At 42.0% G+C, this 68,940-nt stretch overlaps 11 protein-coding genes and 1 pseudogene across 15 annotated transcripts in view; 5 read left to right on the forward strand and 7 right to left on the reverse strand.

The window, feature by feature from the left end:
* Positions 1-3,586: 3,586 nt before the first annotated feature.
* On the forward strand, positions 3,587-4,629 carry LOC133887122 (uncharacterized). The gene has a single exon (XM_062327049.1). It carries the CDS (start codon positions 3,675-3,677, stop codon positions 4,323-4,325), a length of 651 nt encoding a protein of 216 aa, XP_062183033.1. The 5' UTR covers positions 3,587-3,674; the 3' UTR covers positions 4,326-4,629.
* An 8,797-nt stretch (positions 4,630-13,426) lies between these two features.
* LOC133930492 (uncharacterized) lies at positions 13,427-17,536 on the reverse strand. Its single transcript, XM_062377149.1, is given in 8 exon segments — positions 13,427-13,797; positions 13,877-13,946; positions 13,948-13,971; positions 13,973-13,999; positions 14,370-14,424; positions 16,509-16,564; positions 17,091-17,119; positions 17,435-17,536. Coding segments are annotated over 8 exon segments (510 nt in total). The 3' UTR covers positions 13,427-13,650.
* A 621-nt stretch (positions 17,537-18,157) lies between these two features.
* LOC133887128 (probable staphylococcal-like nuclease CAN1) lies at positions 18,158-21,095 on the reverse strand. Of its 2 annotated transcripts, none has more exons than XM_062327072.1 (7): positions 20,906-21,095; positions 19,778-19,882; positions 19,509-19,696; positions 19,386-19,439; positions 19,120-19,279; positions 18,657-18,725; positions 18,158-18,528 (listed from the first exon to the last, which is right to left on the reverse strand). In XM_062327072.1, the coding sequence occupies exons 1-7, from the start codon at positions 21,056-21,058 to the stop codon at positions 18,427-18,429; spliced, it is 831 nt and encodes a 276-aa protein (XP_062183056.1). In that variant the 5' UTR covers positions 21,059-21,095; the 3' UTR covers positions 18,158-18,426. The 2 variants fall into 2 exon arrangements, with proteins under 2 accessions (XP_062183056.1, XP_062183047.1); XM_062327063.1 differs by having other exon boundaries at positions 19,380-19,439.
* Positions 21,096-23,243: 2,148 nt separating this feature from the next.
* LOC133887140 (uncharacterized) lies at positions 23,244-24,203 on the reverse strand. The gene has a single exon (XM_062327083.1). It carries the CDS (start codon positions 23,965-23,967, stop codon positions 23,476-23,478), a length of 492 nt encoding a protein of 163 aa, XP_062183067.1. The 5' UTR covers positions 23,968-24,203; the 3' UTR covers positions 23,244-23,475.
* A 4,366-nt stretch (positions 24,204-28,569) lies between these two features.
* Positions 28,570-34,512, forward strand: LOC133886206 (uncharacterized). Of its 3 annotated transcripts, XM_062325972.1 has the most exons (11): positions 28,570-28,739; positions 30,134-30,315; positions 30,512-30,693; positions 30,808-31,491; positions 31,632-31,688; positions 31,968-32,313; positions 32,390-32,589; positions 33,244-33,320; positions 33,412-33,513; positions 33,692-33,878; positions 33,964-34,511. In XM_062325972.1, the coding sequence occupies exons 2-11, from the start codon at positions 30,135-30,137 to the stop codon at positions 34,051-34,053; spliced, it is 2,106 nt and encodes a 701-aa protein (XP_062181956.1). In that variant the 5' UTR covers positions 28,570-28,739; position 30,134; the 3' UTR covers positions 34,054-34,511. The 3 variants fall into 3 exon arrangements, 2 of the variants coding, with proteins under 2 accessions (XP_062181956.1, XP_062182025.1); XR_009903378.1 differs by lacking the exon at positions 33,964-34,511 and having other exon boundaries at positions 33,417-33,513; positions 33,692-33,832; XM_062326041.1 differs by lacking the exon at positions 28,570-28,739 and having other exon boundaries at positions 30,181-30,315; positions 30,585-30,693; positions 33,964-34,512.
* A 1,138-nt stretch (positions 34,513-35,650) lies between these two features.
* On the reverse strand, positions 35,651-40,242 carry LOC133886464 (dehydration-responsive element-binding protein 2A-like). The gene is made up of 3 exons (XM_062326184.1): positions 39,779-40,242; positions 37,237-39,059; positions 35,651-36,589 (listed from the first exon to the last, which is right to left on the reverse strand). The coding sequence occupies exons 1-2, from the start codon at positions 39,826-39,828 to the stop codon at positions 38,348-38,350; spliced, it is 762 nt and encodes a 253-aa protein (XP_062182168.1). The 5' UTR covers positions 39,829-40,242; the 3' UTR covers positions 35,651-36,589; positions 37,237-38,347.
* On the forward strand, positions 35,853-37,885 carry LOC133886373 (uncharacterized; annotated as a pseudogene).
* A 798-nt stretch (positions 40,243-41,040) lies between the features above and the next one.
* Positions 41,041-47,772, reverse strand: LOC133886564 (protein GET4-like). Of its 2 annotated transcripts, XR_009903380.1 has the most exons (13): positions 47,572-47,760; positions 47,002-47,081; positions 46,514-46,592; positions 45,840-45,921; positions 45,327-45,483; positions 44,630-44,720; positions 44,402-44,485; positions 44,248-44,294; positions 43,732-43,860; positions 42,639-42,723; positions 42,409-42,448; positions 42,012-42,092; positions 41,041-41,372 (listed from the first exon to the last, which is right to left on the reverse strand). XR_009903380.1 is itself a non-coding variant. In XM_062326313.1 (12 exons), exons 1-12 carry the CDS (start codon positions 47,623-47,625, stop codon positions 41,367-41,369), a joined length of 975 nt encoding a protein of 324 aa, XP_062182297.1. In that variant the 5' UTR covers positions 47,626-47,772; the 3' UTR covers positions 41,041-41,366. The 2 variants fall into 2 exon arrangements, 1 of the variants encoding a protein (XP_062182297.1); XM_062326313.1 differs by lacking the exon at positions 42,409-42,448 and having other exon boundaries at positions 47,572-47,772.
* Positions 47,773-50,878: 3,106 nt separating this feature from the next.
* Positions 50,879-54,557, forward strand: LOC133886652 (DEAD-box ATP-dependent RNA helicase 18). The gene is made up of 10 exons (XM_062326436.1): positions 50,879-51,236; positions 51,354-51,590; positions 51,701-51,961; positions 52,128-52,207; positions 52,312-52,417; positions 52,561-52,674; positions 52,759-52,857; positions 52,989-53,078; positions 53,235-53,485; positions 53,892-54,557. The coding sequence occupies exons 1-10, from the start codon at positions 50,955-50,957 to the stop codon at positions 54,304-54,306; spliced, it is 1,935 nt and encodes a 644-aa protein (XP_062182420.1). The 5' UTR covers positions 50,879-50,954; the 3' UTR covers positions 54,307-54,557.
* Positions 54,558-58,182: 3,625 nt separating this feature from the next.
* LOC133886717 (transcription initiation factor TFIID subunit 15b) lies at positions 58,183-63,274 on the reverse strand. Its single transcript, XM_062326551.1, has 7 exons — positions 63,125-63,274; positions 62,808-63,048; positions 61,323-62,160; positions 59,983-60,133; positions 59,805-59,883; positions 58,749-58,955; positions 58,183-58,638 (listed from the first exon to the last, which is right to left on the reverse strand). Exons 1-6 carry the CDS (start codon positions 63,168-63,170, stop codon positions 58,844-58,846), a joined length of 1,467 nt encoding a protein of 488 aa, XP_062182535.1. The 5' UTR covers positions 63,171-63,274; the 3' UTR covers positions 58,183-58,638; positions 58,749-58,843.
* A 948-nt stretch (positions 63,275-64,222) lies between these two features.
* Positions 64,223-66,409, forward strand: LOC133930499 (proline-rich protein 1-like). Its single transcript, XM_062377160.1, has 2 exons — positions 64,223-64,313; positions 65,694-66,409. Exons 1-2 carry the CDS (start codon positions 64,223-64,225, stop codon positions 66,407-66,409), a joined length of 807 nt encoding a protein of 268 aa, XP_062233144.1.
* Positions 66,410-67,790: 1,381 nt separating this feature from the next.
* Positions 67,791-68,940, reverse strand: part of LOC133886792 (single myb histone 6-like) — a 5,448-nt gene continuing 4,298 nt past the window's right edge. Inside the window, exons 6-7 of the mRNA XM_062326670.1 lie at positions 68,434-68,781; positions 67,791-68,037 (exon numbers count right to left, since the gene is read on the reverse strand). Coding sequence (XP_062182654.1) covers positions 68,023-68,037; positions 68,434-68,781 — 363 coding nt within the window. The 3' untranslated portion in view covers positions 67,791-68,022. The remainder of the gene's footprint in view (positions 68,038-68,433; positions 68,782-68,940) is intronic.

Here is a 68,940-nt window from a genome sequence, read left to right on the forward strand (position 1 = left end):
GAGGTGAGATTATTATACCCCGGCACTAGAACCAATCTGACAAAGACAAATTGACAGATTTGATCTTCCGTAATGCACAACCAATGCAGATTATCACAAAATCACAGTAAGACAACCAATATGTCAGATTTGCACAACCAATGCACGCCATCGAAGATCATAAAATCCCGGCAAGAAAACCAAACAAACAGAACTTTTGACGATGCATCACCATGCAGGTCGACGACAACAAAGAAACAATGAAGAATCTCGTCATGTACTTTTTAATATAGGCCTCATTATCGAGAAAGACTATATCCAATTCGGTTTCGTGTGAGTACCAGGCAAATAGATAGAAAGATCCAATTTTAACTCTTTTTTTAAATATAGAACTTCACATATACATATGTGTACCACCTTGGACTTTTTTTTTTAATATCTAACTTCTCATATACACGTGTACCTTAGTATCCGATTTGGTTACATGTGATTACGGACTTGGACCCTTTGTTTGCATAATTTTCGTATTAGATGTGTATATAGTCCGCATACTAATATTGATTTTGATATGGGTTTTTTGGATAAATATAGACCATTTGATGTTCATAATAATAGGTTGTTCAGATCCTTTTATTTTTTCTGATTAATGTGGTAATTTTGTTACCTTAAGAGCGAACGCAGAGGCTACTTTTGCCCTCAAATATCAATGCTGGTTTTTCAACCAGCACTTTTTACTCGACACTGATACTCGACTAGTATCAGTGCCGGTTGTTCACTCGGCACTGTTGCCATTTTCAACGAATAAAAAAAGAAAATTGGCACAACGGGAGCAGCATCCGAACCGACTCAGATGCCGCTCCCCTGCCGCTGCTCTACCATCACCGCTCCCGCTGCAACGGCTGCCACCGCTCCCACGCCACCACTGCCGCCAACTCCACGTTGCACGGTGTCAACGCTGTCACCCCCGCCAAGCCCAGATCTGCCGCTCCCCCGCCACCACGGCCTCCACCGCTCCCCCGCCACCACCACCGCCTCCTCCACGTTGCACGACGTCGACGTCGTCGCCCCCGCCAAGCCTAGATCCGCCGCTTCCCCGCCACCATGGCCATCATCGCTCCCCTGCCACCACCGTCGCCTCCTCCATGCTGCACGACATCAACGTCGTCGCCCCGGCCAAGCCCAGATCCACCGCCACCACTCCGCGCTCGAGCCCTCCACACCGGCCACCTCCTCCACGCTGTGCGCGCTGACGTCGCTCCCTCGACCGCTCGTGCTGCGTGAACCAGCCAGCGAAGTGGTGGGTGGAGGCAGGAGACCAAGAGACGGAGAGACATTGGACGAGAGAGAGGAGACTAAGAGAGGAGGCTAAGAGAGGAGACCGAGAGACAAAGAGAGAGAAGAGAGAGACAGATGAGAGAGAGAGAGAGAGAGGAGAGAGAAGACTATGGAGACACGAGAGGATAAGATCAAGAGACTCGAGCCAACGGACGTGAGGTGGTGAGAGTAAAATCGATTGAATACAAAATTCAGGTCCGATCAGTGCTGGTTCTTAATATGAACCGGCACTTATACTAGTTATCAGTACCGCTTGAATGGATATGTTGATGTTTGATTTTGCTACCAACTGGCAGTGATATTCTATTAGTACCGGTTTTGATTAAACCGGTACTGATGAGGCAACACTTATAACTAGTTGTATAGTAATGATATATATATATATATACACTGTATGTATATACTGTATGTATATTCTGTAAGTATGTTCAGTGTAGCTCATATCTACGCACACTCTATAAGTTGTGACTCACAGTGTTTTGGTTTGTAACTTACAGTGTTTCTGGTTGTAATTGGGGATGTGCGCAGTGCGAATAACAAGTTGTAACTCACAGTATTAGCTTATCGTGTTGCAATTATGCATTTATGGATGCGAAGTTGTAACTGATCTACCTAACAAGTTGTAACTCACAGTGTTTCGAGTTGTAACTGGGGGATGTGCGCATTGCGAATAATAAGTTGTAACTCACGGTGTTAGCTTCTCATGTTGTAATTATACATTTCTAGACGTGAAGTTGTAACTATTCTACCTAACAAGTCGTAACTCATTTCGGGTTGTAACTAAGGGATATGCGCAGTACGAATAGTAACTGTGTATAGTGCAGAATAGCCTCACCATATATATATATATATGAAATATTTTTTATACTCTGAGTGTACCTACTTCTCCTGTGTTCAGAAAGCTTTTTCCTTATATATATATATTGGTACATCTTGTGGTGCTACAAGCTAGCTTTATATATCCGTCCAACGGTTTTACTGAATGTCTGAATCAAGCTTTTGTGGGCCAGAAATATGGGGATTTATGGCGCGGATGGGAGCGGTGCATGCATGGATGGGTTTTTCTTATCTGCACGTAGACGCGCAGATCGACGATGCAGATGTGTAGTTAATGCGCAGCGGATGAGGATAGTGATCCGTGATGCATACATGGTACTAGCACAGTTGACAGTACTCCACTATGGTAGAGCAGGAGTAGCTACCCAAATGACGATCAAACTTGGATCAGCTTACACATGTCTATTCTTTTTACAAATGAACCTTATTAGGAATGAATATAGATTATAGAAGGAAGAGAGAGAAGAGCCATATGATTGTCAGTCTGTATATTCCGTAATTTCACAGTTTTTATCACTCCTGTCAGTATTTCTCAAAATTTATATAGGTTATGTAGTTTCTAATTCTCCATACCTCGCAGAGTAGAAATGTGCTGAGGTAAGACATACTTCGCGCTTAGAGTTATCTTTTGATTAAGAGATAGCTCCTAAGATTTCTTTTTACATCTGCAAAATAAAAACTAAAGATTTTATCTCTACCTTTAGACCAACTCCGACAGAGCCGAGTTCCAGCCTGCAAAATACTGTGCCAATACCATTTGCAGATCAGGGTAGCCGACGAAGAGCTCCAGCAGAGTCGTTAGTGCTACAGTATTGCAGACGGCTACACTGTAACATTAGAGTGTCTCAAATTTGCTAACTCTCTCTGCCCCTCAACACGGTTTATTGGGTATGCTTGTAGACCTGATGAGAGAAGTAGATTAATAAAATGTAGAAAATAGAGTAGCCGCTGGAGATAGAAAATAGCCCCTCAACACAGTTCACCGGGTATGCTTGTAAACCTGATGAGAGAAGTAGATTAATAAAATATAGAAAATAGAGTAGCCGCTGGAGATAAAAATAAAATATAATATGATAGTATTATAGAAAATAAAATTTTAGAATATCTAGTTCTTATTTACTTTTCTCGTTTTCACATCTGTAAAATAAGAGTTCTATAAAATAAAAGCTGACAGCTAACAGACTTACGCTGTAGGAACGTACCGTTGCTACCTGGTTCTAGTTCCCTTCCTCTTTATTTTGCGTGTGGCACGATTACCATGTGTCCATGTAGTAATTTCCTTCAGTAAATTCTGGTGGTCGATCTATCCTGGTACTAACAAAATCAAAAGTCAGCTCTAATCTCCTCAGATCTGACCGTGAACAGTAATTATTAGACAATGTGCTGTTAAATAACCTATAATCCGTTATAATATCCGTGTGGAGGTGCATAAAAAGCCACTTGCAGACTTGCTGCGCACCCTGACCTCAGTGTTTTCTCCCTGCTTGCCTTGCATCTCTCTCTTTGCAACCGAATCCACATCCATGGCAGCCATCATCAGCAAGGAGGAGCCTCTCCAGCTGAAACAAGGGAGCAAAGTCTCCTCCAAGCTCTTCTCCAGGGAGAGCTCCGCCGCCGCACCGTCCTTCCGGGTGTACTACGGCGTCGCCTCGGCGGGGTCCGTGCCCTTCCTGTGGGAGTCGCAGCCGGGCACGCCCAAGAACGCCATATCCACGGCCACCCTGCCTCCCCTCACGCCGCCGCCGTCCTACTACACCGCCAAGCAGGCCAGCACCAAAAAGTCCTCCACCATCACCGCCACCACCGGCAAGAAGCAGTCCAAGCACAGCATCTTCAGCTCCATCCTGTCCAAGATAATCCTGCACAGACGATCCAGGTCGTCGTCGAGCTCGTCGCCCTCCTCCTCCTCCTGCTCCTCCTCGTCGTGGTCTTCGGCGTCGTTCCACGGCGCGCAGTCGCCTGCCTGCTCGTCGATGAGGAGCCGGGTGCACGCGTTCTCGGTCGGGGACGACAGCGAGGAGGAGCAGGAGACGCCGACGTGCTTCAGCGTGCGGCACGAGAGCTTCAGGGCGTTCATGGGCTGCCGCGTCGCCATGACGGTGAGGAACGCGCTGGCATCCGTCGGCAGCCATGGGTCCACTGCTGCAGCTGCCACTGCAGCACCAAGGGTTTAATACTTTCATTAACCTCATCATGCTCACGGTGCATCATGCATGTTACTGCTGCTTGGAGAACTGGAGTTTACTCTGCAAGTTTTTAACAGTGTGCCTTGTCTTTTCATGGAGTAATGTTGAAGTCTCAAGAGGAGCTTACAAAGTATTATGATGGATTAAGTTCGTAACAGTGTGTAAATTAAAAATAATAATGTAATGAGCATAGCATGGGCTATGTAGTATTATTAGACCCCCTTGCAAATCATGTGTAGTGTGTATGGACCGCTTTTGCTTCCTGGAACTGATTGCCTGCTTGGTCAGTAACTTTCAGTTCGAACATGATCTTGATAAAACCAATTGTTCTTTTTTATCTCATGTTTGGAGGGGAAAAAACAATTGTTCTATGCTTTGCGAGTCATGTCCACGTATTTACCATTTTTCAGAAACTCAGAAAATTTTGAGTGTAGCCATGAAAAAGGACAGCCAGGCGAACGACAGTGTCGTAGCTTCTCGAGCGGATCAAGCGGATGCGGAGCTTTGATCATGGCTGGCGTGTCACTTAGATCATTTGATCTGGGAGTAGTCTGTTACGCTTCACGACAGTTCTGTGCCGCCTAGTGGTGGTGTGCGGCACCAGGTATTTGTTTTTAAACAATATTATTCTCATTATTAATACAATGATATGTAGTCCTACTGTGTATTCGTGAAAAAAAGACAACCAAATTTTTTGGAATTAAGAGACATAAAATTAAATGATGTTCTCTAGAAAAAAAACAACCAAAAAAACAAAAAGAAAGTGAGTTCTGCAATGCATAGCCCATGCATGGCTCTTTGTTAATGCTATGCCTGTTTTTCTATATGCCTTGTCTCCATGGCTACTGGCTAGTAGCTTGTGAGTTGACAAGACAGTGTTTGTTTACCAGGTCCTAGGAGAGAACTGCTTGGTGCTACCAAGAAAGCTGTTCTGATTCACACGCAGAAATACTAGAGAAAATCTACGATTCGTCATTGAATAACTACTGATTCTACAATTTAATATCGAATAAATTCTGTTTACTTCTATACCATCGAATAAATGTTTCAGTTCCTTATATGCCATCGGCTTCCGATACTGCCCTCCACTATACTGTTCATAAACAGTACCCGAGAATAAAAAAGGTCACAAAAAAATATGTCGATTTTTGTACACGCTCTATAATTCATAATCAACCCATTTTAACTGTATTCACCTAAAAATACTGTGTAAAATTCAAACTAAAATTTCTCAAAATGAGCTACTTTTGTAATGCATTACAAAGAACTAATTTTTTCACCGTGGGAGATAATTTTAGAAATTATTACATCACATTAGAGGAATATTAGTAAATTTTCTCAGATTTTTTGTAAATTTTTATGAGGCTTAAAAATTGAAAGAAGTTACAAAAGTAGTACATTTTGAAGAATTTTAGTTTGAATTCTATACAGTATTTTTAGGTGAATACAGTTAAAACGGGTTGATTATGAATTATAGAGCATGCACAAAAATCGACATATTTTTTGTGACTTTTTTTATTCACGGTTACTGTTTATACTGTTCATGAACAGTCGGAAGCCGATGGCATACAAGAAACTGAAATATTTATTCGATGGTATAGAAGTAAACAGAATTTATTCGATGGCGGATTGTAGAATCAGTAGTTATTCGACGGCAAATCGTAGATTTTCTCGAAATACTACTACTACTAGATGTTTGCATTGGGACATGATCTCGATAATCATTTTCATTTTGGACACGGAGCTAAACCTAGTAATCTACTTCTGCATCGTTTCATAATCTGGAGCATTTCGTGACAATTAAAACTTTTGTTCCTCTCCACATTCTCTCCCATTGCATTCACAGTTTCTCAAAAACAAAAATAAAGAAAAAACATGGTGCCATCTGAGTACATACAGATATATATATAGGCTTTGCATCTTTTTTTTAATATGCAAGAGTTTTATGCATCTTTGTATTAAGAGGAGTAAAAAACCAGATTACGTAACAATCTTAATAGGTCTTAGCCTGTAGAAGGGATCCGAGAAAGAAAATTACAAGGTAAAGAACAACTAGAACGGAAAAGAAAATTGTTGGTGATCAGATTACGGAGCTAAACACATGCAACCTCCAGGAGTACGGCAAGGTGCTTAACCCCAGCGTCACCCCAACGATCAACATCGTCCCAAATCAACACCACCAAGGAATCTGAAGAGATATGACGGTTATTGAAGATCACATCGTTACATGAGAGCCAAATTCTCCAACAGATCAAGAGGGTTAGGGAGTCAAGTTCTCTCCAAAAGTCTATGGTCACCCGCCCACGAGTATGTGACCACCAATCAAGTATCGAAATGTCTGCATAAGGAGTAAGGACTCCCAACACCCGCCACCAAATTTTCCTGGCCAAGCAACAATGTAACAGAAGGTGATATGTAGTCTCTGGTAGTTGGGAACAATGTGTGCAAGCATCATCAGTTTGGAGGACATGCTGTCGCCTACATGCCACTGTCTATAGTTTGCCGTAAAGTGCAAGGCAACTGAAGAATTTGACCTTCGCAGGTTCCCAAGACCTCCATAACATCGTGGCACCCCCAAAACAGATACAACCATTGAACATGAGGTGATACGTCGAGCTGGCAGAGTATTGGCCAGAAGAAGACCACTTCCAAACGACACTGTCTTCCTCGTTGGGTGATGGACTCAAGTTGGCTCCAAAGCTGCAGGTACTGACTTAAAGCAGGCATGGATAAGGGGTTGATAATATCCTGGATCCATCGCCGATTTCGTAAAGCACCCTCAACCGTTTTGCTCTGGAAGCATTCAAAGTAACACACCCGAAGAGATCGGGAGCCAAGAAATGGATAGAGCGGCCATGAAACCAAGCGTCAGTCCAGAAGAACGTGGATTTACCGTTCCCGACCACAAAACCGATGGAAGCATCGAACAACGCCACAACTTGCCTTTTATGGTGCAGTGGCAGTGATGCCCACGACTGCCACCAGATCCATCTCAAGCGCAGGGCTAGGCTGACCAGCCGGATATTTTGAATGCCAAGACCACTAAATTCCAGCAGACAACAAATAGTAGATCACGTGAGAGAGCTGGGCCTGCCAGACAAGGATTTCTCCCTAGCCCAAAGGAAGGTTTTTCTAATCTTGTCAACCTCCTTGATCACCCATGGTGGAACCATAATGGAGAGTAGCCTATGGATGGGAGTCGAGGATAGCACCGATCTCACTAGAGTGGCACGTCCTGGTTTAGAAATTAGCTTGGCTTGCCAGATGGGGAATCTAACAGCAACCTGGTCCACCACTGGTTGTAGATGATTCTTGTAGAGATGGTCAACCGTAAGAGGAACTCCCAGATACTGAAATGGGAAGGACGATAAACCACAAGGGAGGTTCTCACAGGCAGTGGATACGTCATCATCAGTACAACTGATGGGAATGACCACACATTTGTCCAAGTTTATTTTAAGCCCACTTATTGCCCCGAAGAACTGAATGATGGCCAAGTGAGCTTGGATATCCAGTGAGGTTAGCGACATGAAAAGAACAACGTCGTTCGCGTAGAGAGAACAACGATGCAAAATTGAGTTGTGTCCCGTAGAATCAATGATACTAGCCTCGCCTGCCTCCGAAAGTATGCAGGTAAGTGTGTCCATGACCCGCACAAAAAGAAAAGGTGAGAGCGAGTCACCCTGCCGCAAGCCTCGAGCATGGCACAGAGCAAACCCGGGGGCACCATTGAGTAGAATCTGGGTTGAAGAGCATGGTTCTGCATCTTGAATTACTTCTTGATGAAACGTTTCAAAAAAAAATTACTTCTTGATGACCTCATGACAATTCTTGCATGTACAGTGTAAGGAATCCATACCTGATGGCCTGATGCATAGATACATTGCAGAAATGAAGCTACTAGTTTCAGCTAGCAGTGGGGGGCCTGGAAAGGAGCAACAGTAACTAGATGCATTTTCCTTTCCTATTTTCCATAGATTGCCCCATGTAAGGGGCATCAAGGACATAACATGCAATGGAGGAGACACCACAAGGACCCTTGAACAAGACACTAATCAATGCACTTTGTCCCCCCAACCAGCTCATTTGACAAGAAAACCTATGGCCCCTATTTAATTCCATGTTGGGGCTAGTTTAACCCAAACAAACCTTCGATTAAGCTGGTAAGTCCACTTGCTGCGGTTAAGTTAGTACTGAACTCGATCATCTTCTGTAACAACGTCCGGGCACTGTTATTTGCTAATTATAACGTGATTCTATATGTCTTAGATCCATTTAGCACTATTGATTAGTTCAAATATCATATTGTATGCAAATTGGCTGCTAGCTGATGACAAGTAGTTAATGCAATGGTAACCCTAGTGGGGGTGATCTTAATTATGAGTGTAGCTTACCCTAAACATTCGGCTATCCTCGAAAAAAAACACATTTGGCTATGTGCATCTTGCAGAGACCAGGATATTGTTTTTGTTCTAGTATTGTCTAAAAAACCTAACCATAAACAAGAATTTACTTAATTAGACAAAGCAATTGCTTTTGATGTGAAGGATGCATGACTTAACCTACCAAGTATTTGATTGCTTGCATGCTGTGCAGGGCGTCGCAAGGACTGGATATCAAATGCACACTAACACGTAATTCATCATTAGCCGAGAAGGACTAACCATCCAACTAATCGAGGACTGCCTTTATTCTAGCGCCGTCATTTGTCGCAAAGTAATTAAAAAATGCGCCACTGTGTCTGCATTACAACCGATCCTTGCTTCAGGCAAAGTGTATATTCATGCACGCAGCTTCATATGCGAAGTCGATGAATCCACGCGCGGTTGTTGGTCGATCGATACGATGCAGTGCCTTCAGCTTCTACGCTGTTGGTCACTTTTGAGAACAGAAACAAATTAATGACCGATCGCGATAGTGAATTTAAATGTGGAATAGTTTCAGTCATGTAACAACCAGCCATGCTAGGATGTTCTGAAATCTCAAGGCAGTCCAAAAATAACCAGAGTATTACTGCTCTCAAAAAAAGGAAGAAGAAATAACCTGAGTATCGTTCCTCTCATAACAAAGAAGGGAAAAAAACAACCTGAATATATCTTGTCAGAAGTACTACTTGTTATTTTTTATCTGTGTTTCAAATCTTAGGTCTGTGATTATTCACTCAGAAAAAGTAAATATATAGCAAGGGGCAACATATGGCTGAGACTGAAAGATGGGGACGTAACAATTAGGTGGAATATTGAGTCTAAGGAGCAAGGACCAGCCGTCTAATCTGTGCTAAATTTAACTCGTTAATCGTACCATGAGACTGGGATGAAAGCCTGTCAATGGATTACGTATACTTCGTCCGTAATTCCATCGATCAATAGAGACCCAGTTCTGAACATGCAAAATCAAGCTAAATCTTTGTTCGCTCATCCCCTTGTAGAAAAGGAAATTACATGTTTCAGTTCACTACTGCAACTAATCCATGAAGGATTAGATTAGGATATATCTATCTAGAAGACAGGCAGCGGCGTGAGCAGTTGATGCATAAACACATCCCAACACCCATGCAGATCGACATCAAAGTTTGCTCCGAATTCTGCGGCCCGTGACCTTGATGCAGTGACAGCAGCTGTTGTTCTCATGGCTCCATTTTCTTCAGATCAATTGCGACTCTAGAGGCAATTTTTGCAAGGTCTGACAGGGGCAGCTCAGCTGCACCACAGCCCATCGAATCGTCGTCTCGCTCCTGCAACTTTCACGAAATCTACACGAGCGCTTTCAGTGCCATCTGGTGAAATGACAGGCGCCGTTCACGGGCGTCCCGGTGAATGCGATCAGCCTAGGAGCTCACGTTGCTGTTGCGAATTGACCCGGACGGCAATGTGCTGAGGAGGAGGTCCGCAGCACATCTGGTCCGGTCTCTGTCGATCTCTGATGTTACATTTGCAAAAGGGTAAACGCTTGCCAGTCAAGCTCTCTCTTCTCATGTGCACATATAATTGATGGATGAAACGAGGAAAGTGAGCTGGAACGCGAGTTTTTGCTAATTATTCAGCCGCGCCCGAATTATTTATTTTCATGGGAATTGCTGACAAGGGTTGGTCAAGAGTTTTTTTTCTCTCTGCAGATCAAGAGAGTTTAGAGGGTCTGTTTGGTAGGGTTTTTAGAGTAGCTCTTATATTGAAATCAAAATTGGTTTTATCAAGCAATAGTTTTTAGCTTTCAGAGTAATTTAGTAAGTGTAATTTTTTGAAATAAACTAAATATAGGAGCTGAGAAAAATAGTTTCTCTAATTTACATTACACATAATCATATTTTCATAAATTTTACCTAAAAAATTGCTTTCAACCATATAATTATTTTTCTCAAATAATTACTCATCATAGAAAATTTAGATGAGATAAACTCTAACAAACATGTCCAGAGCTGCACCTGTCCGGCGACAACATGCACTGTGTGCCTGTATCACATAAGAGTTGAAAACTTTTTAAAAAATTATTCCTAACAGCATCGTGCCACCACAGAGATACTGTTAATTTAGATGCAGGAAACAGTTCTGAACTGTTGTGATAGTCGCCGATCGATGTGCTTGCCACTGTCCAGTTTTTTATTCCTGCCGCATGTTCAGGACGACGTTGGCGTGGACGTCCGCTGCCATTCAGCTCACACTGCCCACTCGGGTGTGGGATCAGGTCACAACAAGGAAGGATCGATATGGAAATCACAGGAGAGAACAGTGCGATCCAGTGACGCAATTGGAAGTAGCAACCAAGTGGAAGAAACGAATGAATGATCCAGAAAGGAAACTGAAGGTGAAAATGAGTGATCAAGAAATATAATCTTCAGCCTGTGTCATTCCAATCCCATTTATCATGGATTACTGCCTTGGCGTATGAACAGATATATACATCTGCAAATCTCTAGAGTAACTTTTGCCTCACAAGTCACTATATCGACACGCATGAAGCAGAGTGCAAAATTAGACACGAGAATCACAGCGAGCTAGCACTAAGAACAGTGAGGAGAAAAGGGGAAATTGACCTAAGGTGTCCATGTGGAAACAAACCTGATCCTTTATCAATTTCTCTTGGCTAGGAGCAACAATGCAGGCAGTCTACCATTGCATTTTGTTCTCGTGTTATTCTCGCTGGTCCTTCATGTTGTCACACTCGATGTCACTGATGCACTCGCAACGACAGTGACCCGGAACTATGTGTCGGATTCTGTCTTGGTGTCGGTGACCCAACCGTTCGGCCAGCATATACGCTGATAGGCATGGTAGTATGCCGCTGAGCGAGGACTGTTCGGGGCATGTTTGTAGGAATTTCATAGGAGTTTTACGATAATTTAACAGGAAATGGTTTAATTTTTTAGAATTTAGGGCAAACCCAACGTTCCAAATGGAGCCTTAGTTCATACTTCCTCTAACCTAAATATAAGTCAATTAGAATATCGATACATCTCTAATATGTCATTTTGACTAATAATATCTATAAACATATATTATTTTAAATAGATATAGTTATACATTAACAAAATATTTTTCATGATGAATTTAGTAACATCAAACTTATGTTGTTAATTTATATAATTTTTTAGCTATTGATGATCTAAGCTAAAAATGTTTGACTCATGACAAACTTAAATGGACTTATATTTAGGATCGGAGGTAGTACTTCATAAGTTGCAGGTTGTTCAGTTGATAAGCCAGGAACGGGAGGCGTGTACTTGAGGTTTATCTTGCAATTTGTCTGGTTCAGCTGAGCAGATTGTTTTTTTTTTCTCAAATACGTAGGAGAGATATATATATCATTGTATTAAGTAAGAAACAGAGTTACGGATTACACGACGACCTGATCTGTTATGAAAATAGAGATTGATGGTGCTAGAAAGGGAAATTACACGCTCAGAGATAACTACGAACACTCAAGCTTGCCCACGATCAGATGATCGAGCCGACGCGGTGCAACCTCTTCATCGTTATCACTAACTATGTTGCTCCGGTCTCACACCAGCGGGTGATGTTGTCCTTGATGAGAGCCACTAAGGAGTCCGATGAAATGCGGTGCTTGTTATAAAGGATGACATTTTTAGATAATCAAATCCTTCAACAAGTGAGTAGGATCATGGAGTCCAAACCTCTCCGAAGCTCGGTATCAACGCGGCTTCTCAAATCAAGCCACCAACTACAGAACGTGGTCACAGAAGCTGGTGCATGGATCTCTAAGATTTGCCACCATATCCCCTTGGACAAAATGCAGTGAAGTAAAAGATGATCAATAATTTTCGAAAGCTGTGAACAGAACGCACATGAATCACCGGTTTGGAGTCCATACCGCCGGCACCTAGCTACTGTCCAAAGTCAGCCATAAAGGCCTAACCAACCGCGAGGAACTTAATCTTTGGAGGAGCCCATACCTTTCACAACACAGAAGCACCATCGAGTTCGATGGAACCCATAAACATGACTTGATAAACCGTTTTGGAAGAAAAATGTCTAGAGCTGGACCATTTTCAAGTCGGCCGGTCCTCGACGTTTCTCAAGGTGAGCAGGTTGTAATATTAGTGATGATGGCATGGTTGCCATGACGATGACTTGATGAGTTCTTTGGAACACACTGGCAAGTACAGATCCCCATCTTTCTAGATCTTCAGATCCACTGCATTTATTGGCCTGAGAAACCGATCCTCATGGACAGCCTAGTAAAAAATATATGTTAAGACTTTCTTAGAGTTGTGCTTAGGTAGTCGTTACCGATACCAGAAGGAAAATGAAACTCAGTGCATGCGTGGCTAAAAAAATTGCATGGTTATGTTGTTGCACTGCAGATGCAACCGTTTGGTTCGTCAGATTCTGCGCAAGGTTGATGAACGAAAAAGATAATCAGCAGAACAGATCTGATGCATGCAAGTGATCAAGTTTTTAATGTCAGCAAGAGTGCCAGCCAATGGTTTTACAATGTACAGAACATGAATCCTTGAGTACGAGCTGAAAACCAGTACAATACATTCCACTGAATGTTCAGAGGACAGAAGTACACAATGGCCAAAGTTACAAGTGGATCACTGAATTCCTACGGCTAAATTAAGAGCCCTGGCATCAATAACACTCTGTGACTTCAGTCATTTGCATCAGAACTTAACATTCCGTTGTCAGCAAAGTCTTCAGCAAATCATATCTTCAATGTACTTTCACGAGTGAATTACTGCGGCTAAAGTAAGATCCCTGGTATCAATAAAACTCTGTGACTTCAGTCATTTGTATCAAAACTTAACATTCCGTTGTCAGCAAAGTCTTCAGCAAATCACGTCTTCGATGTGCTTTCAGGACTGCACACCACCGTCTTGCTGAACATGTTTATGTGAATCGTGTGGTTGAGGAACTACAAGAGTGTTCGTGCCATCAGAGTTTGAGAATGCACATAAAGCTTTCCATATCGGAACCAACATCTTGACTGGTGGATGAAATTTCTGCAAATTAGTAAGCTCTTTCAGACCATGGACACCTTACAGTTCACTTCAAAACTCACTGAAAGCGGGCAACATTTACCTTAAAAACAAGCACGAGCTCATATTCGTCACGTAGAAGCAGTGCCAATCTCCAGTAGCATGTGACGGGTCACACGTTCATTCAGCACTGGTTTTGGGCACAAATTTGCGATGGATTCTTCCGCTATGAAAAAATACTTTCATGCTAAGAAGATGAAAGGATGAAACCTCTATTCTGTAGCTTATAAGCCATCCAAGAAACATAAATGCTACAAGTCTACGCTGGCCATTTCCAGCTAAAGCAAAATGAACAGATCCATTGCAGGGCTCAATCTTGTCAAAGACAAGCACTAACAAGAAGGATGTATCTATTTTTCTTTCTGTTAAAAAAAAGGAAGCATTTATTTCCTTTAACTTTGTGAAACCTTTGCTTCCCGTATCTGTTTATAAGTGTTCCCTCTATAGGAATAGCATTATTCGAAGATCAATAAATACTGAAAGGAAGATAAAATCACAATACGCCCATGTAGAAATCCAGACTAGTTCTTCCGTACCTCCAAAAGTGTTGTTCTAATTGGACCCCAAAACCCGGCTTGATCACCAATGACTCTGCACAAAATTAAACTATATATCTAATAAGGAGAACACAATTTCACTTTTCTATAAGCATTTTTAACATGGATGCTGAGAAACAAGAATCTTTTTTTTTTCAACCTTAAGCTGAAAATTAACTACAAAGCACTGACTAGTGCACAGACAAACAGAGATAACAGAGAAAACACCCCGCACGTTGCCGCAGGGAGGTGTCAAGATTTTAAATAGGAATTTACATATGTATTATATATGCTATATATTGTTAGTAAATACCAATATGCAACCATATTGTTATATGTATTATGGTAATTATGTTATATGATACATATGCTATTATAGTATTATGGCATGTGGTACATATGGATACTAAACCATATACATGTATACAATAGATTACAAATACATGTAATTATATGGTATATACATATGTATACATATATTATATGGTAACAATATAGTATTCGTATTATATGTGTAATTATATACATATAATATATATATGTATGGTTATGCACACGGATACCATAGTTATGCGTATCCATGTGTATATAATATGGTAATCATATACGTTATATATGGTAATGCATATGGTAGTAAATTATTGTTATTATTCATATGGTATCCTATAATCATATATTACTAATTGGTTGTAATGATACACACACACACACACACACACACACACACACACACACACACACACACACACACACACACACACACACACACACACACACACACACACACACACACACACACACACACACATATATATATATATATATATATATATATATATATATATATATGCATGCATGTATGTATGTATGCATGCATGTATGTATGTATGCATGCATGTATGTATGCATGCATGCATGTATATATGTATATATATGAACATCATATACATATATATTAATAGTATAGTTATGTTACCATATGGTACATATATAGTATAGTTATGCTATCATATGTTTTATGTACATCCTTATAAACTATAGTCGATGCACATATGTATACATTTTATATGGTGTGCTATACTATATGTCTATATACATATATGCACATATTTATAGGTATATATATGATATGATATGTTATGTTATGTAATTGTTATATGCATGCATAACATATGATATATGTAATATCCATATATTAGTAACATATTATATGTTAATATATACGTTATATATGGGTTATGGTACTGTATTATATGTTATATGGATGGTAGTTGTTGAAATCGGCTGGAAAGCACAGTTTGAAACCAAGAAGATTAGCTTGCATAGAGCTAGAAGATCTATAGATTGGTAGCGCATATTAAAACGTAAGGGAACTATATCATATCAGACATTTTGTGTTGCATCTGGGAAATATAGAACATATGCAGTATTGGTTGTCATAGAAAATGGATGAGAGTGGTTTCTTCAGAGCCCATGGCATTAAGAGCATGAGTACAACAACATATATGTTAGTATACATACATGCGCATATTTATAGCTTTGTATATTATATACGGTAATATGCAATATCCATGTATATATATATATATATATATATATATATATATATATATATATATATATATATATATGTATCTACATATACATATACATACATACATATATATATGTAGATACATATTATATATATATATATATATATATATATATATATATTGTGTTAGGTAATATGGATACAATACATATACATATACATACATACATATATATTGTGTTAGGTAATATGGATACAATACATATACGTTATACCATCATACTATATGGATATAATATGCTATACTCATGTATACAAATATGCGCATATTTATAGCTTTATATATTATATATGATAATATGCAATATCTATGTATATATTTATGTATGTATGTATGTATATACATATTGTGTAGCTCAGTACGGTTCATCGTGAATGTAGCAGGTACTGTTCGTCAGATACTGTTGCAATGGTACTGCAGCAAGGTACTATAGAGGGGTATTGTAACGAGGTACTGTTGTTGCATGACCCGTGAAACTGTAGAACAGTAGATGATATAAAAAATATAGATAAGGTATGATATGGAACCCAACCTCATAATCCACCTTTCTTCACAGGATCATATCGCAAGCATTTTGCAATGATACCAGAAAATGAAATACTTCAAAGGGCAGAGACGGAGCTTAGGCCAGGCCAACAGGGGCCGTGCCCCCCAGCTTTTTTGCCAATTTTTTAACATCGGGTATGCAGCAACCTAATTTTGTTTGTGTTAGAGCTCAATTACTCCAGCTGTCTATGAACAAACGCTGCTAGCTACGGAACAAGATGGAAAATTACTATCTTATCAATAGCTTGTTAGTACGGATTGAGGGTCAAATTATTGATAAGTATAGCTACGAAGATATAATGAAGGACTAAGGATGGAAAACGTCAAAGAGCTAATATGTAGTGGCTATCAGTATGAGATCATGGCTAGTTGTAATTTTGTATATATATAATATTGTTTTTTATAGTTGTTTCTAGGTATTATAATATATTAATCTCACTCGAATATGTATTTTGAATCAAGTATGGGAAATGATGGTTATAAATTATGCCATATATTAGTTTAATGGTTTAGCACTTGAACATTTTCGAATTTGCTTTATTTTTTTAACCCCCTTGAAATTTTAGTGAAGCTCCGTCGCTGCCAAAGGGTACCAAGATATAAACTCTCCTGCAATATTTAAGCACCGTGAATCACAAAAATAGAGCAATCGGGAGCATATATAATGGTTTTATTTACCAATTGAATCTAAAAAGGGCAAGCAACAATGATAAAGCATCACCAAGGCGTGCGTAATAAGCTTGTTCTTCAGGAGCCTAAAATATTGCTTTTCAAATTCAAACCTGAATCAATACTGCTAATAAGTTCATGAAAAGAATAGCATTTGGCAACCGGAATATCTGCACAACTGAATTATTCCCATGTTTTTAAAAAACAATCGAATTGCTCTTTCACAAATTCAATTTGCTCTTCCAGGAAAACTACCTTTGACAGCAAGGTCCGGCACACATTCGCAAGAAGGAGAATTGCGCCGACACACGACAGCAGCATCCTGGACGTGCTCTTCTTGATGAAGATGTCAGTCATGGATAATCGCTACCCTTGCAGTTGCCAAACTGGAATGGCAAGAAAATTCTTATCTTCCATACAGATTCGCTTCAAACATTACCACTAGTAGCAACTAATTGGTGCTGAAAAAACACGAGATCCGATCGCTATGTAAATCGGTCCAACCAAACGGCCTCCCAGCCAAAGAAACGTATAAAAAGTAGAATAGAAATGCGTGCGCACGTACCTGAGAGTGAAATCCATGGAGGATTTGGACGAGCAATGGCGGCACAGGAGGAACGGGAGGGCAAGGGCCCGGTGGCGACATGGTTAGTTTGGTTGGTTTGGAGAAGTAACCGACGGTTGCGATGTCTCCGTGGCTGTGATTCTATGCATCTCGGCCGTCGGTTAGTGGAAATGTGCTGTTTATTGTTTAAAAAAAAGAGCTGTTTGCGAGAGAACACCCTCGATGAGAGTGAAATTTACAGTACTAATCTATCTCTTCCCATCTTTAACTGTTTTAAGATAGACAGGGAAAAAATGTGTAAATTTCGCCACTAAAAATTACGTAAATTTCATCTGCGTCGCCTGTCTTATCTACACTTGCATGTTCTTTTTCTGGTGCATACTGCACACTGCTCCTGCATTGTTCTTCTGAAGTTTACGACTTCAATACAGGCTTCCAGTCTACTTCACAGTAATCAATCAGGTCCTGCTTCAAATTACAGCAGTTGCAGTTACAATGGTCACCATCCCCAATTGTAGTTTACAACCAATTCATCATGCTCTACTTTACAACATGGTGCAACATGCAAGTGTACAAACCACACATTCTACAGCAATGGAACTAATGTTCTGGGCTACAATTCTGAACTGTAAATCAATCAGCACCTCCTGATCCCAACTGGCAACTGAAATCCACTACTGCTTCACACTGTCCCGATGCGCTTCTGCTTCCTCCATTCCCACGGCTTCTCAGGGTTCGGCGATGCCCACAAACCTGTTCGGCTCGCCTTTGCCTGATTCTCCCACTGAAAATTTCCATCTGTCAGGAACCTCGTGTATATGTTGCAGAAATGTTCAGAGCATGCTCTTCTCAGTCAAGCGGAATCGAGCTGCCCATTGCGTCATGTTGAGTAGTACAAGAGTACTAGTTTACCTTGTTCAGCTCCACCCGATGATCATAAGCAGTATAGTGCCACGCAAACCCTTTCTTCAGCATGTGTTCCTGTTAAAAACAGCAATAACAAAACTAATTCGTCTCGTTGTCAAAAGGTTGTTGAGCACTAAAACAAGAATGCATGCGTCTTCAACTGAGGCGATGCAACAGTTTCTTGCAGAAATGTATATTAAAAGCTTATAATTGATTTGGTTCTAGTCCAAGTCCTACGCATTTCATAATCTTCAACTTAAATAAATTTCATTTCTTTTAGTATACGAGAACAGGATCAAGGTATGAGGGGTGTTGTAAGCTATGTAGTATAAAAAAGCAAAGGCTAGGTACCTTCAAGAAAAGCCAAAGAGCACATGGAGCAATAGATGATCCAGTATTTCAGTAGGTTACTTCCACGCTACTAGGCATGTAAAAGAAACTCCAAAAGCACGTCGGTGTCATTTCTTACCTGCACGAAGACCCCATCACACTCAACATCACCAACTAATCGACCATACCGGTCACTGTCATATATGGAAATCTTTAAGCTCTTTCCCTGCACCAGCTTCACCAGCTCCTCTTTTGCCTCTTTGCCATAAGGCATAAAGCTCTCTGGTGCATCAATCCCTCTGCATTGCATTTGTTTCATTCCATTATATTGCAACTTCGGTCTACCTAAAACAAAGCCCTTGACCACTGATCAAGAAGAACAAGATGTGGGGGGCAAACCTTAACCTGATCCGGTACTTCTTCGCAAGAACTTGTTCGCCTCTCATGTTAGGAACCTGCCTACACCGAGAAATAAGAAATCAAAAGTCTCAAAAGCTAGAGTAGTTGATTGATGCGAATTTAAGAGACCTATATCCTGCATCCAGTATGATCTTCTGCATAGCATCAGCTCCCTGGAAGTTCTTGGCCGCCCGTGCCTTGGCCCGCTCAGCAGCCGCTTCAAGCACATCCCGGGGCACATTGCCAGACTCTAGATGATCAGCTATGTCAACATAAACGGTAATCGTGTCGCCATCGGTTACAGCCCTAACATCCACCTAAGAAACTAGCAAACGCATTTGTCAGTCATCCGGCCTCATCTATATGTAAAAGTAGATACGAAGAGAGTAAGATCTCACAGGGAGCGTGTGCAGCTCATACTTCACGCCTTGAGATTTGGGCACGAAAGTTTGAGCAACAGATGCCAATGAAAAGTACCACGAGGAGCCCAGGCATAACCTTTCCTGCAATACCAGTGATGTTACCAACGCAAAGTGATTACAAATTAAAGCAACTAGCGCATCAACCTGTGCGAATGCACAGGTTAGAAATTTAGCATACAACTGAATTTTAGATAATTGTGTTAATAATAATTGTATGCTAAGATACATCAACTATTTATATTTAAATATTAGAATATAAAATATAAATGTAATTTTTATTCATAATATTGAAATCATATTTATTATTTGTGAATAGATCTAATTTATAATTTTCATTTTATGTGTTATGCAAATTGATTTTTATTTGTTTCTTGATTTTTTGAAATTATTATTATTTTTAATATTGTCACCGTATCTCATATTATTTTTTTGAGATACATTATAAATTCTTTGATATTACTTTTATGTGATAATCCGTAATATGTTTGCGTTCTGTTGTTTTAATTTTGTAATATCTGATTACACGTATATTTAATTGGTATATTTTAATTGATTTGGAAAAGTGTATTTATTGCTAACGTAACTAAGTTGGAGTTTGCTAACGTAACCTTGTTGGACAAAGAATATCTATAAAAAAAAAAGAGGAAAGATCAGGAAGGAAGTAGTCTTAGAGTTGGACTCTGATTTGTTTTTTAATCTTTTGTTTCTTCTGGTTGTTGATCTATGGTTACAGTTAGTCAATCAATCAATTCGACGGTCGGATATTTTGCTTTTTTATGAGAATTTCTAAAATTTTTCTAGGATTAATGTGGAGGCACCAAAAAGCATAAGACAATGGCAGCCTTCTGCAGCTGATTAATCTATAGTGATAGCAACCTTGCAGAATGGTACAAACAACTAAGGCATTTTCTAGTGCGAAAATGGGAATAGATAGTCATATGAAACATTTCTTCACATGTACTGAATCCGTGATGCTAACTAAAAACCTGAGGAGAAGATCAGGAGCCAACGGCACAAGGCAGTATGAATTTCTGGAGAAATCACCGGATCACTCTTCACCAACTGAACTGAGCAGTGTCCTACACAAACACAAGTAGTCAATACCTTTGGAAACAGGGTGCGGCCAGCGCCCGCAAGAAGGGCAATGGCGCCGATGCAGTGCAAGAGCACCGGAGCCAGCCGCGCGTGCTCGTCGCCGACGCCGCCACGGACATGGAAACCCCTCCCCTCGCGCCGACGCCTGGGAGCGGCGTGCATACCGCCGGGCACCTGCTGCACCTGACCCTCGGGCGAGCACCGAGGGCGCTGCGCAGGCGGCAAGGCCAGCGCCGTGCGTGGGGGGGGGGGGGGGGGCGGCGGGGTTGGGCGAGCGTGCGGCGTGCGAGCCGAGCCGGCTGGGACTGGGCTGCCTCCATGGCCATGCATCTTGCGTGTTGGGCCTGCGGCCTGCTAGGACAGGGGGCCTCTTTGGCGAATTCGTCTCCATCTCTGAGGCCGGATCGCATAAACATTGTATGACAGAGCTTCAGTTATGGATCTACTTCACATATCTATAGTTGGAGCTTCAGTTATGGATTTCTGAGTGTAGCTAGAGCTCTGTGAAACTAGTGGAGCTAAAGCTGAGTGGAGAGCGGCAAGGTAGAGGGCCACTAGGTAGAAAACGGGGACGACGATGATAGCTAGGCTGAGGGCTGTGGGCGTAGGGCGACATCAGATGACTAGACGGTGGGCGGGGAGCAAAGATCGGTTGGGTGGCGTGCGAACGACCAAGAGGAGGACAAACAATCGAGGAGAGGGGTGAACGACCAAGGGGTATTACTCTAGTGGTGTTGGTGGATAATTTTCTCGTAACTCCATGAATCAGGTTTTTATGGAACATACTTTTACCTACTCCATAAATTTATATTGTAAGAAAAATAACTCTATAGATCAGATTATTCTAAAAAATATATAGTGCTACCCTGTTTGGTAAAGCTTCACCAGATTCAATGTGAATCCGGATCCAAAGCTTTGCCAAACACCCTCTTAACCGGCAAAAACCACACTAGCTATAAAATGATTATTTAACAATTTGTCAGTCTTATAGAATATGTGGTAATAATTTTATCACTCTAACCTAGTGACCCACGTGTCAGTAAGAGCGAAAATTACCACTTTTAAGAGTGGCAAAAGGCGAAACGGCGATCAAATGCAATCCATACAGGAGTACTATCATAGCGTAGAGACACTTCGGAACATCGGCATCCATTCGTCTACTGATATATTCAACATGCACGAACCGCTGGACATTCACTACAACACAGTCTACTACCGGTTTCAGTCTCACATATATTCTATAGGAAGCTTGTGCCTAATTTTTTTTAAGTTAGTTCTAAGCTGCTGACTATTCTAAAACTGTTTTGATAAGGAGTGAAAGCAAGCCACAGACACCAAGTTCCAGGCCTGCCACGCACCGTTGGACCTCCGGTCATGATGAACCCCATCAGTCACCAGAATTTCATTGTCAAGTCCAGTGAATAGATGAGAGAAGCTGATTCAGTGTCTATCTGCACCATAAAAACAGAATTAAGTTCATTAGAAACTAGAAACCGTAAGAAAACATGAAAGGAACCTTCTTGCATGTTCTGACTGATAAAATGGGAAACATTGGCGTAGTAATATCAACCTTACTGACACAGCGTGAAGTTCAGTCTACACGTGCGATCTGAATTATTTTTCTATATTATTGGAACTTATGTATCAATCAACTTTGTATTATAAAATTGACTCTTATTTTATTACAATGCATATATTTGATCCATCAACTATTTTATTTTGTAAATTTTTTACACCCGTTACAACATAACGTTTATGTAACTAGTATATATAAATCGCTGTAGGGTGAGTCAGGCTACGCTATTCCAGTCCGGCCCAATGACCTCACCATGTACTAAGCGGGGTACAAGTACAACAGCTGGGCTTTGCTCGACTATGCTGTATTCTTAAAAATGTTGAATGCCTAATGTTAGAGATGGATAGAGTGATACGAGGATTCACTCTTAGTTCAACTTAACTAATTATGATTAGTTAGTTAATTAAATTAAACTCGAGTAGATGCATAAATATCTACGGATCGTTTCACATCCATCCTACCTAATTTCGATTTTAGTCAAGCTCGTTAATTAATCGTAAGATTTAACAAATGATGTGTGTCTCCACTATCAGAGCCCAATTCATTGCGCGGGATTTCAAAGGGTGATCAAACTAACATTATTGGCTGTGCCGTTATGATCTAGATTGGCGGATCCCTTTGTTTTATTACAAAAGAAAAAGGGGCAGAAGAAAATGGCACATTGATACAATAGACAGCCTTTTTTTAGAGCTATATATGTACAGCTTTATATACAACTTCCGATTTAATTTTCCTTTGTCAATGTTTTTGTCTTTTCTACTAGTTCCTCAATGAGAAAAATTCAGGAACGCTCTTCACCCAAACGAAAAAGAAGTTACAAAAGATGTTAAAAAATCGGTACAAGAAGATCAACGCGTGGCACTTGAATGTACACTTGGAAAGAGGGAAAAACAAGCGACCAAAGAGAAGACATGGACGAAATCGAGAATATTTACCACGCGGATACATGAGAGGGAAAAAGGGAATTGAATAATCACAGCGTCACGCCACGCGCGGGAACTCCTCAGAGGTCCTCGGCGATGCACGCGAGGTGCGGCTGCCACGGCGAGGCGTGGCTACCGGTGCTCATGCGCCTCCGGTGCTGCTGCGCCGCCTTCCTCTTCGTCGTCGTCGTCGTATTCTCCAGCGACACGCCGCCGAGCGCCAGCTGGCGCCGATCCCCGACGACGACGCTGCCTTCCGACTTGCTACGGGAGTGCCGTCCCGGCGCGCCACCCTTCTTCCCGTCGGGCACGGAGGCCACCGGGATGAGGAAGTAGATCTCCCCGCGCTTCAGCTCCGAGTCCGGCGACACGATGAGTATCCGGCGCACCACCCCCTGCTGCGACGAGCAGGGCCTGCTGAGCACGTGATCGGGGTGCGCGGCGAGCACCTGCCCGGCCGACACGGCGCGGCCGTACTCGTCGACGCGGCCGCTGAGGTGCACGATCCGGACCAGGTCGAGCGCGCCGCAGGGGAGCACGCACGCCAGGCAGCACCGCAGGCTGTTGCCCATCTCGATCGACGACGCCGTGTGCCCGTGCTTGTTGCGCGCCTTCCTCTCTCCTCCTCCTCCTCCTCTCTCCACCGTGTGATGGATGTGTCCACCAATATGTAGCAGAGGACAAACAAAGAGCCAGAAAAATAATTAACAAGTTTGGCAGATGGGACTCGTCACCTATCTTATCTAGATTCTGAAGTCTGAACTACGCTTATGCTCGTCTAATCAGGGGAGGGTTGATCATAACTAAATTAGTCTACACCCATGTCATATAATGATTTTCTCTCTTTCTCTTGGAGCTAGCGAACGAACGCCTCAATGATTCGCACACGGCACACACTCATGCGCACAGCTAGCCATGCTGCCCTGCTGGACCTTCGTCGTTTCCTCCTCCCTGATGAGTGTTTTGCAAGCATCCATGGATAAGTGCTGCTATGGGTCTATTTGGTAAATCTTCGGCTCTAAAAATTATTAAAGTTGGATATTTCTAACTCTAAAAATTTGTAAAGTTAGAGTTGTCAGTATAACAAGAGTATTTAGATGAGCCGTCTTATTTTATTTTATACTAAAAATATAAACCATCGTATTTTAGTATATAAACTTCATAACTGAGTTGGAGCTGGAGCTAGCGTCTATATATCCTTCCAAGCATGGATGCAAAATTGGTTGTGAGAGTTTAGTTTCTAACGAATTATTTAGAGCTTTGATTGTTTAATCGTTTGATGTCTGCATACATAGGTTCCAAAACGATCGAGGCTGTGTCAGCCCTGTTGCTACAAGTCTAGTGGGAGAAAGCTGCAACGAAAAATAGAACGTTGTGCTGTCAAGGAAGAAGAGCAAACAGGCTAAGATGAGCAACCCGAAGTATGTTGGGCCCGAATGAGTTCTGTAAGTGTGTGTGGGCTTAGCCTAGGTGCGCGTGGGCTGCCGTGTTTGAGCAGCGCGACTCGATGAATATTAGTTGTAGCCAGCTAGATAATGAGGCATGACTGGACACTGAACCTTTCTTCCTCCCTACACTTAGAGTGTCTTCCTCTGGAACTCATGAACTCAGTAATGGAATCTCTCTGAATTGCTAAATCCTTCCTCTACTTCTCTCCAATTCCCCACTTCCTTCTTCTAGTTGCTACCCTTTGCTAACAATCTGGTATCAGATTCACCAATCCTGCACCTAATCTAGAGTCCCATGATCAATTTACCCATCGTCGGAAGCAGTTGGGAGCCATGGATCCAAGCACAAAACTCATCCTCGAGAAGATAGAGTCCTTCAAGATAGATCTTGAGAAGCAATTGCGTGACTACGATTTGAAGCATGGCGTGTGCTTCAAGGTGCTGGAGCCCGTGATTGAATCATTAGGTGTTTGGAAGCCGAAGATGGAGGTGAAGGTGGATAATCTCAAATCCATTGTCCCTCGGCTCACCAAAAAGGTCGATCGGGTGGTTTTCGAGCAAGCTCCATCCGTACCAGGACTACTCGTGATACTAGGGACGACCGTAACTGCTCCATCTGCTGGTGATCTTGCTGTCGGCCCTCGTGGGCACCACGTCGACCATCACCACCGGGAGACTAGCTTTGGGTAGGTTACGACATACACCACTCTCCCGATCAAGGGTACGAGCGATTCCCCTCCTCCAACCCCGATTGACACTGAGTTTTTCTCTGATCCACATTTGAGTCGCTCCTTGTTTCATCCCCCAATCTATTTATTCTCATGGTTTTCACAACAAACTGCTGAAGTTGAATTTTCCATACTTTGATGGCGAAAATCTAAAACTATGGCAGTTGCGCAGTGAAGGTTACTTTGAGATGTTTAATGTTGCCCCTGAAATGTGGATCAAAGTCACGTCCATGCACTTCACTGGTGTAGTGGCTTGTTGGCTTCAGTCTATAGACCGACGTATTCGTCAGAGTACTTGGTCACAAATTTGCCACCTTCTTCAGGAAGGTTTTGGTAAAGATGAACATGATTTACTTATTAGACAGTTATTCCAAATTAAACAGTCAAGGTCTATAGCAAAGTACATAGCCTATTTTTGTGAACTGGTTGATCAGTTAACTACGTATGAGTCCGTTACTGATCCACATTACTACACCATAAAATTTATTGATGGCTTACGTGATGATGTTAGATCCATTATTTTGCTTCAACGCCCAAAGGATCTCGATACTGCATGTGTTCTCGCTGCTTTACAGGAAGAAGTGGTGGATTCTTCTCGTCATCATAATTACCATTGACCTAATGTCAATACTCAAAAGCCTCCTCCTCGTGGTCCTCATCCTTTACCTCCACCCCTAGGAATTATAAAACCTTCTACTCAGGCTGATGACAGAAGGCCTCCTGAATCTGCTCGAGCTCCTTTAGCTGAAGAAAAATTGGCCCAACTTTGTGCTTGTCACAAGGCCAAAGGTCTATATCATAAATGCAATGAGAAATGGAGTCATGATCACAAGTGTGCTCCTATGGTCCAGCTCCATGCATTACAAGAAGTTTGGGAATTATTTCAGCTTGAAGAGGATTCCTTCTCAGACAATCAGCAGCAACCATCTGCTCCTGATCAATTATTTATAGCCATTTCAGAAGCAACATAATTGGGAAAGAAACCCCTTGCACTTTGAAGCTTCAGGGTAACATCCAAGGCACTGCTCTTTTAATTCTTGTCGATTCTGGGAGTTCCCACTCTTTTATCAGTTCCACTGTTGCATCTGATTTGCATGGAGTCAGTCCAGCGGTTCACCCATTCAAGGTACATGTAGCTAATGGAGGTGTTCTTGAATGTCAACAAGAACTTGTCAATACTGAATGGTCCATTCAGGGTATTGTTTTTCATTCCACTCTTAAGGTTTTACCATTGATAACATACGATCTTATTATTGGTATGGATTGGTTGGAGGATTTCTCCCCTATGAAGACACATTACAGTCAGAAATGGTTATCTATATGTTATCATGGTAATTCTATTATTCTGCAAGGCTTGGTTACTGAATTTCCTGCTTGCACTCTCATTGAATTGGCCCATATTACTAAAGAACTTGATGAGGTTTTAGACTCACCTATACCTATAGTTGTTCAGTCAGTATTATATGAATTTGAGTCAGTCTTTGCAGACCCTTCTGGATTACCTTCTCCTCGCGCATGTGATCACCACATTCCATTGACCCCTGGTGCTAGACCTATACAAATTAGACCATATAGATATGCCCTAATCCTCAAAGATGAAATTGAGAAGCAAATAACTGAAAATGCTACAATTAGAAATTATCCAACCAAGTTCGACAACAAAAAAATTTACGACGCATATACGCATATCTTGGTATCGATATGCACATACGCACATCTTGGTATCCAAAATATCGCATAAATATCTAATGACACTAGATAATTCGACAACAAAAAAATTTACGACGCACATACGCTTCTTCTACCACAAATTAAATTAATTTGGGCAAATCAAGGTACCCTATTTTTACAATTTTTTAAACATCCGTGTAATTTTGTAAATATTATATATATAAAATGAATAGCGGCCGTCTTTTAAATACTTCAAAAACACCCAAAGATGTCATATAACAATTGTACAAAATATAGTAAAGAAATCACCAAAAGATATCTGAAAAGTCTAAGCTGAAAAGTCTATGTTTCAAAATGCTCATGTTTCTAAAAATTAAAGTCCATATATTTTTTCTTTTTTTCTTAGTGCTGACTTAATAATATTTTAGTTAACCGTCTAAAATATTAAGTACAATTACATCATCTTTTTTTAATGGTCAAAAATTTCAAAACAAAATCATTCAACCCTAAATAAAAATGATAAAGGTCATGTCGCCAGGTAGTTTGGTAACATATCACTAGTCACCGACTGCTCTGGCGACAATACGTTATTTCCATAATTTTTCTAAAATCAATATTATTTTTGTAATTTTCTTTGAAATTTATATTATTTAAAAATTCTACAAAACCTAACCTTAGTTTTTAATTTTTCTTATTTGATATTTTCAACTTAAATATTTTGATTTAGGATTTTTTTTTTCAACTTTTGAAGGCTCTACGTGGGTGTTGGAGTTGAATTAGGAATGGTAATGGGGCTTCATTCCCCGCCTGTAATGGGATAAGTATAAAAGAATTTAATTTTCGTAAATTTATGTGGAGACGAGGATGAAAAGATGCTATTTATATCTGCTCTCGCTATATCCCTGATATCACACGTATATATATTTTCTTAGTATATAAATATACAAACATTATATTATATAGGATAAATAATAAATTACTCTTATATTTTTATCTAACATACGATATTTAACATATCTTGTATTAATTACCCTCGTATATATCAATAAATTACTTATTTATACTATAAACATCTTATTAATATATAGAAATAATAAACTATAATTCAATTTTACATTTCTATTAAGAACTTAATTCTTGTAAAATTCTCCACAAACATGAAAATAAGGAAAAAAAAAACTCTCTAGGAAACATTCCTCGTCAGAATTGGGCCGGTTGCCATCCCTACGTTGGACACACCCTCCCACGCCGCAGCCGCACCGTACACATTCTTTTCAGTTGTCACCACCCACCACCAAAGCAGCCTACCCGTTCCTCATTTGCGAACGGGCCCACCTCCAGCCCCCGCTCCGACTCAAACGACACTCTAGCGTCGCGACTCGCAAGCCCGCAGCAGAGAAGCGACCGATGGTTGCTGCCCGCGCGGGCGAGGCGATCGAACTAGCGGCGGTTCTAGCAACAACCCGAGATCAATCCGGCTTCCCAGCGCCCGAGCATGTAAGCGATCCTTCCCCTCTGCTTGGCGCCTCGCTTTGGGCGCGATCGGTGTTGGTTTCCCCTGTTTTGGTGGGGTGTTTTAGCCTTTATGTGGGCTTTGTGGTTGGGGGAGGATCAGGTGCGGGTTGGGGCTCGCTCGGGAGCTGGTGGTTCGGTGGAGCGGCGGGCAATGCAGCACCGTTTGGAGTCGTTTTGGGCTAGGGTTTGAGGAGACGGGGGCTGAAATTTGTAAGGTTGGGGTGGAGCGGATTGAGGTGGTTTTGAATTTTTGGGACTCGGCCACTCGGCGTTCAAGTGTGCTGTGTGCGGACATTGTAAGTGCGAAACTGTGATTCGACGTATTCTTACGAGGTGTTCATCGTTTTTTTTTTCTGGACTTTCTCTGGGTTTTTAAGCTGCTGGTGAGTGGGCGTTGCAACGGTTTTGGAAATTTATGGATTATTTTACCGATTTTTCAGTTCCGCATTTTCCGTAACAACGAGTCGTTTTCAATTTGGACGCCTTTAGCAGCTTTGCAACTTTAGATTGCTGGGGTTTTGGTACTGTGGGATCTCGGGGTTTATGGAGGCGTGGTTTTCAACAATTGGATTCTGAATTTTGATTATAGCGAAGCACGGGAGTTTTAATTTACTGAGGCTGGTAAGGATTTCGACATTTTTGTAGGATTAATGATGTAGAGCACACGAGTAGCCTTTTGACTTGGTCACTGAAGGGTCTTGTTGCTATGATCCTTTCGTGATTGTTCTGCTCGGGTGCTGAACTGAACTCAGTGGATTGCTAGATGGCTCACCTGATGTTTAGTGAATTAGCGGTGACTTATGAGACCAGCATGACATAAGTTTTGGTGGTGATATTTGTGCTGTGACATTTTTTGGCTTTTGTTATTCTAGGTGTTGATCCAATTGCACATCGCATGGAGTCTTTGAATTCCTTTGGTTGTTTCAATTCATTTATTATGGAGTACAAAATTTTGTCCTTCTATCTCCCCTGCATGTATAATGTTCGTGCCTTCTTCATTTTTCAAATTTTATCAAAGATTGGGTGTTTGAAGATTGAGAGATGAAAAAAATATTGTGAAGCAAACGTAAATATGCTTGTAACTGTTGGTTGATTTAGGAGTCCAAGTTTTGTGGAGAGGAGGTTTTTAACTATTAGTTTTTCCCCCTGTTAGTAAATCAGATGATATTCTGTATATCACTTCCCTTTTTATCTACACTTGGTATCACCTTGGTGGTCCTTGTCGTGTTGCTGGTTCCAAACTTGCGTTTATTCTGTATTACTCTGTGTTGCTACTTGTGATAGGTTATCTCTGTACCGAGTTTGTTGCTCCAGCGCTCCTGCGTGTATTGTATACTAATGTTTGCATTTTGCATGTTGTTCATGATTTTTCAAAGAATGGGTGCTGGAAGGAAGACCGAGACTTTCAATCCTGCGACACCAACACAAAACCAAACCAATGCATGGTATGGGAACTATTCTGCTGCTGCGCGTAATCTCCAGGAAGATCAGCTAGGAGGAGTGATTTTTGGCTGCAAACACAACACGATCAATGAATGCCTCTCTAAACAGCTGTTTGGTTAGTAAATTCCTTTCCACCTTATAATCTGCAGTACCATTACTACAAACAGATCATCATCACCGTAAAACTATATAAAACTGTCATCCTCACATCAATACCTGTTTTTCTGGAACATTGACTTATACATTGTTAGCATTTTGTCCTACCTCTTGCCTGATTTTAATGGATTGGCTTGCTGCCTTTTGTTCAATAGGTTTGCCGTCAGGCCATATATCATATGTGAAGAATGTTAAACCTGGCATGCCTCTATTTCTGTTCAATTATAGTGACCGAAAAATGCATGGAATTTTCGAGGCTGCATGTGCTGGCCAGCTTAACATGGACCAATTTGCTTGGAGTGATGGTGGTAGAATAAAGACACAATTTCCTGCTCAGGTATCATCAAATGACAATCATTCCATGTATCCAGCACCATACTTTGTATGTATTGTTAATCTGGTTATAGTTTTGTAAATTGACTGACCTGTTTTGTACCGAGTTTTTGTTAAGGTCCGCATCTCTATAAAGACTCGGTGCCTTCCAGTTCCAGAGTCTCAATTCAAAAGTGTGATCAGTAACAATTATCATAAACCTCGGCACTTCTACTTTGAGCTAGACCATGCACAAACAAGAGCTTTAATATCTTTGTTTAAGCCTGCCCCTGTTCATGATGGTCCAAGCAAATGGAGTCCTTCCAGACCTCTGCGATCTCCAACCAAAGCATATATTGTTCATGGTCAAGCAAAGGCTCAGTCCAATACAAAGGATCTCGATCAGTTTGGTGTTTCTTCTGATTCACATTGTATGGCTCCTTATAAGTTGGTTGGTCCAGATGGTGAATATGCTAGTACGAGTAGAACATCAAAGAGCAACCTTTACGAGCATGACAATTTGGATGATGCTGTGACCAAGGAAAGAACGGATTCTGTCAATGGTGACCATCAACATGTCAATCCAGTGCATGAAGAACAGCATGACACAGAGGCTGTTAGGCAGAAATTACAAGAGCTCTTTGTTTTACGACAGGAGACCCTATCCTCGAAGGATGCTGTTTATTCTGCTTCAGATAAACCCATACGTCAAGAAGCACAATTCGATGCCACTCTCCCTACATACCAATCTGATTCCACCTCAAAGGGTTATGCGCCTATTGAGGACCATACATCATTAGGGCAATGCCACGGAAATGTTGAGGTGCCTTTAGCTATTCATTCTATTGCTTACTCTTTGACCTCAATTATTTCCACATTACGCCCCATATTTTCAACTGTATGATTTCTAATGTTTGGTATGGCGATTATGTACTGCTGTCTGAAATGTCTCATTGTCTGTAGCTGCTTCTCATCATCGATGAGTTATCCAAGAGGACCGAAGCAATGGAGAAAAAGCTGGTACTGCTCTTCTTGACAGTTTTAGGTGTAAAAGTCAATAACATCATTATCCGTTGGAGAAGAAAGTGTAAAGGGATGAAGTTACTTTCCTCATTGGCTTCAGCTCTGTATTTGGCATGTCCATGGTTATTTGGATTTTGAATCTAGCTCAAATTTTCAACGGAAATATGGAATTATATATGATGTGTACCCTGTAGATGCGCTTGGTGTCGAGTTAATTATGTTATTCCTGCATAATATATGTACAATCTCCCTCCTAATCATTCTTTTATGTACCAGGTTGAATCAGATCAAGAAATACTGTTTCTGAGGGAATCAGTAAAGGACACAGGCAGAAGAGTTCAACAACTGGAATACCAGATTGAGAAACTACAATCAAAGTATAATTCTTCAGTGCCACTCCTTGGTAGACCACATGATAAGGTGGAAGGGCCATCAATATTCCTAATAGGTGGCTACAGGGGCAGTACTTGCTTGTCATCGCTCGATTACTTTTGCCCTACAACAGACAGATTAGTGCCCCTATGTCCAATGAGCTCACCTCGTGCATATGCAGCTGTTGCTGCATTGAAGGATCGTATCTATATTTTTGGTGGTGGGGATGGCAGTTCATGGTATCACACAGGTAAACATTCTAACATGATCGAGATCTTTATATAAGTTCCAAGCTGTTGACTGTCTGCATATTCCTTTCATTGAAGTGGAATGCTATAGCAGGGGGGGAAATGAGTGGATAACATGCCCCCGCTTGAAACATGAGAAAGGAAGCCTTGCTGGAGCTACGTTGAATGATAAAATATTTGCTATTGGTGGGGGAGATGGGTCTACATTTTTTTCAGAAGTTGAGATGTTTGATCCAGCACTTGGGAGATGGATAGACAGCTTGTCTATGCGGCAAAATGTATGGTCTCGCACTCCCTATCACATTTAGTTTGTTTGATGTTGAGTAGAATGTTCTAAACTTATCTCCACTGTAATACGATTCTGAGGCTTACCAGTCATTCTGTCTTTTCAGTGTGATATATAATAAGGTTCAGGATCCATAAGATTGAGCATAAACAAAAAGGACATGTTACAAAGAGAAGTTGTTTGAACTCTATAACTAACAGTTTCAAACTATCCTGTGAATTATTCATCTTTTACAAGTACAATGATGCTTTTGCAGTAGTTTCTCATGTATTATATTATTGTTTACTAATCATAACCAGTAAGGACAGTATTCATTCAGTAAATCAATAACAATCAAATGCTTTAGAATATAAATATCTGTTTGAGCATTAGAAGGGTGTATGCTAGACCACTAGTATTACTTGTTCTGATTTGACCTATTCTTTTAGAACTAGCATAGATCATAAATACTATCAAATCCAGGCTACATCAAATTGCAATGCATGTCAACATATTTGCTGGACAGAAATGGATGCCATATCATGGAATTTTCATGGGATTTTGCGGTTTGTAGAATAAGGATATACTCCATTCATATGTCTAGTTTTCCCATAATGGTTTGATCTTAGAAGTAACATTCATGATTTTGTGTGATATGTTGCTCCAGCGATTTACTCCTGCCGCCGCCGAATTAAATGGCGCTCTCTATGTAATTGGTGGTTATGATGGCAACATGTACTTACAGTTATGATCCTTCACTATTCTCTCCATGTTATGATTTTGACTTGGATACCTTTTATACTTGATCATTGAATGAAATGCTTGTAATACACAGATCAGCAGAAAGGTATGATCCAAGGGAAGGTTTCTGGACACTGCTTCCAAGTATGAGGGCAAGAAGAGGATCCCACTCGGTAGCTGTCTTGGGCGAATCCATGTGAGACTCTCCCTCCATCTGTTGGATAGCTGGATGCTGCTACTCCCTTTTATTTTATTTTATTTTAAACGTTTATGACTTCCTTTTATCACGTGTGACCTCCCTGCGACATAAAACTTACATGCTCTGCCTCTATGTAACTGTTTGTGTACACTGAACACGCTAACTTCTGTTTCAGATATGCTATGGGAGGGCACGATGGAAACAGTCTGGCTTCCACTGTAGAAATCTTTGACCCGCGTGCCAGTTCATGGAGGATAGGCAGCCCATTCAGCGTCGCAAGAGGATATGGATGCGCGGTTGCAATGAACGATAATTTGTACCTCATTGGTGGGGTCAACGATGCTGGAGAAACTATCGAAACTGTAAGTCTGTCTGACGTTACTCTTCCATGATTCACCTTTCTTGGACTTTGTTCAAGGCTCGAATTTCTTTTGTTGCTGTTCACAGGTTGAAGTTTACAATGAGAGGCAAGGCTGGAAGATCACTGGTTGCGAGGCGATAGGGAGGAGGGCCTTCGCCTGTGCCATTGTCGTTTGACAGGGGTGCAGATCTCTTATCCAACCAATTTTCTCCGGAATTATGGATCTGTCCTTACATTTCTTGCCGGTTCTGTACAGTGTGACACTTCGGTCAGAGTATACTTTCTTCACAAAACAGTCACCGGGTCGAGAGATTTTTTGCCGCCCCTGCTGACATACTGACGCAGCCATCCATTTTTGTGCATGTCCCAGAACCCATTGGTTTGACAGTCACAGTTTAACACCACCAGTAGCTGAGGCCACCCGTTGCAACTTCTGCTATATGTTCAGGCAGTGTGTTGCTGTTTCTGTCAGTTTTGAGAAACTAAACATGTGATGACGATGGTGCCGGAAAAAGTTGATCTGTTCAGGGTTCATTAGCGAATTCGGAAGCTCTAATGTGCACGCTGAGCTATTTTGCAGCATATGATTGAGTGACCTTGAACTTTGAGGCATCTTTTCTTCCTTCTTAATTGTTGAACGCTGACAGCTAAGATTATCTCCAACCGATTCTTTTTAGGATCCAGAATCTTTTTACGAAAGGATTTTCGTTCTCTTTAACGTTCTAATAGTTTCTTTTACGGTTTCCGTTATGAAGGGATTTTCGAAGTCATTCACTTCAGGACGACATCCTCTCTTCTTTCTCTTCACGAATTCTTTTGAAGTGAAGCTGTTGAAAATAAAAGAAATTAAAGGGAACGAGAATGAGGAGAATCAGGGGAAAAAAATGAAATAAAGAAAATATGGTTAGAGATTGTCTAACTAGCTAGCACTGGTTGCTCTAGCTGGGATCTGGTGGAGATAGTTGCAACGTCATTCTACTCTTCTCTGAGCAGTTGGAATCTGCACTTTGGAACAATGCAGAGTGCGTTGGTGAACGCAACGCAGCGCTGGTAAGCAACGAATATGGTCCTAACTCTCTTGGGGTTTAGCCTGCCGAACTGTGTATCGTAGGAGCAGAGGTGCTGTGCGACTGCGAGCATGTTGCTCGTGCGAGATTTCAGAAGGTCTGTTAAGCCTTGACCAGTTCAGGGATTCTCTCCAAAGATGCCATCAGTGGCCGAAACTGAACCCTGATTGCGCGTTTCTGAGTTCATTTTTGCCTGCGTTCGCCTGATGAGGTTTCGACGTCTTTACACGGTTATAAATAGGATTTCTCATTACCAAATGTTAGCTATGATAGTGTATGGAAGAAAAAAAAAACTCGAGGGCTGCTTGGGCAGTTACAATCCTCAATTAGACTAGACGAGGGCAAATGATAAGCGACTGGAGTTGATAAATTCTGAAACCTCACGAAAGCAGAAAGCGAGATTCTTCCTGTTCCGATTACCGATCGGCAGCACAAGTTTCCCGGACAAGACTAGCACAAGTTTCACCCCATCAGTGGACTCAACCAGGCGCATACACCAAATAAACCAACGCCTTCGTGTCATTGGTCCTCTCCGAAACCAATTATCCTGAATCCACCCTAACTTATCCGTTTACCATTGAGCTCTTTCCAGCTTTCGACTTTAAACCACACTATATTCTCTTCATTACAGAAAAAGTCACCAACTTGCGTTTGAAATATGTTGTAGCAATTTACCTTTGACTCTGCACGGGAGTATAAAGGGAGATTCCTCAAGGTCCAATTGACAACAGAAATTCTTCAAACCAGATACCAGTTTTCTAACCGAGAATCTGCTTTACCCCAAACTTTGCCAGGCCTTACTGGACTCAATCATGGACAACAAAAATTTTACCCACGGAACAATTGCCTTCATCCTCTATAAAACCTACCTATTCTCCTCATCAAACCACCAGCTTGAGTTTCCAACACCAAAACAATGGCATACAACTTTGCTCCCGATGGATGGGGTTGGATCACCAACCTACCTCCATTCTCCCAATGGCGCACCACCGCCATGTCCCTTTGTATTTGCACCATACCATCGGCATCTGCATCATCACAGCCATCCATGAACCTCTCGGTTGTGAAAGCCCCTCCCACCCCCAGCCTTCCTATGTCACCTTCTCCATCTTTGCAAACTACCGTGTGTCGATTTCTCTGTGGACGTCAAAGCCAGTCCACCTGAAAACAAAGACACAGCAAACTCTAGACGAACAAGATATGATACAGGTGTTCGTCAACATTGTCAACTCAGTGCTGAGGTATGGACCTGACAAGAAATCATCCTTTTGGTTTCCTGGGGCACAGCGTCATGGTAACTTCAAGGACGTGTTCAACATAGTTTTCTTCTCCCTTGCCTTCCTGGTTTGCATCTACGAGGCTCCTCATGATCTCCGTCCTGGATGCTTGGATTCACTGAGAGCCCAGCTTACTGGTTCAAAGTGCAGAGATGCTGCAAAAACCCTTGTCAAAATGCTCGGGGCAAACATTGAGTACCAATGGATGCAGACAATGAATCTTGCAGTAACTAACTGGATCGTGGAGCTGCGATCCTCAAAGCACTCATTTGGGGTGCCATCGCCACTGTTCTCATATGCTCTGTCAGCAAGCGGGCTCTGGAAGGTGCAGCTGTACTGCCCAGTCATAGCCATGGGCATGGAAGAACCTGCAGAAGCAACACAGGATGAGCGCCTTCTCTTCTCACTCATTTATATCAGCAACTCGAATGTGTGATTCAGCTAGCTTACAGAACAGTCAGAAGGGATAACTGGATTGATGTTGAGGTGAAGGTGGACAACATAAGGTCAGTGATTTTAACATATAAGGCTTTGATTCTCTTTCTTACATGAATCAACTAAACCTATCAATTCAGGAATCAATTTTCTATTCTTTTCCTGAGGTAGCAATAACAATTTGATTTTCACTACAAGAAAAATTAAATTTAATGGTAACTTGTAAAGCATATCTCCATAAATTGGCATCAAAGCTAAAGTTTTAGCTAGCAAATAAGACCCTAGATAAGTGAAAAATTGGTTAATGTCTACAGAAAGGTAAAACTGACCTTGAACAAGCAATCATGTATATTTTTGTACCATATTATCACCTATGTGCAATACAGATCTTACAGAGTAAAACTCTTGTTTGACTAGTCTACATCAGAACTGTCTAGAAATTCATCAGCATACTGTAATATAAAAACCGGATTGTTTCACAGACTATGGTTAACTGTAGAAAGCAATTTTTTTTTAAACAATAATCACCATATGTGTGAACTATCTAAAACAACTGAAAATATAAAAAAGAAACACTTACTTGGCATACATCTCAGGTGTGATGTGGACTCTTTGGTCTCTGAGACACTCTTGGCAGAACGAGGATATGGCTCCAAGGAGAAACACTTCCCATCACGTGTCATGCTGCAAATCACACCTATGCAGCAATCTGATGTACTGTCAAGTCCAACGACAACCCCACACATGAGTTTGGTCTTGAAAAGGGCTTTGAGGGTTCATTTGATCCGCCAAACTCATTTGGTCTTAAAGCATCAGTCACTGAAAGCCTTACACTAGCCATGAAGCCCTGGAAATTTGAACAGTCTGTGCATGGCAACACTGCAACCTTGAACTGGTTTCTTCATGATGGTTTAAATGGAAGGGAGGTTTATTCTTCAAAGCCTTCCAAGCTTTCACTGCTTCAGCCAAGAGCCTGGTTCCGTGACAGGTATTCAAATGCGTACCACCCATTCACAAAGCAAGGGGGTGTCATTTTTGCATGTGATGAGTATGGAGACAGTGTCTGGTGGAAGATCTGTGGTGCAACATTAGGAAAGACTATGGACCGGGAGATCCGAGGCTGGATTTGGCTAACCTACTGGCCTAACAAACAAAGGACCTTTCACAGTGAAACAAGGTGGCTTGAATTCAGAGAATGCCTGCAGCTTCCCCTTACAAAGTTTTCATAAATTCATTGTGCTCTGAATGATTATATAGCAGTGTGTGAACTAAGTAGTGACAAATCCATGCATGTATGAGGCACAAAAAGTAAGATATTGGTCCCAAGATTATTCTATTGTGGTCAAATACGCCGTTACACAGAAATAACTTTCTCATATGCCCATTTGAGCAACCCTGGAGTCTTATTCAGTATTCTCACCACTCCTTTTGTAGAGCTAGCTTGAGTTCGCCCGAGCAAATGTGCAATATTAAATACCAAGACAGCACATAAAACATGGGTTCATTTCCTACTATAGTAACTATAGTACAGGAACACAACACACAGGACAACTTCTTGTACCGGTTGGCTTATAGTATAAAGCTATGTCTCAGTAAGATGAAAGCCACAAATGACTACAGAGCTTCAAGTCTGAAGCATTTCCTTAACAGCACGAATGAAGCTGTTCCTACTGCTCAGCATGGTGACACCTCTAATATGAGAAAAGACTAAATCCATCATCTCCATCTTGATATTCTTCATGTAATTCAATTTTTTTATCAGCATTCAATTCTATTATTATCATCTCAAGAACATCTTCAACGTTAAAGTAATCATAACTTATGTTCCCTTCTTTGTGTAAAACACTCTCCTCAGATTGAATTACCTTCAGAGTCTTCTGCTCCACGTGGATACTTCCCAAGTCATCATTCGCTTTCATTTTCATCCCATGCACCTCAGTCTCTACAGATTCCACCTCATCCTTGTCATCAGACCGTTGAGCAACCGGTGGTACATTAGACGCGAGCAAAGAAAGTGCTGACGTGCAACCAGAATTGGCATCTGCAGAACTCTCCGAAAAGTTGACACGTGCCGTGGGACCATACATCGCCCTCGCCGCGTCATCGTACACATGAGCAGCCTCCACAGCAGTAGGAAATGAACCCAGCCATAGCCTCCTGCCACGGTTGGGCTCACGGATCTCGGCCACCCACTTGCCCCATGTCCGCTGCCTCACACCGCGGTATGCGCAATTCCCATTATCAGGGCCTCCTTTCCCGACCATGCACCCTTTCTTAGAACCCTTGGCTGGTGCCTTCCGGGAGCTACTCTCCTCCTGGAGCTTCTGGTTGTGTTCCTTCCACCACTTGATTGTCTCAGCAATGGAGTCAGGGCCAGTGCTTTTCCTTCGCATCCTCTTCTTCCTGACCCAACAAGGCAATTGATTTCACAAAGCCGAAAATTGGAATTTTCAGACGAAAACCATAAGAACCATAAGGTAATGAAGTCATGCAAACTTCAAAGAAAGAAAAAAAAAAGGATTGCTCTTTCATTCCACAAAAGACCAGCAGTAATTAAGCCAAGAAAAGAAAGTGAACACATAAGCACGCATCAAAAGATAAGTTTCTTGACACTGTGCTCAAACAGTTCTTCCACCATGGCATTCCAGCAAGCAATTGGCGTGCTGCGTGCACCACCGAGGACACAACAAGCTTCCCCGCATCCACTTTGAAGAACGACATCGTCTCACCCGATTCAACACTTAGAATCTGTCTGTTCCAAATCTCACCGAACTCGAATTCCCCACCAAGAAGCGTGGGAAATCAAAAACATTTCTTCGGAGAAGGAGAAGAATCACAACCTGGGGGAAAAACAGTATCTATAGAAACGCAGAGAAGGGTGGAGCGATTTAGTCCAACTAATCCACCGCCACACGAACACAGTGAGACGAACAAGCTCAGCTCAGCACGGACACTCCGCAACACTATCCACCAAGCACAAGCGCAGGAAACGCGCATGGATTCAATGCCCAGCTGCTCCGCAGCCAGCCGGGAGAGCACCGCCCCAGCAATGCTCGACGACTAACCCAGCACGAGAGGAAGAAGAGCGGCGGGGTGAAGAGATAGAGAAGGACGCTGCTAACCTGACTTGCCCCCCGGAGGAGTCCCCTCCCTGCCCCTCTCCCCGCTCCATCGAGCTAGAAGAGAGATCTCCCCCCTCGTCCTCCTCCTCCCTAGATTTCCTCCGGCTGCTCGCTCCCCTTCCTCCTGTTCTTGCTGGTAGACCGGCAACCTCGTTGTTTCTTCTCCGGGCACCAACCAGATCTTCTACGGGCGGTGCGCCTGCTCGGATCTCCCCCACCTCGCGCTCTCCTTGTTACGCGGCAGGTGTCGGTGTCCCCCTCCCTCCCTCCCTCCCTCTGCCGCCGCCGCCGCTTTGCTTCGGTTTTGACGTGGACGCCAGCTCGCGGTGCGGCAATCCGGCTAGCCTGGCAGACGGGTCAACACCGCGCGCCCGGAAGCGTTTACACCCATCGATCGACGGCGCCCGCCGCTCTGTGCACCACGGTGCGGTGAGACTGTCGTACATTCTCCGTTCGTGTCCGTGTACTGCTGTAGTGACGCCCTTGCTTTTTGAGCTGCTAATAACTCAAACGGGTACATCCATTCAGCTTTGTGGCTACGGATAATTTTACTATAAAAATAAATAATAAAATTAATAGATATCTTTTTTATTTTATTTAAAATCAAATTACGGTATCACTTATGACATATTTGAATTTTAAAGATTTTTATTAGATGAGGGGAGAAGATGTGACACGGTAAATAGTTGCAGAGCTGCAATGGAACACACCTTGAGAAGGAGAGGAGGATGTTTACAACACTAAACATAGAAGATATATTCTCTGGCTTGTTCCAAACCACTAGTTTACTACTGGGTTTCCTTCGCATTAATGTATCACATGCTATTCAACTAAGTTCGGAGGTTGGCTCGTGATCGCTAGGGGGGAAAAACAGTTTTGGCGCCAAGATTCCATTTGCATCTTATGAATGATGTGGTGAATGTTTGCATCTATTTTTTGGGTGGAATGCAGGCTGAAGAGAAATCGCAGGCCAGCAAAGGTTCGATGCAGGCAGGGGTTCAATAGTTTTGTGTAATAAACATAGAATCACTTGGCTCGTTCTTCCATGCCGTCGGACCGCCAAAATGAATCACATATCACTACCAAATTTTTGCTGTGAGCCTCCTGGGCAACGGGGGGGAATAAGTTGTGTTCCTTAGTTTTGGAAGGCTAGTGGTGCTAGCATTCCCATGGAAGCTTGCGGTGATGCGGCCCTAAATTAAAATCAATGAGCATACAATAGATTATCACGCCCACCGAACGGCTCAGAGCTACCAAATCAATGAGCATACAATAGATTATCATTGCGAAGCGGCTTAGTACAAGTTACATTTTCCAAAAGTGCGCCCACGCCAGTGAAAAGAAATTTAGGTAATATAAACACACAAGTTATACAAAATTTTCAGAAGCATCAAAAGTTTGAAACTAATAAATGATTTTACAAGAGATCAGTGGAGCATATATCTTCATTTAATTTGGCGCCAAATGTATGACCTCAGGTTATCCTCACTGAGGAAGCTTTGGAGAACAGAAGGCGCCATGGCAGCAATTGTATTATTTGGCCAATGATTTCGAATAAGGCATTACAATCATATTCTTTCCTCGTCAACTATATCTGCAGAATGTACAGAATAAGATCAGGGATGCTTGGACTCGGAATTATGTTGGTTGTCAACTTGTGGGTTCCATGCTAATAATTTCCAATCTATTACAGTGGCTTGTGAAGTGTTAGCTTAATTCACATATCACTGTTGATAAACTTTGTATTGCCAATTTACTCGAGGCATTATAAATTTGTAATTGCACCATTAGAAACAAGTGAAACTACACGGTGAAGGTAACAATAAAGGTGTAATTTGGGACAAATGAAAACTAAAAATGATACCAATAAACTGCAAAATTACTCATCATGGCATTTTCTCCACCCAAGTACAGAGGTTAGCGACTAAGAAGTTCATATGGTAGGAAACACGTGGGATGGAACTATATGGGAGACCTTTGCATTTTATATTTCAGACTGCTTAGATCAATTGAAAGTTTACCTTTTAAGACCCTGTTTGGTTGTTTTCTTCGAGACTTGATACAAACTTAAGGAAAAAGGAAATTTTGGCACCGCCAATTTCAGAACACAATTTACACCAAGGTAGTTTATTGCTAAAACAGGCTGGTGCCTCACAGTGGATTCACAAATTTTAAAAGGAATTTGATTCAATACAGCAAGCAGCATTAGTGTAAGATAAAAGATATGGCTTACCTTGAACATTTCACCAAAAAGTCCTTCTAGTGGGTTCTGGCGCCGTATATTATAAAATTTTGCAGCTATTTCATCCAGTAACTGCAAAACGCAACCATCCATCTCATGAGCTCTCTTTAAGCTAGTATTTTTTTAGTTTTGATATCATATTATGCTAGCAAGCTAGTTCCAGCAATAGCAACAATACAACTTCTATTTTCAACCATTTATCTCTCCTTTTGCAGAAAAAGAAGGCACTAACATACAATAATAAACAAGCATATCATAAGAACAGTTGGCCCTTTATCAACAGTTCCTATAGCTTTTGATGGACATCTTAGGCACGGTAGGCTGTCGAGGACTCAGCACAATTCCTACAGGATCTAAAATCATCGTCTTTTATGTAAATACATATTACCAATATCTGTGGAAAAAAATTCAAGCTCTTCTCCTTGTTCCTGTCAAATTCACATTTAAAGTTAGAGATAAAATCTTAAACCATCTAAAACTGCTGGGGATCTGGTGCTACCTGAGATGCAAAGTACTCAGTGACACTTAAAAAGGAACAAACAGTAAAACATGGCATGTGATGCTAAACAGCTGTATTTAAGTCTTAACAGCTACAAAATATTAGATAAAAAGCACTACCTCCTCAAACACAGGGTCACGGTCTGTACTTGTCTTATACTTCTGTCTAAGTGTCCTAAAAAGAGGGTAAGCATCTCTTTCAAGCCTGTAAACAGTGTCACGTGTTAAAAAAGCCCACAACCACCGGAAGGAATAAAGAGCTGCTCGCTAGAATAAAATAAAGCCTAACTTTGGAGAGTGATTCCATGAAATATTTTTTTTAGATAATGATTCCATGAAATATATGTACATACAAGTAACAAAATATAAAACTATCCTGAAACGTTCTATTAAGATTGTTTCAAACATATATGGTGACTTGAATATGTTCAAACAGTAGAATCAGTTTGTTCAAAGGGAAAATAAAGCTATCGGCATATTACAGAAGTACATGCGGCAGTGTCAAAATACGAAAATATGACATCAGCGATTTATGATTCATGCATTCAAATATAATAACTCCTACGGTCCTATTATATGATTCAAATATAACTCTTACACCTATTACATCATGCAGTCTAATAGCAAAACCTTAACCAAATCTAACTGTTTGAACTTCACCAATAGCTCACTGGGAAGTTGTCAAGAATAAAGTTCTACTATTCTACAAGAAAGAAGAGTGACGCTATCAAGCTATACTTGTCAGGTTGGCATATTTAATTACTTTGTGGTCTTGCATACATTGAATGAAACAAAAATTGCCTTCATTCTTAACCATTGATGAGATAGTTACATGTATCCATGGTCTTTACTGAAAATATTTCCTAAATGGACCAGGACATGAACATATCAGTTAAACTGGTAATAATTGTTCCACATCAAGTCATCAAGAGCAATACATGAATCTTAGGTGGAAAGATCATCCAAGATTAGGCAATCTACTCATATAAAGCTAAGCCATGGAAGCATTTGCCATACCTCTGAGCTGTTATTTTATCTTTCTTTTGATAGAAAATATAAATAATAGATTTGCAATTGACAATAGAGAACTATTCATGCAAAACAGCAACATTCATTCCGTGTATGTAACGAGAAAACCACAGAACAGATGTCCAGTCTGAAAGATAGGACAGACTAATGTTGACCAAAGAGTGGATAAATAGGGCAAACTTACGTTGGTAAAAGATACTTGATGAACTGAATCAAATCTGTTCTTGGAAGTTCCGAGTCAGCAGATTTTAGTTGTGCTTTCATCTCATCCATAAGCAAATTTGCATCTCTCAAATTCCCTTGAGATAGGTACCTTAAGGAAAGAGCATTATGTCAGAAAACTGAATACCTTCTATCCCCATAACGCTAATATACTATATTATACCATCAATGAAACAGCCTAGTTTACATTTTAGTGTGTTGCATTCCATTATGACCCAAATGGGATTTGTGATCGCACATCAGGATATTTCATTGAGGCGATAGATCCTACTTAGTGTTGTTATTAAATCATGGTACCATTCCATATATTGCATGCATCCTTAGCACAATGTAAACTCTACCTATCATTGTAAATAGAACAGAAACCAGACATATCCTGCATTGCAAAATGCACTGAAGGTCTGTACTCATACACGGAATGGATATCCTCCCTTCCCCTCAAAGAAACAAAACAAAATCATATGAAAGGATATCTTACATTAGGACCCCACGTGCAATTGCAATATCATCTTCACCAGGGTAGCACTGCACAATAGAACAAAAAAGATTAGAGTACTTAACAATCATAATATGTAACACTTATTTGTTAAGCGATCTAAAAAACATTTATTTGTTAAGAACAAAATCATTACCTTGCTCATAAAGTTCACCAGCATAGAAGCAAACTTTTTAGGATCATTTCCACGCACAAAATGACTTGAGACTTTAGTCATGTCCTGCAGTCAAGGCACTAGACATAAAAAACTTGGAGCACAATCACAAAACACTAAAAATAGTAGCAGCAGTAGTGACCCGAAAAAAATGAACTCTAGCATAGCAGACATTGGCATCCTTATCAGCCAATGATTATAGCAAGTTACCGTTTCTGGAGATTCAGAATATATGTATTCTGCTAACATAACATGCAGCTCAGGAGATCCATTCCTTGATGTTCCAAACTCAGCAGACCACCTTAATAGATGGATGATACATTATTAGTACCATATGAAGATAGCAACTCGAAAAGAAGGAGAATCATCATGATACCCAGTAACAGAGTACACACAGTAAAGATGTAATTCCAAATAACTTTTGGAAATAGTTTTGTATATCAGCATCAAAACTACAAAATATATTAGCAAAAGTCAGACTTCATCATGAAACAACATCATGACCAACTCTAGAACTGTTTTTCCCAAGATTAATAATGACCATGAAGCAACAAATAAAGTACTAATTAAAGCATGTGGATGAGGGCAATTATTTATGAAAAAAATATATCTTTATTATCTTGACTTTACCAATTGAATCGCCATCTGCATTTTCATAGATGAGAGCAAATGCTAAGGTGTCACAACCATGTGTTTTCCTACCACTATAACTTCAATAACTCATTGATCTTCTCTGCTTGGTCAATAATGGTCCCGCACTGTCCAATTATCCATGGCTTTCAACAATTTGAAGTTGAAATGTTGAAATCCACTTAGAACATTACACCAGTTTGGATGAAATAATTTTATGATTGAATGACAAACATGTATGGTTCACTTGCATTTAGCAAAATTACTGTAGCGTCACCTGATAGCAGCTTTCAGGAATGATGAACAACTCTCTGCGCGCACTTTTGCGGCAGAAATAGCTTCAGATAACTTCTGCCCATCATCGTCATAGTCATCTCCAAGGAAATGGGGAACAGATATCCTGGGGAAAGCCTCGTACATCTTTCTGATACGATCTAAGGTTATACAATATAGTCACAATCACAAAATGTGATATCTATTAACCAAACTTATTGCATGCCATAATTTCTTAAGGAAGAGCGCTTTATTCAGTTAATTTAGAACCACAAAAGGAACAATAAGATTTTCTGCATGGAAGGTTCATCAATCTTTTTTGCACAATGGACTTGTTTGGAGAATGCTAAAAAGAACATATTGCAAACATGTTCTGAAGATCAAATATTGTCTGATTTGCTACTTTAAGGAAGAATAGACAATTAAAAGGCAAATTGATAAACTTAAGGAAATGCTAATTTACAATCAATAAAAAGAACTTTTGTACTGTGCTGCACTAAAAGAAAAAAAAACTGACCAAAAGTTTCTTCACTATAAGGAAGCCCTCCCTTGACAAGGGTGTCCACAAACATGACAGCAAGTTCAGCACCACAAGTTACCTGAAATTGTTAATAAATAAACACACTGAGATCTTTTACCAATAAGTAAAACATGGAAGGATTTCAAAGTTCTACATGCTGCTACTTCTACCATGGATTGGGTCAAATACCACTTCAGGTTGATGCATGTGCATAAATAGATAATAACAAATCGGTGTACTAGCATTAACTGCAGGCTGCAGCAAATCCAAAGCATCTCATTCTCACTGTACAACAGCATGATGGGCTGCTATGATAACCTCTGTTTTCTATTAAAGAAACAAAATGGAATACAAATTTGTAATGCCTGTTCTATAACTTTTCAGATGTGCAAAAGAAGGAAAATAAACACATGAAGAGACATTGGCAGATTGTTGCAGAGGAAGCAACTGCATGTATAAAATAGCTAGCATGAATTTTTTTCCCCTATTTTAGCTGTGCAGCTCCTCAGTGGAAGAAATTTTGAAGAAGAATATGCAGTTGGGTAATTTCATAGGGAAAAAGAAGAAAACTTGCACAATGAGATTGAATTAATGTATATAAAGATCTATGAAATTTGCTGCTGACAACATCTTTAAACTTGCACTGTCACATCATAAAGCAAGAAAGTAACCTGCCCATGCTTCAATTGTACCAAAGCACCTGACTGAAGAATGTCCAAGGCTTCCAAATGCTTCTGAGCAGCAATATACCTACACGAGAGGTGCCAAAGTTAGTTAAGATGGTTTACTATATTTTGATCCTTGAGACCACATTCTTTATCCAATTGATTCTTGTTAGATTTATGTACAGTACATATCCTCAGGTTATTTTTTTCTGATTACTCCGGTATACTTTGATGCTTGCAACTACATTATTTCTCCAATTGATTATCGTCAGATTTATGTACAGTATGTGTGTGTGTGTCTCCACAGGTTAATTTCTTTTCCTAAATTACTCTGAAGAATATGCACTGTCCTTTTGACATAAGAAATACATAGACAGTTGCTCTGTCATGTAATACAAAATTTTAAAATATACTGAAGCATGAGATCATCAAAATGGTGAAAGCTTAAAAGGGAGCCAGACACTGTGTCTTAAGTCAAATCATATACGTAGTACCTTGCACTGGTTGACTTGTACATTTGTTGGGCTTCATAGTAATTTCCTCCTTCCACCATACTCTCAAGTTTTTCAATTGTCTGAAACACATAATTCACCATTACAAAATTAATGAGTAAATAATCCACAAGCCCTGTGCGTGAAATGCTACTTAATGCTGCCAAGGAAGCACGAGGAACTCGCCTAACAGCTAATGCAACAAAAGGTGCAGAAAAAAATACTTCGGAGTAGATAGGACAAAGTGCCATTGCTAACACACTCTCTTTCCGCACTAATGCTCTCGGAAGTTGAACTTTCATCCGCTCGCACGAACGCTCAAGCCTCCTTGTAATAGAGGCACTGAGCACGAATCGGCGCTTGAACCCTAGTTCCAACAAATTCGCCATGGGATGCGACTCCTCTGGGGCCCAGGCGTCGCTCCCCCGAGATCCAACTCGCGTCGCGCACACGCCTTCAAGCCACACGCGCCAGCGCTAATGCAGGCACGCTTACCCACACACGAGCTCACCGCACGCGCGGGCGTAAGCAGAGGCCAGAGGGAAGGGGTAGACGGGGAGAGGGATCCATCACCTTCTCGGGAGGAGGCAGCTCGCGCCGCGACCTCATGCTCATGGACCGCGACATGGCTCCCAGGCGAGCTAGCCTCGGCTGCGGCAGCGACGGCGGCGGGCGGCGGTGGTGATCGGAGTCGCCGCGTCGCTGAAGGAATTCGCCTTCGGGACAACACACGGCCTGCCTTGGCTTGGCTTTTGGGTGGGCGGCCGCTGATCGTGCTCCCGCGAATCTTAAAGCGGTTCGCTCTCCGCTGTACGCCCTATTTCTTGTCTCCAAACCCCTTGGGAATCCACTTATTTCCAGACTTTTACTTTTCTGACACTCTTTCTTCTCTCGCTGATGGTGTTCACCGTCACAAGCAGCAACTTGTATTCTACTTAGTCACTGCACACTTATTTCACACGTATAAAATCAATTTAGGATATGATAAATTGAAGAAATAAAATAATATAATATAATAAAAGAGAAATTGAATGGGAGATTAATGTTTTTTTAATGTATAAAAATCAAATATTAAACGTCGAGATATGTAATACAAATTATGAGAGATTAAATATATTTTTGTAAGGAGGAAAGAAATCTAACTTTGCAATTTAATTATTTATTAATTTAGGTGTACAGTAAAGATCAATAGAATTCGTGAATTTTATAAGAATATAGATAGAGAATATTAAAAAAAAACCCTCATAGCATAAGAATATTACACATAAACAATGTATAACGATAAATATCTCTAACCTTCACCTCCATGGCTCCATTCCGGAAACGACAATGTACGAAATGTACGACCTACTTGAATTCTTACATTCCTATAGCAGATGGTTACTGGGTAGAAAAGGTTGATAATATCCAAAACGAAGATACATTCACGTGATGATGGAATGGATTATTGATGCATCCAACGAAGTATATTTTTCTCGCTCAGATTGTTGGGTGGCAAGTGATGTGTGATGTTCTTTCACATAAGCAAACTAAGTTCTTCTTTTTTCAAGTCTTACATTAATAAATTACCAACCACAACACGAATCGCTTTATATAGCAGCTATGGAATACCTCGTGGTCGATGAAGCTAAATAGTTTGTGCTGGTTACATGTAAAAACTATAAGTTTATGCTGCGTACATATAAAACAGGTAATAGCGACAGGGCTCAGCCATGTTGTTGATGTGGCATGCCTGCCTCTCCACCTCTCCTGTCCTCCACCAGAAGCGTGTCGCATTTTCACGGAGCTCATCTGACATAATGTCATAGGGCAGTTGTCGCTGACATGTGAGCCTAAATGTGAGAGGCCTACATGTTAGTGACAATTGCCCTCTGACGTGAACCGATTCTGTCGCATTTGCCTCCAGCGACCGAAGCAAGGAGATTGCAATGGCGGTCTCCACTGCTTCCCACCTCTTGCCCCCTCTCCTCTCCCCGTCTCCTCATCCTCCACTTTGTCACTCGCGCTTCTCCCTTGTTCGCGTCGCCAAGTCGGCCCCTTTCTTGGACCACCTCCTTTCCTTGCCTTTGTTGCACGAATTCATAAATAACTCACAGATGTTTGATCTCGTCCGGTTCTTGGAAAGCTGGGTACAAGTTGGATCACGGTTAATACGATGGCTAGTGAGTAATAGCTATATTAGGAATTGAAGTAAGGACAGTATGAGTGGATTCTGGACTTGGTTGTTCCTTGCTAAAATCCACCTTTTTGTAGCATATATCTTTTAATTTGAAGGTGATAAAGAATGACATGCTACAAGAAGTCCAAGACATTAGTTTAAACCAAAGGATAACGGTAGAAAGCTCCCCCGTATAAACTATATAGCCCCCCCCCCCCCTCTAGCTTGGATCCCTGACAATGCACCCTTTGTAACGGTACTACATGACCATTTTCGTGAAAATGTTTGGCTTTTCTATTCCCTTGAGGGGAAATTAGGACTTCATGTTTAGAAATGGCTCCATAATGTACCATGCTCCATCCAATTTCGTGCAGCTTCTACCATCATGTGCGTGCGTAGTACTATCTCTCCTTATATGTATTTCTGCTCATGCTACCATTGTGGGCTCTGGTGGATTCTAGTTCGAATCACTATCAACTGACATTGTCATCAAGGTGCAAAACTAATTTGCTTGCTCCAGCTTACTGATGGAGCAACAGTTGGTTCTGCTAATTATGATCCTCAAGTTCTTCAGTATTTCATCTGTCAGTAGCTCAGTACATGGTCATATGAATATGTGATTGTAGGTCCGAAGCTGTATTATCTATTGGTACTCACCTAATCCCACACCCAAGAAAGGTCAGCCATTTATTTCCACTACATAATTCTAGTTGCTTGCAGAGCTCTCTACTTTTTCTCACTTTATGGGTCTTGAACTTAATAAATTTTGATAACCTTGTCATATTTTCCAGGCTGCGAGTGGCGGAGAAGATGCTTTCTTTGCGAACAGCGATGCTGGTGGAGTATTTGCCATTGCAGATGGTGTTTCAGGGTATGTCATCTTTGCTGCAATGAATTGTTTTTCCCCAAAAAGAATTGGGGTAATGAACTGTGATCAATGCTTTTTTTCTTTCTCGTTACAATTTTCTTTTCTTCTCCCTTTCCTTTCTGTGATGGTGTATTATACTGCGCACAAAGCAATTGAAGCAAAATACACTTGTGTCATTGTGTGCTCCACTGCAAATCTGCAGACAAAACAGTGTGCTCCTCCTAAATTGGATTTCAATACTAATGGAAATACACATTCAAATCAGCTAAGGATATCAATGGGACATGATCCTCTATTCCTCACGGGAAATTCCTCTATTAAGGAATAAGGATGGAGAGATTTTATCACCGCAAATTCATATGGGGACAAAGACAGGAAGACGCTTCCTATTCCTCCCCGTTATATCCTAATATCATATATATACATATTTTTTTAAGTATATAAATGTACAAACAATATATTACGTAGAGTAAATAATAAATTATTATTTTTTATCTAACTTACGATATTTAACCAATCTTATATTAATTATCCTCATATGTATCAATAAATTACATATTTATACTATATATACATTATTAATATATAGAAATAATTAAATATAATTTAATTTTACATTCCTATTAGAGATCTGATCCCATAAAATTTCTCAAGAGAATAAAGATAAAAAAAATCTTTTCCCAACAACTAAATAAGAACGGAAATAAAAAGTATTACCTGACGAGGATTGATCCTGTTGCCATCCTAAAATCAGCTACGGCCTACGGAGCAGTCTACCGTTTCACTTTTACGGCTTAATGGAATACGCCTTCGAAGCAGGATTACGTTTTTTTTTCTCAGTCGCTTACGACCCTCTGTTTGCGCGAGAGCCAAAAGGCATCAACCAAAGCGCCGCGAACCCTCCAACCCTAAGCACAGCACGCACTCCTCATGGCCACCACCACGCCGGCGGCGGTGGCCGCGCGGAAGCGCGCGCTGACGGAGAAGCGGTTCTCGGAGCTGTCTCCCGCGCTTTCCCCGGAGATAGTGGAGGCACTGGACAGCAGCGGATTCCGGCGGTGCACGCCCGTGCAGGCGGCGACCATCCCGCAGCTGCTGTCGCACAAGGACGTCGCCGTCGACGCCGCCACCGGCTCCGGGAAGACCCTCGCCTTCGTTGTTCCCGTCGTCGAAATCCTCCGCCGCCTCTCCTCCCCGCCCAAGCCCCACGAGGTCACCTCACAGCTCCTGACCTCCATGCCTCCTCCTCTGCTCTGTTCTTGTGCTACTACTTACAAAAAAATGCATCTTTTGCTCACTACTGATCAATAAATGAATGGATTTTTGCAGGTTCTTGCCATCATCATCTCTCCCACAAGAGAATTGTCCTCGCAGATATACAATGTGGCGCAGCCCTTTTTCGCGACGCTGAAGGGCGTGTCGTCCATGCTCCTTGTTGGTGGGCTGGACATCAAGGCAGAGCTCAAGAAAGTGGAGGAAGAGGGCGCAAACATACTGGTGGGTACTCCCGGGAAGCTGCATGATGTAATGGACCGCATGGACATTCTGGAGTTTAAGAATCTTGAGGTGGTTTTGGAGACGATGGAATCTTGCGTGTGATTCTTATATTCTGATTTGGCGAAAACATGTCGTGCTGATGTTGTCTCTATTCTTTTTTGCTTGTGCTTCGGAAGCAGATTTTGATCCTGGATGAGGCTGATAGGCTCTTGGATATGGGATTCCAGAATCAGATTACCTCGATAATTTCGAAATTGCCGAAGCTGAGGAGGACTGGGCTTTTCTCAGCTACCCAGACGGAGGCCGTGGAGGAGCTTTCCAAAGCCGGGTTGAGGAATCCTGTGAGGGTTGAGGTTAAGACAGAGGCAAAGCCGATGAGTAAAGATGATGGTCAGCAAGAGCTTGGTCCATCCAAAACACCACTGGGGCTTCGATTGGAGGTATGTTGATATACTTTTGTAAAAGCAGCTGGATGGTTTTTGATGGTTGCCACTGTCGATTTGGCTGTTTGTAATAGACTTACTTTGTTTTTTGTTATGATCATGCCGGTTAGCTGTCTCATATTTGTAACTGTTGCATGCAAATCATAAGCCTGTTTTGGTGCAGTATATGATATGTGAAGCATCAAAGAAGTCATCACAGCTTGTTGATTTCCTTGTGCAAAATAGTGGGAAGAAAATAATGGTGTAAGTACACGCCGAACTGAAATTTATGTTTGCACACTTATCTTCTTTGTTGTGTGTGTATCAGTGTGCCAACTTTTGAACGCTTCTATACTACTTGATTGCAGATATTTTGCAACATGTGCTTGTGTAGATTACTGGGCTGTCATTCTTCCACATCTGAACTCGCTTAAAGGTTATTCAATAATTCCTTACCACGGGAAGATGAAACAGGTTATAGCAAAACACTTTATTTTTCATGTTTGTACCTTCATTTTTGTACTATCGAATGTTGATATGGAGGCGTTGTAATAACCTACTTTCCATTGTTTTTCTTCATAATGACTGCTTCCACCCTTTCCTTTTCTGATCTGTAGGGCCCTCGAGAGAAAGCTTTGGCATCATTTTGTGCTCTTTCAAGTGGTATTCTAGTCTGCACTGATGTTGCAGCAAGGGGTCTTGACATACCACATGTTGATCTAATTGTGCAGGTTATATTCTACTCATACCTCCCTAAACTGATTCTTTATGTTCGGGCATCAGCTGACAGAAATCATATGCATTCGTTCATGCAGTATGATCCACCTCAAGATCCCAACGTTTTCATACATAGAGCTGGCCGTACCGCACGTTATGATCAAGAAGGAGATGCTATTGTGTTTCTCTTACCAAAGGTATTTGTTCTGTGTTGAGTTTCTGTTTTTCGTTCTGTAAGTGAAAGTCAGTAGTTGGATTTATTTGTCTATGCAAATGTATGTAGCAATACGAGAGCAGAAAAACAAACTTAAGGTTACTTGCACTGCAGGAGGATACTTACGTTGAGTTTTTAAAGCTTCGAAGTGTACCTCTCACAGAAAGGGAGTGTCCCACAAATGCTGAAGATGTTGTACCACAGGTGGGTTTTTCTTGTATAGATATCATTTAGGTGGGTTGAGATACCACTTGAGATATCAGTCATATCATGTTGTTATTATATCTAAATCCAGAATGGTTACCCTACTTAGGAGGGAAATGTGCTGATTAGTAACCAATATACCACGTTGTTCTGCAGATTAGAAGTTCTGCACTCGAAGATCGTAATGTAATGGAGAAAGGACTTAGAGCGTTTGTTTCATTTGTTCGAGCATACAAGGAGCATCACTGCTCTTACATTTTCAGATGGAAAGACCTTGAGATTGGGAAGTTAGCTATGGAGTATGGTTTACTCCAGATCCCATCCATGCCAGAAGTGAAGCATCATTCTCTTTCACTAGAGGGATTTATTCCTATTAACGATGTTGATGTTACACAAATCAAGTACAAGTAAGAACTCCATCCACGAACATAACATAATTTGCATTGTTTCTGCTGCCCTGTATTTTTAGTAACAGCTAATTCACTGACAGTGCAGGGAATAGTTGTGTTAGTGTTGGATCTTGTAGCAGATGAAATATTCATATTTGAATGATAATATGTGAAACAGGACTTCTCCCTGACAAAATGAAAATCTCAAATATCTTGCACCAAGTGTTTTGCAATTAAAGTGTGAACATTAAGGCTGTTTTTTTCTTTCTTTCGAGCCTGTCTTTTCTTTATGTGAACATTGAGCCAAAGAGAATCAGCAATTTGTAGTCGAGAGATGGTGTCATTTGTTCTACTTGATTACTTGAAATCTTGAATGCTAATATCACGTTGGGGTTGACATGATTTCTGTCTTGCTTCACTGCAGGGACAAAGCTCGAGAGAAACAACGCAAAAAGGCACTGAAAAGGAAAGCAGAAGAGGAAGCCCAGAATCCAAAGCCAGAGAAGAAGAAAGCTCGGGAGAAAGCCGAGAAACCAAAGCGCAAGAAGACAGGTAAGCAGCGCCAGTCAGTCCAAACCAAGGAGGACTTGGATGAGCTGGCACACGAGTACCGCCTTTTGAAGAAGCTGAAGCGTGGAGACATCGATGAAGACGAGTACGAGAAGCTCACCGGATTCGGAGACTCTGATGGTGAAGCTTCTGGTGGGGATGCGGGTGACTTGGACGAGAGAAGGGAGAAGGGCAACAGGGTGCAAAAGAAACTCAAGCAGAGAGGAAAGGGCAGAGGAGGGCCTAGGAAGTTTGAAGGGAAGAGTAAAATGAGGAGCAACAGGAGATAGGAATACATACGGTGTTATTGAAAAGAATATTTTTGCCAGTTTTAATTCAATTTTCCAGTTCTATGAGAATTTTTGCGTAGAAGCAATGCATGTTACAGGTCGAACAGATCGTGCTAACTACGGCCCTCGTTTGATGTGTGGGGTGGCCTATGCTGGAAATTTTGTCTGGCTTAATCTGAATCCTTCTTTTCAGCTAAAAGCTGAACAAAAAAATACTGAAACACATCCAGTCATTGAGCACGTTAAGTGAATGCTGTTGTTCTGATTCCGGGCCGCGTTTTGCCGAATTAGAACTTTGGGTTACTAGCAAACAGAGAATAATTTGTTGCAAGAACGAAGGGCAGAACTTCCGTCGTAAGAGAGACGCAAAATCTCTGATAAACGTCCTTGTGTTGCATGTAGTGAATGGAGATCAAAAGTACGCGTGTTGTATCGACGACGCTGGTTTGTTTCCTAACGTAACAGACGTCGCATATCAGCAAAAGCAACATGCCGAAGGCGCCGTGATAATTACACTTCACGATTGGCTTCGCGTAGTTCTGTTACAGTTAATGATTACTCCCTCCATCCTAAAATATAGAACGTATTAAAATTTAAAAAATCTTTAAAAGTATACTTTGACTATTAATTTGTTTTACAATATATTATCAATTGCTATAAAATTAATGTCATATTAAAAGATATATAAAATATAGATATATTGATACAACTTTTGTATATTAAAATATACGTATAATTTGACTAATTGGTTAAAATTTACAAAGTTAAAATTTTCCAAGTCCTAATATGTTCTAATATATTGCAAATCTTAATTTTCCAAATCCTAATATTGACTAATTTGACTAATTATTTCGCGACGGATGAAGTAATTAGTAACTGCAATTAGCAGTTAATGTTGTCCGATTGGGGAGGGGTATCTCAACAACGGCAACTTCCACCATTTCATCATGTACAATCAAACATGGCAATGAATAAGGGGAATAAAGGAACATCCCCCATTTCATCCTGTATGTATGTACAATCAAACACTGCAATAGCACCATTCGCATCGGCCCATCGTTGGCTCGTTCGTTCCTTCCTTCTTGGGTGGTGAGGTGATCGGTCTAGTCGGCATGCCACCCAAGGTCGTCAAGCTCTGTTGCGCCCTCTACTCTGCCTTCTTCTCCGCCTCCAACCCGTCCTAGATGGCATCGGAGCACCTAAAGCACGGCACCTGCCCTAATTTTGCCGCGCCACCGCTGAGCGTCGTGGCGGCCCCAGCTTGTCATGCTTGTAGCTGCCGCCGCAAGTGTTGTGTCATACCCTGTAGCCACCGGCGATGAGGACCGTGACGTGAGGAAATCAACGAGCTTATTGGAACAACTTCAACAGGAAGAAGAAGACCAGAAATGGGATAAGTTTCAATTCATTTGTCCGATGCCCCCCTCCGTGCTCCTAGCCTCTCCTTTGTAGAGCTGCTGACCCTTAGCTTGGGTCGTGGGCTCGGTCTTAGTGGCACAACAGCCCATTATACGATCTAGCAGATATGGGTCATGTGTTACATATTGATGTCCAACTCGATGGCATCATCCCCTATCCGCATCGCGTCTATTGCACCCTCCTCGCCGCGCCACCATCACACCAGCCGACATGAGCAGATCTAGTTAGCGGCTAGCCTACGCCCTATGGCGGCGCACCTGGACATTGGTGCCTCGTCCTCATGGCGATGGCGGCCGGCCGCACGACCGGATCTAGGCAGCACATCGTCCTAACAGCGACAGTGGCTGGCCGCACCCACCCCGGCTAAGAGGTTCAGTGATGATGGCAATGAGACCTCGGGCTGACAAATTGATTTTGACGTCCATATCCAAGGTGAGATAGTTGCTCCCATCCAATACAAGTTCAGTAAAATTCTTTTAAAAAATATCAGCCATGTCTATATGAAATGACTATGTATTTATTAATTTACTATGAGTAAATTAAATAATATGCAATTGATGTAATTGAGCAAAAACGCAAGTCAATATGAGTCAAGGATCATGGTTTAGTCCTTCTATATCTTGAACTCCACTCTTGATGGAATAGGTGGCACTACAGTCATAGTCAAAGATATAGTCTCTATACTATTAAATATTGAATAGACACAGTGAAAACAATCATCATGTTGTTATACAACGTGGTGTAGATCTCACAGTAGTTAGTGAGAAAATCGCTGCTATGAGCATGGACTGTATCAAATGAGACGGGTGACACTACAATCGCAGCCGACGTCATAATCTCTGCCTTGTGTTTTGCCAATATGATAGAAGGTAGTCACGAATTTACAATTATTTTGCATTGATTTCTACGAATTATTTAAGCATATTTGAGGCTTAAATAAATAATAAATGAAGAAAAAATATGTATTCCAATAAAGAATTTGCAAAGAAAATGTTTACAAAGAATAAATAAAAATATATAATAAACTACAATATATTCAATAACGGAGTATTACTGAGGTAATACATTTAAAATGCAGTACTACACATTATTTATGTAATTTCTAAAGACATGAGGAAATGCATTGATTCAAGTTTGAGGGGGGGGGGGGGCGGGGGGAGGGGACTAGGGTTAGCCAACGCGGTCGCGTCATCGTCCAGCACCACCGTCGCCTGAAGCGTCGTTGGATGTGCGCCACCTCTTCCGGTTGGGGGTGTAGCCGCCACTTGGCCGGTGGCATTCATGTCGTCGCCCACCCTTGTGTTGCCTCCCCCGAGTGATCAGTTGCGTAAGGGCCGCAGTCGGCTTATGCTAGAGGGGCATTTTGTACCGCCACCAGATTTCAGGATGGAGAGTTGACCACCATTGCTTTGAGAGCAAGACGACACACATACCGTACTTACGAGGCTAGGGCCACCATCGACGGAAGGCCAGTGAAGTGGGAGGCTCGAAGGCCAGCACCGCCATTGAGGTGGAGGCCATGTGGACGGCCGTGGTAGCACTACGGTGGTGTCAACATTGAGGCTACCGACGATGTTGCTCAATTGAGGAGATAAAGGATAGCTATCTCCGTCTCCAACGTCATCAGTGCGGTGAGAACATATCCTATTGTTATAGTCATAGATTGGAGTGCTTATTGTTGGGGTGGTTGATTTGCGATACTATGTTATAGAATATTGTATAAGTATGAACTCGGAAATTGATTGAAAAATCAGATTGTATTATTACATTGTTGATGTCATATACATACATTTTAAATGGGTGTCTAATGGACACGACAACCGCTAATTGCAGTTATCAATACTGCAAATGGCAGTTACTAATGTTGATTAGATTTGTGTCAAACACTTGTGTCGCAAATTAACAACAGCCGTCTGATTATATTACGCGTACGATTACTTGTTGCTGTGCAGACAAGTTCCACACGGTACAATAACATTCATAAAGTGAAAATGCGCCCAACAATTATCGTACAAACAAGAAGTAAAATACAACTGTTACGGTGAAGTCAAAATAAGTATTTTTGCGTGAAGATAAACCACCGCAGCTTTCACTGACCTGCAGGTCAAGGCAAGCTACAACGGACATAACTCCAAACTTTCCGTGCGGATTGCGGGGAGGAATGGGACAGAACCAATAAAAAAAGACCCGAGCTAACTAAAACACGGGGTAGCAAGCCAATCATGCCGCCAACCAGACCAATTGAGTTGAGGCATGCTCCCAGAGATGAGAGGCACCAGGGAGGCAGATGAAGTGCCGACTCGCGCGATGCTGGCCCTGTGCTTCAGAATCGCCATGCACAGGTAACAATGCAGTTGGAGTGCTGTCAGATTGTGATTCTGAGGGTATCAAGTTTGTCGCTGCACAAACCGCACAGGAGATCCAAATTTGCTGAGACTTTTCCCTCCACATCTGGTGTAGAACAAACACCTAAAATATGCTCTTTCCGATGGTAATTATCACCCAGTGGAACAAATATGCTAAACACCACCTATACAACATCAGGGGTCCGCGGGAACCTAAACTAGCTACACGCTACATTCTAAATTCAATTCCACAGCCAGGTGAATAACAATGGACGAGGAGCAATCTATGTAGGGTAATTGATGCATCTAATATATACGGAGTCTAATAAACCTATCACAGTACAAAAACGCCCAACCTGTTCTTCACATCGTAATCCAAAGCTTACAGGTGTGATCCACCGGCTGAGGTACCACGTGGAATGTAAGCATTAGATAAACAAAGAGAAAACGCAGAAATATATAGGTAAGCAATCACCAAGAAAGCAAAACATTACAGAATCATAGCAGTTCGGCACTCACCTGAAACATCTCAAACCTACCAGCATTTGGAGCTTATATCCAGCTGCCTCTATGCAAAAATTCACATAACATAGATCAATCACTTTTGGACAAACAAACAGTCGACCAAGACTGGTGTATAACAATGGAACAGGAGTTCAAGGAAAGCAGACAACCTACCTTATGCGCCTGTATGAGAGGTACAAATCCATAGTAGAACAGGAATAGAAATGGTTTCTCACAGAAGACAATCTTAGTAACAATATTAGCTGTTTTTAGTACGGTCGCGAACGCAAACCACCACCCTGGTTCCTATTAGGTCCATGGCCACCACCATCTCTGAAATTATCCCTGCGTCCACCACCATAGCCACCACCACGACCACCACTGCACAGCACATAACAGTACCAAAAAAATAATATAAGCATCATCGACATGAATCATGATTTAGTACACATACACACTGAGGGATACACTGCTAAGAGCAAAACTACAAAGCACAATATCCCATATCTTTTCGTTGTGAATTATTATCAAGTAGTTTCCTTTCCCCTTGGCCCTTGCACATTGTTAAATACACAGAAACATAATTTCAACGCAGAAACATTAGCACAAGACAATAGTACACTAATCTGTACTGATTTCCCATGCCATCCCTGTGTCCCCACATACTTTCCCCTCCCATCAGTGAATTACTGAATTGTATGGTACTCCAATCAATCGATAAATCGCTTTGTTCAACAAATTAGATTCTGTACAGTTAGGACACAGTTCAAGCAACAAAAGATAATTGCTCCAGCATTTACCATCATGTATACCTTATACATCGTAAAGGGCCTGAAGTGCGAAAGCAAGTACAGATCTTTGGGCTTTACGTTTCTGATCAACCATTAGTGTTTTGTGTAATATAAGAATTTACTAATACATAATTTGCTTGGACAATATCCAGTACTCTCCAACTGAAGTTAATTAAAAATCTAGACCAAAATGGAAGTGTTAACAGTGTGCAGCATATACTACCGAACATGCACCATTTTTTTTCAATGGGAATACTGGAATCATTCATTGGTCATTGCTGAATAGTATGTGAAAGTGTGTGGCAGATGCAAATCCCTGGACCATCGAATTACAATACAAGGTACTACTAGATTCAGAATAGCGTGCAATTAGATAATTTAATTTGATACGCAGTTCCAGATTTTGCATGTAGCAGATAAACAGATGAGAAGTACTTACCCATGACCATAAGATGGTGCTCTGGGTGCTGATTTTTCAGCCATCACAACACTGATTTTGTAGCCTCTCATGTCATAATCTGGAACATGAACAGAATAGATGAATTACAAACTGCACTGGAATATGCATTGGACAAGTGGATATCATGAAACAATGCAAAACTCAACAGCAAGCTTACTGTTATAGAATCCACCAGCTGAATGAGCAGCAGAAGGATCTTCATAAGCAAGGCAAGCATCTCCTTTGGCTTTTCCAGACTCGTCAGTATAGATTTTTATGTTCCAGGGCCACTGGTCTTTGAAGCCACGTTTTTGTTTGATCCTCCCAACCTTTTAAAAGAAATAGTTGCTAACATTCAAAAAGCAGAACCTAATGCAACTGATTACACAGATAAATAGCAAGGGAAAAAGAAATAATGAAATTCGTACCATAACATTACAACTCATGTAAAACAAGATGCAACTCTATAAATGAGCTAATTACAAAGACTCGGCATAATGTAAAACCAACTGAATTCTACTCAATACAATAAGGAAAAGGAAAGAGAGGAATTGGTTCCACAACATAAAAAGTCACATAGAAACAAAATAAATTCAGAAAAATATAATAATAACTACAAAACGCAGTATAACGTAAAAATCAACTGTAATTTACTCAATAAATTTTCAATCAACAATGTCAAGTTACATTACATTATTAACTCAACATGAGAGTATAATTAAAAAACATAACTAGTTAACTACTTAAAGATTGTTCTACCTATTTGGGGAGTAGAACTGTTAACTATAAAATGCACTCATAAAGAACACCATTATTGACATACAAATCGACGTCAAACCAAACCGCCAAACTGATCCCTGTACTCCACAACATAACGTTTGGTATGTATGAGCACCTTCTTAAAAAATATAATAGGGTCCACAAACTCATGCACTAAAACATACTCCCTCCATTTCTTTTTATAGGTCGTATTAGGATTTGAGAAAGTCTTTTAAAGTATACTTTGGCCATTAATTTCTTACAATATATTATCAATTGCTACGAAATTAATATCTTAAAGATATGTGAAATACGAATCTATTGATATATCTTTTGTACAATAAACATGCACATAATTTGACCAATTGTTGATACAAAATTTATGAAGTTTGACTTTTTTTAATCCTAATACGCCCTATATTCTGAAACGGAGGGAGTACTATGAGTATTGACCATCGAAAAATCCTGAAGCGCATAGTAGATCAATATGAACATAGAAAATTCATATGCTAGCCTGCAAATACTAATTTATCAACATGGTTCAACTACACATCTATCATAGCTACTAGTGGCAAGTGAATAACGATTACAATGGGAAGGAGATAATTTTAGGACAATACAGATATGAGAAAAAGGGAAAGTAATGAATTCAATTAGAAAGAGAACTATAAATAATATATACCATTCTGGAAAGTGATATCTTCATAAAATATACAGTTACTGACAAAAAAAAGGAATTCAAGTGAAGGTAAATTATACCATGCCAATTCCTCCAAATAACTCCTGTAATTCCTCAACAGTGACATCAGGAGGCAAGTTTGAGATGTAAATCCTTGCGTTATCACATGTCTCATCACAGTTTGCATCACACTGCTTAACCTTCGAAGGTGGCTCAGGGGCAGCACTACCAGTATAACTGCCACCGCTGCCATGATAAGGTGGTGGTGCACCAACAGAACCTCCACCCCCAGGCATGGACCGACCACTGTACCCACCATCATATGTAGGCGGCAAACCCCCTTGGCCCCCTGGGGCACCACTACTATATGGGTTTGGAGGTGGGGCACCATAGCTTGGTGGGTATGAGCCTGGACCACCGCCATAGCTATTAGGAGGAGGCACCGCAGAATCTGAACCATAGGCATTGTTGCCACCGTAGGAGCTCGGAGGCGCTGCATAGTCACCAGCAGGCCCACCATAGGAAGGAGGCCCTTGCGGAGGAGTTTGTCCAAAGCTACCAGCATTGTAACCACCTTCATCTCCCCTTTGGTTGTTCTCCTGGTCTCGTCCCCCATAACCACCACCTCTGCCACCGCGGTAGTCATCAAAACCACGATCAATACCACCACTTCGATTATATCCTCCTCTTCCCCCTCCTCCTCCACTACCACCACGGCCACCGGAATTGAAATCCCCCCTATCTCTGTTGTGGCCACCTCCTCCAGAACCATAATCACCACCACCACGATTGTAGCCTCCACCACCTCCACCAGACCTGTTATACCCACCGCCACTGCCTCCACCTCCACCTCCACTTGGGCAAGGTGCCCCACACTTGTTGCACTCAGTCCTCCTCGCAAAGTTCACGTTGCCACAGCTGGATCAAGAATTTATAAATCTTTTAGGAAACAGTGACGTAGCAGAACCAATCATAGCAAAAGATTTAAGTTTTCTACATCATGGAAGAACTGATGCTACATATGACGAAAAAAACAATTATAAGAAACTATAGCCATCAAAAAAATCTTAAACCCTTCGAATAACCCTAAACCAATTTATAGATCTGTGAATGACTATTGTCAATGGCATACTAGCCTCAAATCAATTTACAAAGCCATGAGAATCTATGATTGAAATTTGTCATCAATGGTACTTAAGTCTCAGATCAATTTTTGGTAATCACAATCATAACAAGACACCCTATGCTCCAAACCATAAAATCTCATGAAAGCTCCATCTATCCAGACAAATCCTAGTATCCAACAACAGGTAACTACACAATCTACATATATAGGTGCAAATCAACTAAAGGAACAGGGAGCTAGCTACTGCACACCATGTCGCAAGCAAATCCTGATACAACAGCCAAATGATTTCATCACCAAAACACCACAAACAAAAAAGCACCCCAAAAGAGTGTAAATCTCAAGCCTACACACCAGAATTCCCAGGACAGTCCAGAACAACACGATTAAATCAGTCGAGTCCAACGAGGTATCGATGAACAAGCAATTCGAAACGCACCTCGCGTCAGGGCAAACCCAGTCGCCTTCGCGCCCTCCCCCGCGGCCGCGGCCGCCACCATCTCGGCCACCTCCACCTCTCCCGCCGCCACCGAACCCCCCGCCCCCGCCGCCACCTCTCCCGCCGCCGCCGCCGCCGTACCCTCCGCCTCCCCCTCCGCCTACATACCCTCCACCACCACCACTTCCATACCCTCCTCCACCACCGCCGCCTCCTCGCCCACGGCCGCCTCCGCCGCCACCTGCACAAGAACGAGTCACTCAGAAGCAGATCCAGAGAAACATGCACGCAGACAGACCATGGGATCCAGACGCGACCTCGGCCGCCGCCGCGGTAGTCGTCGGATCCGTAAGACCCCGACATGGGTTCAGGTCACGCCTAGGGTTTCGGGAGCGCTCGAGAGGACAGGGCGGAAAAGAGTATTCGCGATGCGGAGAGGTGTTTGGATTAGGGCAAAAGAGGTCGCACTTGGAAAGTGGAAGAGGGAAAAGTCGCAAATAGTAGTGGGCTATTATAGGCCGGCTTCTGCTGGATCTGGTTAAGTTGGCTCAAAATGGGCCGATTGCTTGGAGCCTGTATCTTCAATTTTAGGAAAAAAATTCATTTTACCTCTCTCAACTATTTTGTCCTAGTCCGTTTTTCCTCTTAATCGTAAAATCAGATATTTTACCTCTCTCAATAATAAAAACCGGTTATAATCTCTCTCTAACCCCAATTCAGGATGGTTTTGGTCGATATGGACGAAGTGACGTGGCAAACTTGCCATGCTAGCACTCAAATAAAATCCACAGCCTCAATTTTTTTTTTAAATTAGTCCCTCCGTCTACACCCAACAACCCGAGCCCACATGTCAGTGACCTGAGGAAGGGGAAGGCGTGGTCGTGGTGCACACGACCTCACTGGTGGCAGGTAACGCTTCGGCTTGCTCGAGCGGGGACTACGGTAGCTGCGTGGGACCTGTGCGGTCTCAGTCGTGGGGTTCAAGGTGCTCTAGGTGTGGTCTATGACGTGCAGGGTAGAGACGGTGGCTAGGGCTTAGCGGCGGCACACGAGCAATGACGATCTCCCCCGATTGAGGGCAGCTTGAGCATCTACAGGCTTCTAGTGTCTTCACCGTGCCTTTAGTTGAAGCTGAGAGAGACTAAGGACCTCTGGCGATGGTAAGGTGAGGTAGCGTAAAGAGCTCAGCAGCGGTGACGGTCTCCCGGTCTCGGTCTCCTGCGATTGGCAGAGGGGAAATGCTCAGTAGGGGGTAGGAGATGATGTTGGCGCAAGGGATTGGCCGGAGCTTCACCGAGGCGACTGGGTTGCTTCACACGGCAGCGACCGGAGCCGAGGAAGAAGGTGTGGCCGGTTTGCGTCGGGTCCTAGTCCTCGCATGAATGGCAAAATGGAATCAGTGAGGTACGGCGAACATGGTGACGCACTCAGTTTCGATGGAGACTCACTGGGGAGGAAATGGCGCGGTTGTGAGCCCGCCAGCACCAGAGAAGAAGCTCATATTCCGTGCGAACCACGAGCTCGCGTCTTGGTTTATTGAGGAAAATAGAAGGGAGTAGCGTGGACAGTGTGTTGGCGTGAGGAGGGGCTATTTGGAGAAGGTTTGGCACCGGTCCATGGATCGGGTGTACTTGGTTTCTCTAGGTGGCATGCCAGAGGGGAGACGATGGCGATGCGACGGTTCACAGGCGCTGGCACGAGGGCGATCGAGTGCTTGTGTGACTTGGCTCGAAGGCGAGGGCGTAGAGGGGGTGTGTGGCACGCGCCCTCACCCATGACGCGTGTTAAGGGGATTTTATTTGAGCGCTGGCATGACAAATTTGCCAACTCACTTCGTCCACATCGGCCAAAATCACCCTGAATCGGGGTTAGGGAGGAATTATAACCGATATTGACTGTTGAGGGAGGTAAAATATCCAGTTTTATGATTGAGGAGGGGAAAACGAACTCGAACAATAGTTCAAGAGGCAAAATGGACTCTTTCTTCAATTTTAATAAGGCCCAGTGTCACTGTAGAAGAAAGACCCAAGATGTAGTTTGGGCTTTAGATTGGATAGCTCCTTTGCTTCTGTTTGGCCCAGCAATTTTTCTTTAAGGATTATTTTTATATTTTTGAAATTTAAAAATTATAAATATATGTGTACGTTTTGAAATTTTACAATTCTATACTCCTATCGTCTTTCTAGCTAGGAAGGGCAACAGGTAGCATAAGGCCTTTCCAACGGACGATAGATTTAGAAACATAAAAACGTAGTGTTCCAATACTCTCAAAATTCAGAACACTATCGAAATGGTCATGAAAATATTTTTATAGTGTAGATGATGCTATAATATAGTGGTCTAGAAAATTTCAATGCAAATAATTACTTATACAATGAGAAACAAAAAAAAAATGATTTTCAACATCTTTGAAATTTATCTTTTTTATTTCTCATTTTAAAGGTCATATTTTTAGAGAGCTAGATGATAGTTCCTCTATACCATATTTTTTTCAGGATTTTTTATAACTATTTCGATGGTGTTTTGATTTTTTAGAGCATCGGAACATTGCATTTTTTATTTTTTAAAAAACATGTCGCCTGAGTATAGAGTTGCAAAGACCCATATATTTGCAATTTTCGGATTTCAAAAAAGGTTATGCAGCTCCTATGCTTCTGCACTGCGTAGGACGTTAGATATGCGTGACCTTTTCTGAATCAAGTACACGGGTAGCACGATCTTCGAAAGTCAAGATCGTTTCCTTGTGGACGTAATCTACCAGGTCAGATCTCACTACTGGACACCGGCAAGCATGTTTGTATTTTCTTAATCGACGACACGAGTTACCAATAGTCTGCAACAATAATGGATCAAGTTGATCATGAACACACAATCTTTCGTACACAGGCTCCACGTCGCCCAATGCCGACAAGGTGACCACCACTGATCACCCGCGCCTACATTGCCGCACGTCTGCGCCATTTTTTTACTCGCTGACGAGCGTTGTCACGTATATAAACCGTGCGCCTCCCGCCATTTCCACACAGCCGAAGCTCTCCGTTGATCTCCTCCTCCGAGCGATCGATCGAGCACCGGTCTCCAAGCAACAATGGTGGCCTTCCTCCCCCTACACCCGCAGCCCCCCGCCTCCTGCCACGCCAGCGCCGGTCCCGTCGCCGCCTGCCGCCCACGGCGATAAGAAGCTGGTGGTGATGAGGGTGGAGGGCCAGAGCTGCGCGCACCGGGGCTCGCAGTGCCTCGACGGCGCGGCGCCGCTGCCAGGGGCGAAGGTGTCGGTCACCTGCCGCGACAGGAAGAACCGCGTCATGGCGTGGCGGTCGCCCGTCGCCGACGGGAACGGCTACTTCCGTGCCGATTTCGGCGTCGAGCGCGCCCGCGACTACTTCATGGAAGACCCCCGGGAGGCGTGCTTCGTGCGCCTGCTCTCGTCGCCGGACGCCAAGTGCAACGGCATCACCAACATCAACCACGGCATGGAGGGCGCGCCGCTCCGCGACGAGGGCAAGCGGTGGACCGGCCAGGTCGGCTACGAGAACGTCGTGTACGCCGCCGGACCGCTCGCGTTCAAGCCGGCGAGCTGCGTGCCCACGCGTCGATACTGATCGCGTACGCCCGTTCGTTTCCATGGCATGCGCATGCGCATGTGCGCGCGCGCGCGTTAGAATAGTGTGCCACGCCATTGATTAGCACACGTATGTGCTAATGATCCGACAAAAGTGATTCATGTGTCATCCGGAGGGTGATTTCGATTCTTTTCTTTTAATTGGTGTCGTTTGTGTACAGTGTCTGTAAGCTAATTTTGTCATGATATATGAGTATGTGAGAAGTTAATTATTTATAGAAAAGTGTCAGATTGCAGTACATAGGTATCCACCATCAGGCAAGAAGGGATTGTGCCGCTAAGGTTATTGTAACAGAGATCAAGGATTTCTAGACTGGGGCTACAAAAAGATTCCAGAGTTTTGGTGTATAGGTATTGGCCCTTCAAACCGAGATCGAAAACGTCTATATATAAAGGAAGAAGGGTGTCAAATCTAAGACTGGTGAAATTGCTAAGGTTACGGATTAAGTTTTCAAATTTGTGCTCTAGTAGCTGGAGAAGCGCCGCCTGGTCGGGCAGGCACGGGACCGGCGGCGCGGCAACAGTGTCTAGTAGCTGCTGGTGTGACCGTGTGAGCACCGGCCGATGAAGGGAGAAGCGAGAACACGACGGCTGTGAGGTGGATCTGTAACAGCAGCAGCGATACTGCTTGCCATGGCCCATGACGCGCCATGGTGGTGGTGGCCATATCGGCAGCTGGCTTTGGGCTCCGACTGGCTAGTGTTGCCAACTTGTATGATCAAACAACCGCCATTGTTGGGAAGGGATGTTTGCCCAACGGACAGGACGCCCATTCGGGCATGCATACATTGGCATCAAGTTAATGAAAGAGACACCGTTCTTCATTCTCGAATCACTACTGTTCTATCATATTCCAACAGCGGACACTTGTTGCAAGTGAGCTTCTTCTACTTTCGCTGTGGGGTGTTATTTACGGTGCCTTGGTTTATACACACAGTGGCAGCTGGTTCACTGATTAATATGGCAGAAAACCCATGCCGAGTATCATGGGCCATATACATACGCAAGTTGGCCAATCTACCCTATCGGTTACAAGCTAGTCAAGGAATTTAGCTAGTTTTCTCCGAGTTCTTTTGACGCAGATAACAAAAAAAAGTTTGACACTCAGTTAAAAGTCTTGGTTTTCCTTCAATTTCCATCACCTAGTCAGTCAACCTCACATAAACACAAAAATGTGTAGTCGCAGCTGGCCTTATTAGGGAATCTGAGCTGAAGCACGTACAAGTGCATCACCATTCACCGTACGCAGACCAAGTCGACCAACAGAGGTCTTCTTACTCCATATATACAGTCATGCACATTCCCTATCTAGCGGTGCCTCTTGGGAGACAATGCACTCGTGCAAATCGTCAGCGAAAGCATTTGACATCGGCAAAGAGTTTAGCATGCATGCCACTGAGTTATGAAAATGGCGTCGCGAGGGGAATACCAAGCTGGTATGTCTCGTTGCTGCGTTCGAGCTCACATGGCTCCAGTAAAACAATTTGATACAACCAGGGGGGCAGCTGCGTTTACCTGGACAACGGTACACATGTAACTGCATAGGTAGCCGGCACCTGCGGCAACGCTGAACCGGAACAGCTCCGAGTAACATCAGGCTTGGGCCATCTGCACATGAACATCAAGGAGTCAGAATTTGATGGAGCAGCGAGCCACAGTGGCTATTACTCGCTTGTCGAAAACAGGTTGATTCTATTCTTGCTTCTGGCAAACTTGGGAACCCATTAGTTTAAATATACTTAGTCTTTCAAATATTATTCTTGAATGGCATGCATTGTTTAGTGAAAGAACAATAAGAAAATAAGTTTGGCACAATGCCATTGGAAATCATAATTTTCATTGAATATGGCAATGCAATTATAAAAACTTGCTCGTTTCGGATTTTCTTTTTAGTAACCAGAAGTTACCAATCAGTTGCAGAAGGGAGGGACTATGAAACCTGGTTCTGTATGTGAAAGGACAAGAGTACATATAACTAAAAGATTCAGGGACTAGAGCTATCACCATTTTCGCAGCATTTCTGTTCTTCAATGTAAAAAATGCTGCTTCAGCAAAGGCCTTTGCAGCTTCAGCATCTGCCTCTGCAGCCTCTGCTTCTCTCGCCGCTGCTTCAGCTTCTGCCATGATAGCCTCTGCCTCTGCAACTGCACGAGCAGCAGCCGCTGCGGCTTCCTCGGCACTCATGGTTGCCATACGAGCCAATTCAGCATCAACCTGAGATCTGGTAAGGGTTTTACTATCATCACTCCCTACTTTGAAGGGCTCTCTTTTCACGTCTTCCAGCAGCAGCATTTTGGGGCTTCGGCCCTCAGAGTACGGTGAACTAGGTGCTATCCTGTACTTCCGATTCACCTGTAATCTTCCATTGGGTCACATCCTGAAATGCTCAAGATTCTTTGCATGGGTAACTGTTGTCTAGTCGCTAGTCTAGTGCCAAGTTAACAAATAGCTAATTTTCATGGTTTAAGACGCTTTGCTTGCCCACAAAATTTGAGAACTATGCACCTTCTG

Source organism: Phragmites australis, chromosome 1 (assembly GCF_958298935.1).
Source record: "Phragmites australis chromosome 1, lpPhrAust1.1, whole genome shotgun sequence".
In the NCBI taxonomy this organism is placed as follows: Eukaryota; Viridiplantae; Streptophyta; class Magnoliopsida; order Poales; family Poaceae; genus Phragmites; species Phragmites australis.

Bases quoted from the DNA above. Each gene is read 5' to 3' on its own strand.
- LOC133887122 (XM_062327049.1), top strand. From the start codon at position 3,675: ATGGCAGCCATCATCAGCAAGGAGGAGCCTCTCCAGCTGAAACAAGGG.
- LOC133887128 (XM_062327063.1), bottom strand. From the start codon at position 21,058: ATGCACGCCGCTCCCAGGCGTCGGCGCGAGGGGAGGGGTTTCCATGTC. The intron at 19,697-19,777 runs GTGAGATCTTAC...CTAGTTTCTTAG, and splicing joins ATGAGCTGCACACGCTCCCT to GTGGATGTTAGGGCTGTAAC. The intron at 18,529-18,656 runs GTAAACTAGTAC...GGAAATTTTCAG, and splicing joins ATCGGGTGGAGCTGAACAAG to TGGGAGAATCAGGCAAAGGC.
- LOC133887140 (XM_062327083.1), bottom strand. From the start codon at position 23,967: ATGGGCAACAGCCTGCGGTGCTGCCTGGCGTGCGTGCTCCCCTGCGGC.
- LOC133886206 (XM_062325972.1), top strand. From the start codon at position 30,135: ATGGGTGCTGGAAGGAAGACCGAGACTTTCAATCCTGCGACACCAACA. The intron at 32,590-33,243 runs GTATGGTCTCGC...ATGTTGCTCCAG, and splicing joins GCTTGTCTATGCGGCAAAAT to CGATTTACTCCTGCCGCCGC. The intron at 33,321-33,411 runs GTTATGATCCTT...TGTAATACACAG, and splicing joins GATGGCAACATGTACTTACA to ATCAGCAGAAAGGTATGATC.
- LOC133886464 (XM_062326184.1), bottom strand. From the start codon at position 39,828: ATGGAGCGGGGAGAGGGGCAGGGAGGGGACTCCTCCGGGGGGCAAGTC. The intron at 39,060-39,778 runs GTTAGCAGCGTC...TTGTTGGGTCAG, and splicing joins TCCTCCGGGGGGCAAGTCAG to GAAGAAGAGGATGCGAAGGA.
- LOC133886564 (XM_062326313.1), bottom strand. From the start codon at position 47,625: ATGTCGCGGTCCATGAGCATGAGGTCGCGGCGCGAGCTGCCTCCTCCC. The intron at 44,721-45,326 runs GTGACGCTACAG...CCATCTATTAAG, and splicing joins TTCCTGAAAGCTGCTATCAG to GTGGTCTGCTGAGTTTGGAA. The intron at 42,724-43,731 runs GTAAGTTTGCCC...CACTGTTTACAG, and splicing joins ATCAAGTATCTTTTACCAAC to GCTTGAAAGAGATGCTTACC.
- LOC133886652 (XM_062326436.1), top strand. From the start codon at position 50,955: ATGGCCACCACCACGCCGGCGGCGGTGGCCGCGCGGAAGCGCGCGCTG. The intron at 53,079-53,234 runs GTGGGTTTTTCT...GTTGTTCTGCAG, and splicing joins CTGAAGATGTTGTACCACAG to ATTAGAAGTTCTGCACTCGA. The intron at 53,486-53,891 runs GTAAGAACTCCA...GCTTCACTGCAG, and splicing joins GTTACACAAATCAAGTACAA to GGACAAAGCTCGAGAGAAAC.
- LOC133886717 (XM_062326551.1), bottom strand. From the start codon at position 63,170: ATGTCGGGGTCTTACGGATCCGACGACTACCGCGGCGGCGGCCGAG. The intron at 63,049-63,124 runs GTCGCGTCTGGA...GTTCTTGTGCAG, and splicing joins CTACCGCGGCGGCGGCCGAG to GTGGCGGCGGAGGCGGCCGT. The intron at 58,956-59,804 runs GTAAGTACTTCT...TGTGCTGTGCAG, and splicing joins GCACCATCTTATGGTCATGG to TGGTGGTCGTGGTGGTGGCT.
- LOC133930499 (XM_062377160.1), top strand. From the start codon at position 64,223: ATGGTGACGCACTCAGTTTCGATGGAGACTCACTGGGGAGGAAATGGC. The intron at 64,314-65,693 runs GTGCGAACCACG...TTTCGTACACAG, and splicing joins AGAGAAGAAGCTCATATTCC to GCTCCACGTCGCCCAATGCC.